Source organism: Medicago sativa, chromosome 4 (assembly GCF_051527215.1).
Source record: "Medicago sativa cultivar Bolivia chromosome 4, Bolivia_mono, whole genome shotgun sequence".
In the NCBI taxonomy this organism is placed as follows: Eukaryota; Viridiplantae; Streptophyta; class Magnoliopsida; order Fabales; family Fabaceae; genus Medicago; species Medicago sativa.
The window spans coordinates 34,064,994-34,137,082 of NC_140752.1; the positions used below are offsets into that span (position 1 = coordinate 34,064,994).

General features: G+C 34.4%; 4 protein-coding genes and 2 long non-coding RNA genes across 8 annotated transcripts; 2 read left to right on the forward strand and 4 right to left on the reverse strand.

Moving 5' to 3' along the window:
- Window positions 1-4,226: 4,226 nt before the first annotated feature.
- Window positions 4,227-7,799, reverse strand: LOC146928939 (uncharacterized). Its single transcript, XR_015005901.1, has 2 exons — window positions 7,697-7,799; window positions 4,227-4,654 (listed from the first exon to the last, which is right to left on the reverse strand). It is a non-coding gene; the product is annotated as an uncharacterized LOC146928939 (long non-coding RNA).
- Window positions 7,800-10,713: 2,914 nt separating this feature from the next.
- Window positions 10,714-13,408, forward strand: LOC146928940 (RNI-like superfamily protein). Its single transcript, XM_085701096.1, has 2 exons — window positions 10,714-11,959; window positions 12,650-13,408. The coding sequence occupies exons 1-2, from the start codon at window positions 10,743-10,745 to the stop codon at window positions 12,915-12,917; spliced, it is 1,485 nt and encodes a 494-aa protein (XP_085557222.1). The 5' UTR covers window positions 10,714-10,742; the 3' UTR covers window positions 12,918-13,408.
- A 1,912-nt stretch (window positions 13,409-15,320) lies between these two features.
- On the forward strand, window positions 15,321-24,215 carry LOC146928941 (P-loop containing nucleoside triphosphate hydrolases superfamily protein). 3 transcript variants are annotated; one of them, XM_085701100.1, is made up of 15 exons: window positions 15,321-15,569; window positions 15,671-15,754; window positions 16,038-16,111; window positions 16,200-16,292; window positions 16,475-16,589; window positions 16,828-16,865; window positions 17,645-17,742; window positions 18,208-18,263; window positions 19,373-19,649; window positions 20,168-20,280; window positions 20,753-20,809; window positions 21,547-21,612; window positions 21,918-21,992; window positions 22,499-22,588; window positions 23,515-23,718. In XM_085701100.1, the coding sequence occupies exons 1-14, from the start codon at window positions 15,438-15,440 to the stop codon at window positions 22,559-22,561; spliced, it is 1,341 nt and encodes a 446-aa protein (XP_085557226.1). In that variant the 5' UTR covers window positions 15,321-15,437; the 3' UTR covers window positions 22,562-22,588; window positions 23,515-23,718. The 3 variants fall into 3 exon arrangements, with proteins under 3 accessions (XP_085557226.1, XP_085557225.1, XP_085557223.1); XM_085701099.1 differs by lacking the exon at window positions 23,515-23,718 and adding an exon at window positions 24,084-24,215 and having other exon boundaries at window positions 15,342-15,569; window positions 20,156-20,280; XM_085701097.1 differs by having other exon boundaries at window positions 15,342-15,569; window positions 20,156-20,280.
- A 545-nt stretch (window positions 24,216-24,760) lies between these two features.
- LOC146928942 (uncharacterized) lies at window positions 24,761-27,538 on the reverse strand. The gene is made up of 4 exons (XM_085707171.1): window positions 26,549-27,538; window positions 26,132-26,465; window positions 25,924-26,063; window positions 24,761-25,597 (listed from the first exon to the last, which is right to left on the reverse strand). Exons 1-4 carry the CDS (start codon window positions 27,536-27,538, stop codon window positions 24,761-24,763), a joined length of 2,301 nt encoding a protein of 766 aa, XP_085563297.1.
- Window positions 27,539-30,094: 2,556 nt separating this feature from the next.
- On the reverse strand, window positions 30,095-33,302 carry LOC146928943 (NAD(P)-linked oxidoreductase superfamily protein). The gene is made up of 5 exons (XM_085701101.1): window positions 32,801-33,302; window positions 32,139-32,314; window positions 31,379-31,622; window positions 30,822-31,001; window positions 30,095-30,502 (listed from the first exon to the last, which is right to left on the reverse strand). Exons 1-5 carry the CDS (start codon window positions 32,918-32,920, stop codon window positions 30,275-30,277), a joined length of 948 nt encoding a protein of 315 aa, XP_085557227.1. The 5' UTR covers window positions 32,921-33,302; the 3' UTR covers window positions 30,095-30,274.
- Window positions 33,303-47,439: 14,137 nt separating this feature from the next.
- Window positions 47,440-47,997, reverse strand: LOC146928944 (uncharacterized). Its single transcript, XR_015008226.1, has 2 exons — window positions 47,869-47,997; window positions 47,440-47,750 (listed from the first exon to the last, which is right to left on the reverse strand). It is a non-coding gene; the product is annotated as an uncharacterized LOC146928944 (long non-coding RNA).
- Window positions 47,998-72,089: the final 24,092 nt, after the last annotated feature.

Below are 72,089 nucleotides of genomic sequence, written 5' to 3' on the forward strand. Positions count from 1 at the left end.
AAAAAATAAAATTAAGCTTATTGTGTTGTTGTAAACATAAAGGTACTGTAAAAACCATGATTATAATTTGCAAGCAATTTACACTCGTATAATCAGCAAGAACACCATATCGACAGTTAAATCAATTAGGGATATCAGTAAAATAACCAAAAAAATTGGTCATCGTTCTTATGAAGTATCCTCCAAGTTTTAATACATATCCGACGATTAAAAACACAATTAGAAGTTGCCTGTTGGTCCTCCGATGTTGACAACAAGCAATGGTGTGCGACTATGTGCAAATTCATCATGCCAAGCAGCATCACTACGTATTGAAGTGACATCTGTTTGATGTAGGGCTCTAGTCGCGAGAACCTGAGTGCATATTGCCGATTCATTAAATTCCACTTTTGACAGCGGTGTTCTAAAACCGGTTCGACCGGTCGAATTGGAAACAAGATGCATCAACTATTCGAGTAAGCTATAGGATTGACCATGTTTTTAACTCGGTTACCACGTCATCAAACGTTGAATGCTAGAAACAGGGATGAAAAGTTGAGCGCTAGAAACTCTGAATGCAAAAATACACATACACACTTGTTATAGAGACATGATTATATGATAAAGTAATCTAGTTCAGTCATGTTGTTCAACCCGTACCTATATAGATCGATCGATGGCCTAGTGACGATTGACCTAGCTGAGTCAATGACAACAAATTTAATACAGTTGAAACATATTCTTAACCTTGCCAAAATGATCTCTTTTACGATTAAACAATTTCTCACAATACTAAAGGACTCCCTCCTTGATTTTAACTTACAATTACATTTTCAACTAAGGAGTTTACAAATATTTTTACTTACAATCACAATATTAAAATACTATGGATTAATCCACACTATGTATAACCTATCAGAAGCACATATGTTTTAATGATGATTGATAAAGATCACTATCAAACAAAAGGGTATAAGACTCCCAGACGTCAAAGATCCCATGATTTCAAATCAAGAAAACTACAATAACCTGAAACTGAGTTTTTGCAAGCGCGTGAACAAAGAAAACATACGGTAAGTAGTCGAAAATCATGAAATATATATATCATACATAATAATTAGAACATTCACATGTATTCACAATACCATAATAATAACAATTATACCATCTATACATATAAACACATTGAGAAATTATCACATTTAAACATTTAGAGACACATTCCATTCATCACCAATTACATAAGGAGTCAAATAGTATAAGTAATTCAAATTAATATTTAATCACAATAGAAATTGCACACCGTGGTGCACGAAGACATACAACACTCTCACACACACACACACACACACTTGACCCTCATATATATTTTAATGTGACACTTTTCCACATACTTGGTACCATCTAGTCGAGAACACTTCATGAATAATCTGATACTATGCTCACTCAGGATATGGTCTTATTCAATCCCTCATGGACTCACTCGACTCATCTAAGATATCCATTTAGGTGACATACCAAAGCACAAAATGGTTGCACGATAGCTCCCAAAAATTGGGGTACTTCTACAAGTCACTTAAGAATTCCCTTCTCCGTATGAAGCTTGCTTTGTTTTGATGATGTTCAAGTATTGATAGTGTGCTAGGCTTTGTTTTGATGATGTTCTAATGTTGTTTTTATTTTGGTAGTTTAGCATTAGACTATGTCAAAGCACCTAGCAAATCTATGCATCATCATACCTTTGCCCTCATCTTTTAATCTGTTTGGCTTGTGTCCCAAGTAATCTCATGTATGCTGTCAAATTTGTGGTTTCTGATGTTTGAGTCGATTCAAATATGTCTGAATCGTATCACCCAAAGTCTCTGACTTGGGGTGAATCATTTCACAATATTCGGAATCGATTCATAGATGACTCAACTCTGTTTTGCTTGAATCGTTTCACAAAAACTCTCGGACTTATGCTGAATCAATTCGATGTTGTCTGAATCGTATCAATCTTCATCCTGGGCTCAGTTGAATCGATTCAAAAATATACTGAAGTATCATTCTTCATAGTTCATCTGGCTTGTCTTTTTGCTGTCTGAATCGATTCACGCATTTAGTGAATCGATTCACTATGTTGTTTTTGGCCGAATTTTTACACTTACCACACCATTCTATATATACTCACTTCCTCATAACACCCAAGCATTGAACCATTTGCAACTATTCTCTCTAGAGTCCACACACCTTAAAGTTAACAAATTCTTCAAGATTAAACACTTTTTCTTAGAATTACTTTGCTCTTTGTGTCAAAGATTGCTAGGTTGCTATAGGGATTGTAAGTTGGTTCTTTCAAGAAAATTGATTGGGCTTAATCAAGGTTCTAAAGTGAAGTGAATAATCTCATTTCACCTCCAAAGATCTTGGGGGTTCTTTCTAATTGTTCTTGTGTTCAAGGGGATCCAATTGTCGGACGTAGCATCGAAGTGCTTGAGTGAAGAGCTTGAAGGGTTGCACGGGTGATTGAGGATTCGAAGACATCAATAAGCACCAAATTCAAAGGGTATTTGATGTTTGGGGGAGTGGTTACATAGGGGTTGAAGAACTAGGGTAGTTTCAAGGAACTCTTGTAATCACATTTGTAAATCAACATTGTTACTATTAGTGGAAGTCCTTGGTGGAGGCGTTTTTCACCAAGAAGAGTAGACGTAGCCCGAAGCGAGGACGAAAGTGTGAACTACTATAAAAATTTCGATGTTGCTATCTCTTCCTTATCCTCTTTAATTTTGATAATTGTATATGCTTAAATTGATTAATTGATAGGATAGAAATTGATTTTGATATAAGTTTTTTTGGTTAAAATTGGCCTAATTCCTTTAATTAGGTTTTCACTATTTCACTTGGATCAAATTAGTTTCAATCCTTAGTCAATTCATCAATTGCATATACATTGTGTTCTTGGTTTTTAGCTTGTTTTATTTGGTTTTGAAATAGTCTTGTTTTGCAAATTGTTCAAGTATTATTAATAATTGATTGAAATAAGATTTAGCTTGTGAATCTATCAATTCTCTTGTAAATCTTATTAGTGCATAGGTTTAACAATTTGTCATAGTTTGTGATTGTTCAAAACATATTTCCAATAAGTCAATATCTTTTCAAAACGCTTTTGCTAAAACTCTGAATCTTTTTAAACGCTATTCATCCCCTTCTAGCGCGCATCCCTATTGGCCATATAGACCAACACTATATACCCTCGTGATCTAATATGTAGGTCTCCACCATGAGACTCAATATAATTGTTAGGGGTGGGAATAGGCAAGGCCACCCGTTAGGGGCCTATGACCCGACCTACTTAAAGTTCAGCTCGGCCTTACTCGTTTTTTAAATATGTTAGACTCAATATTTTAATAAAGCTCATTGATTTAAATAGATCATGCTAAGGCTTATAGAAAAGCCTACTAAGCATATCAGGTCGGCTCACATATGTGTAATTATATACACTACATTATATAATACATGCATATTAGCCTCTACAAAATGGATTTGCTAGCTCTATAAAATTTTATTGGATATACATGCTAATAAAGTGGGGGATAATGGATGTACATGTTTTACAAAATTATATTGACCTATTAGTCATTTAAAAAATATATGTTTATTACTCTTTGTCAAATGTTATATTTAAAATTGTTAGTACAAATTAACCTTTTAGACAGGCTATCGGGCTTTTAAAAAGGTCAAACTAGATTTAAAGAATTTTGCTCTTCACCCTGCACATTTTGCTCGCGCCCTACAGCCGTTCCAAATATACCCTTGCGCAAGTTGACTAACGCAAGTGTAAATGTATGCGTTAGTTAACATACGCTGCGCTACTTAAGTAACACATGTGTAAAACACTGCGTGAGTTAACTCACGCATACTCATGCATAGTGTAAAACACTACGTGACTTAACTCACGCATAGTGTTAACACTTGTGCGAGTTAACTCACGCACTACTGATATATCAGTACAACATTGAATGTTGTACTGATGTGCATTGAATGCAATATGGGTCCAAACCTTAATATGCTCGTAATTGAACCTACTTACGCCAATTAACAATATTATTGGATAATACGACACAATCGATCAAAATTACACTAAAACATAGTTTTTTTTTTCACAATCACATAATCACACATAACGATCCAAACGGTCCATATTACACAAATTCGTCGGTAATGGACCGTAATCATTTAAACACACTTAATGACACGCAAACGATCCAAATTACACAAATTTGTCCATAAATTTATAAAATTACATAATCTCACATAAACGGTCAAACATTACACTATTACACTTAAATAATGATTACACTTTAACGGATCGGACAAAAAGATACAAAGTATTATTCTCAACCATTACCCTAAACATGAAATCAACGTCGCTATCATCTTTGAGAAGTTGTGGATAATACACGGTCTTCTAGAAGTCCTCTTCTTTATCCTCCCCCAAGTCCAGGCCTGGCACATTTACTATCACATCACGTGTTCTATGATTTGAACCAATATGGATAAAGAAGTCGTCAAGTTTTGCCTTCAACTCGTCCAACTTGTCGATGGGGTTTACAGTGAACCAAGCCCTCTTTTTCACATCTACATAACGAACTTCAAGTTTAACCGGATCTTGTGCATCTTCAGACATGTTTCACTTCACAAAAATATAATGAAAAACAAATATGAGATAAATGAGATAAAATAAATAGTTGAATAATTAGAGACAAAGTAATGCAAGCAATAATTGGTGTGACATAACCGGCCACCAAAAAAATAATTCATTTCATTTAATATATATAATATTAGTTACATATTGGCCACAAATATCCAAATTACATAACCGGCCACCAAAAAATACGTCGGGGTGTAATACCACCAAAAAATAGGACAAACACCGACCGACCTATAACTGTCCTAACCTATAATAACCTATATAAGAGGTCTAGTGACATTCCTAAATTGTCGTTTTCTTCCATGTTTTCCGTCCATTCAAATTCTTGTTCCTTTTTTTGCGGGGTGGGAGTATCATCACAAACAATTGGATTGTGCTTATTTGTTGGTTTCTTTGGCGGCTTCGGCTCCTTAGACATGAGTTCATTGAAAGCGTTTTGTCTATCCAAAAACGCAAAATGCCAATTCTCCGCCTCACCAATCTTGTTGTTCATCCACTCCTTACAACTCGGTGGTAACAGACAACCTTCCCTCAAAATCACATGAAGATAGTGGTCGGGAATTAAGCAAAGACACATGAAGTTGGAATGTGGATTAAGTGGAGGAGCACTTCAGATTGGGAAATATGTCTCACATACACCACCCGTTTCGGGCAAAGTCAATAGAACAACGGGTCTTTTGTAGCAAGAAGCAATAATGTGACCCATATCCGGAGTGGTCATCCACTTATCTACCGGCGCAACACCAATTGTACGTTTTGGAGGGTATAAACCATTCAAGATTTTGTTATAACACTCTTCCGTGTCATATATCGGCATGTAGTCACTCTTGTGATTTTTCAACTCATTAATAAGTGCATACCGAATCAAAACATGATCTTCCTCATCCTTCCCCAAGTGCCTAGCTATCACCCGGAATCCACAATGACCATCCCCTTTAACATTCACAATTTGTTCAACAAAAGAGCTCATGATATTTGGAATTTGTGAAATGTATGGGATATTCCAAAACGGTTTTGAAGTAGAGGATGAAGCTTGTGAGCGGGAGTAAGTGCCAAGGCGTGCATCTTTCCTCTTTGGAAGTGACCTCTTTGGTTGTGAAGGTTGACTATCCGGATTTTGAGAATCAATGGTCTCCCACCTAGAGGGGATTCGACCCGATGATGACACTTTGAGTGTAGTCCTCTTCCTTTTAGGTGCTCCCTTGGTTACCGCCCTTTTCAAAGGCGGAGACAAAATTGTGGTTTCCAGAAATGCAATTTGACGCATCATCTCTTTGATGTGGAACTTCATATTGTAAGGGCTTTTCTTGAGAAGTTATTGAATGCCATTCCACTCCTCCATAATCATCATCAATCTTTTCTCCTTGTACACACAACCTTTTCCAATGAGGGTATATATCATCCAAGACGAGCCAATTTTTGCTTGCTCTTCATGGCAATAATACACTCATATTTAATGAATTCCGGAAATGGCATGCATACCTCTTTGAATTTCAATAAATTACTTGCATATGATTCCTCCGTAGGAGATTCGACCAACTCTCTCCAAGCATTCACCACTTTCTCAACAACATCACTATTCTTCACCTTGTTCTTCTTCAATTCTTTCTTGTCAACTTTTGCACTCTTAGGAGGCTTTGGGTGAACTTTACAATCTGTGATGCACTTAGACCTTACATTCTTCCCAATATGAAAATAACAAAGCATGGTGTATGTTTCAGGGAAAACTGTGCCAACGGCCTTCATCAAAGCACCATCCCTATCGGTGACAGTCACCTTAGGCATGTTGTCGTTTGAGGACAAGAGACCTTTCAACATCGTAAGTGCCCAAGAAAAGTTATCCTCTAGCTCAAACAACGGCATTCGGTAGTTGTTGGTTTTGTATGTAGAGTCCATGACCAAAACGGTCGGAAAGGTGTTGAGCAATTTAATTGACTCCGGATGAGCAAAAAAGATGTCTTCAAGAGTGGTTTCCTCACTATTGCATCTTGTGTAATAGACGTATTTATGCTCCACCCACTTCGAAATCAAGAATTGCAACTCCGTCATGTCACCTTTTTCCCCCTTGTGCCATCTTGTTTGCACATTGTACACTTGCTTGATTGTTGTCACACTTTCGTTGTTATTTTCCTTCAAATTGGTGAGAATATTCCGAGGCACCGTCAAACTCTTTGTCATTTCGATAACTTTTCTCTTCTCCTCCGCACTAAGTCTACCCGCAATTTGGTGTCCTTGTAACTTTCCCTCCTCCAAGTCATGGTTGTGCATTCCACAAAGCATTGCAAGCCACCAATCATTTGTATCTTTATCAAAGAAACCTTTCAACATAAACAGACAATTACATTTCCTTGAGCCGTTGCCCTCAAGGTTCGGTTTCTTCCTTGTCTTAGGTGGCTTGTATATCCCACTCCTTTCACATTGCATCGTCAAGTACGGCCTTTTTATAACAGATTTATCTATACAAACACCAAATCCGGCCTTTACCCCTTGTCCGCGAACCCAAGTAAGTAACTCTTCTCGCTCTCTCCATCTTGCATTTGTTGTAAAAAATGAGGCGGTGTCACGAGCTTCACAAATAACACCGATAGGTACCGGTTTAGGTTCTTCAATTTTACCAATTCAAGCTTGAATTGGAATTTGGACTTTAAACGGTTTTAAATTAAAGGTTGGTTTGACATCGCCGGAACCTTCGCCGGAACCTTCTTTTTTGGCCGGTTTCGGTTCAACGTCATCATCTGCGACTTTGTCAACCATCTCCCTATATATCTATTGAATAAAAATAATTACAAAGGAAGAATAAATAAATTACTTGCGTAACAAGCTAACCAAGAACAAAAGTGGCGCAAAAAATTCAAAAATCATGACTGCACAGTGGCGTGACTTAAGTCACGCAACACTTTAACACTTGCAACAATTAAGTCGTGCAGCCAAGTTAACTTGCACAGCTAGCCCTATTGCCTATAAAAACCATACGAACAAAGCACAAAAACCAGCAAAATGAGATGAGTTTTGATGATACAATACCTGATATTTGGTGCTTGATGAGCGTAGAAACTTGCTTTCTGACGATTTGCAATGATTTGGGATGAGGATTTTGACCCAAAAAATCGCACTTTTTGGGTTTTTGAAGGTGGAGGGAAAGAAAATGGTGGTTGGAGTTCGGACTAATGGGTTTTGTACGAAAACAGGAACACTGCGTGAGTTAACTTGCGCCGCGTCACATAACTTGCGCAGCGTGAGTTAACGTACGCTGCGTTACTTAACATGCGCAAGGGCAATTTTGGCATGGCTGCAGGGCGCGAGCAAAATGTGTTGGGTGGAGAGCAAAATTCAGATTTAAAATAAAGTCTTTGACATGTTAATAGGTCAGGCTTAGACTTTAGTTTTTTAACTAGACTTGACCTATTTAAGCAAAGCCCAACTCGACCCCGCCTATTCCCACCGCTAATAATTATGTTCCCCAGGGATCATCGAGATTGTCGCGTCCTCTTATATGATGACGACACATGGATCATAGATCCCCATATGTCCTAAGTGGTGATTTCTACTTCGTCTATCGTCAACTAACAAAAAAAAAAGTTATTTACAACTTGTTTACCGTGATTTTTGGTAAACAACTGCATGTTTAAAATTAATTACTTGCAAGATCAACCAGTAAATCTTAGGACATAATGTGTTTGTTATTTTTCAAAATTTGATGAATGTTCTTGATGTACTTATTATAATTACAATGAAGATAACCGTCAAATTTAACAAGGTTAAATCCGTCGAAGTTATTTTCAGTAAAAAAAAGGGCGAACAATACTTAAAGAAACAAGTAATTTGGGAAGGAATTTAAGAAAACAAACTTAAATTGCATTGATTGAAAATAATTTGGTACGCAAATTCATATATTGTGACTTGTAACTTGTTTCTCTCTAAATGCGGATAGTTTGAGTTTAAGTTTTCTGTATGGTTGAATTGTGACCATTTTCTCCTATGAGAAACGACTATTTATACTAAAAACTATCTACACATAGACATTTGAAATTATAATTGCCACTAACAACCTAAAACACCTCTTCAATTTGAATTTCGAAAAATATGCCTTATTGATAACAATTATTCAATCGTATCTGGAACCAGTCTTCTCGACACCTTCAATATCTGTCAAACAATGACCTTTATAACGCCAAATTTTGCAAAGTCTATCCCTTCGACAAAACGACAAACAATCCTTCATATTCTCTGAAGTCGAACATATCAACTTTTACTCAAAACATAAAGTCAACTCTTTTGACTGCATTTAATTTTAGCCTGTCGAAAATGCAGGCTAACACAAATGTAATTATGATTATGCGATCCTTTATGCGGTAAGAATTCCTTACATGCGAAACTAAATGTACTATGAACTGTGATTGTGCATTTGCGAAATGTGATGAAAAAAATATAAATGTTGAAAACTTAAAATTGGAGAAAAACACACCGGAAGAAATCCATTTCCATATTTAGGGTTTGCATGTATAAGATCGTTAGATTAGTGTGTTAATTACTCTTTTGTAAAAAACAAAACAAAACAAAATTAACAAATTTTAATAAACAAACCTGACGTTTTTAATGTCCCTTCATTAAATCAAAACCTTAATTACTCCCACTTATGGTTAGCAACAAACCATGACTAGGGGTGTTCAAACAATTCAGTTAACTGCACCAAACTATGAACCAAACTGCATCCAACCCTGTTTTGGACTGAACCATTTCAAACAGTTTTGAACTGAACCACTTTTTCAAACCAGTTCCAGTGCAGTTTAAATCCGGTTCAGAACCGGTTTACAGTTTTGAACCGGTTTAAGTTTTTTGAACACAGCAACTGAAGATTCCTATCGTTTCGTTCACAGTCCTCACTCTCTATCTACTCTTTCATACTTTAACAACCCAATCAATCCTACTTCAAATTAACAGAGCAACCACAACATATCTCGCTGGAAACGGAAGAAAATGGAAGAGGTTCCGCCACCGGAGGTCCAAATAAACGGCGGAGCAACGACTGCAGCAACACTACCCCCTTCAGAACCTCACGGATCGAAGCGGCAACACCGACCCAGCGTCCGATTAGGCGACATCGGAGACCAACCCTCTGATTCCCACCCTCGCCGCAGTTCAAAATCATGGCGATTCGGCTTCGGCAACGTCTCAGGTAAACCCTCGAAGACTCGTCCTTTGACTAATTTGACTTCGGTTTCCGATTTCGATGGAAGACGTAGAAACCAACACCGACGGTGTAATTATTGGTAGCTGGAAAGTGAAAAAGGGTTCCAAAAGACCAAGATCGAATTGGGTTTCTTCGCGAATTGAAGAAGGTGAAGATGTTAATAATGATGATGATTTGTATCGAGATTTTGAAGGTGATAATTCGGGTAGTAGAAAACCAGTTCAAAAAAAAATCTGGTTAAAAATAAGTAAACCGGTTTAAAACTATAAACCGGTTCGAAACCGGTTCAAAATAAATAAACCGGTTCAAAACTGTAAACCGGTTCTGAACCGGTTCTAAACCGAACTGGAACTGGTTTAAAAAATTAACCAGTTTTTTTTAAAGTGGTTTTAAAAACTGAATTGTATCCATTAATGTGGTTCAGTTCCAATGCAGTTTAGAACAATGAACACCCCTAACCATGACCAATTCAAACTACATTAAACTACTCTTATATCCGTTACCTAAGCCTAGAACACTGCATCTACACATGTCACCATCAAAGCTTTCCTTTATTATCTCATCAAACCATAAAAGGTCTTCCATTGAAAAATGGGTCCCTCCTCCATTATTTAATATTTTTTTATGATCCCTTTTTGAGTGGAAAAAAATCTATACCGTTAGAATAAGCCACAAGAAAACAAAAAGATTATATTCAAAATCTAAACATAGAGAGAAAAAGATATATTTCCGTTGGTGTTTGTTTTCTACAAATTCAATTTTCCATTTCCACAAATAAATAAAAAAAATAAAAAATAAAAAAGCATAAACATAACAATATAGAAGAACGAAACGAACACTGCAACACACTACCACCACCGCAAAAACAACACAAAAACGATGTCGTTTTCAACGGAGAAGAAGAATCATCATTCTCAGAAAGAAAACCCTAACCCTAACCCTAATTCGCCATTGAAGAAACTAGGAACACGGTGGTCTGATTTATGGCTAAAACACACCAAATCAAAGCCTTTAAACCAAATAGTTGTTGCTGCTGCAATGCAACAGCTTCACTCTCTTTCATCACCTCGAAAATCAAACCCTAATTTCCCCAATTTCTCAATCATTGATCAAACCCTTATGTTATCTGATGAAATTCTTCTCAACATTCTCTCAAAGCTTCCAGATTCACAGAGAAATGTGAATTCATTGGTTTGTAAAAGATGGTTGAATTTACAAGGTCGTTTGGTTCGATCGATTCGGATTCGTGATTGGAACTTTGTTTTATCTGGTAGATTGATTTATAGGTTCCCTAATCTTAATCATGTTGATTTGATTCATGGGTCATTGATTTTGACACAAAGTTCGAATATTTTGATGAGTAGTAATGTTTTGAATATGTATATTGATTCTGCGTCGTCGCCGAATTGGTTTAATTGTGAGGAGAATATGCTTCCTGTTGAGGTTATTGATAATGGGTTAGTTGCTTTAGCTAATGGTTGTCCTAATTTGAGAAGGGTTCAAGTGATTGGTGCTAGTGAAATGGGTTTGTTAAGTTTGGCTGAAGAGTGTTCTACATTGCAGGAACTGGAGTTGCAGAAGTGTAGTGATAATGTTTTAAGGGGAATTGCGGCGTGTGGGAATTTGCAGATTTTGAAATTGGTTGGGAATGTTGAGGGATTTTATGGTTCGGTTGTTTCGGATATTGGTTTGACGATTTTAGCTCAAGGGTGTAAGAGGCTTGTGAAGCTTGAGCTTTGTGGGTGTGAAGGGAGTTTTGATGGGATTAAGGCTATTGGGAAGTGTTGTCAGATGTTGGAGGAGTTGACATTGTGTGATCATAGGATGGATGATGGATGGATGGCTGCGATTTCGTATTGTGAGAATTTGAAGACGTTGAGGTTACAGTCTTGTAAGAAGATTGATTTAAATCCGGGACTCGATGAGTATTTGGGTTCTTGTCCTGCACTTGAGAGGCTGCATTTGCAAAAGTGTCAGTTGCGGGATAAGAAGAGCGTTTCGGCTTTGTTTTCTGTTTGCAGGGTTGCTAGGGAGATTATTATTCAGGATTGCTGGGGATTCGATAATGGCATGTTCGGCTTTGCAACTGTTTGCAGGTAATGGTCTCTTTTGTAATTACTGTTGATTGATAACTTTGTCACTATACTGTCTAGAATTTTTGGTCTTATTTTCCTGTTTGATTGACAATTGGCAAGCCATTGATTCAAATTCTAATGTGTAACCATGATGTGTTGAGCGCTAGTTGTTAATGCGCTCCATTGAAGCGATATATTTGGTTGGTACCTGAGTTCGATCCCTGGTGATGGACTAATTTGTGGTCATATTTTAACTTACCTCTCGGCATAACACAAATTAGTTTAGGGGTCCCTTTCCCTGGGATAATGTGTGTTGAATTCTGAAAAATTATATGGTGTAATTGACCAATGTTGAAATGTCTCTAATCATATATGTATATTGGCAATCTGGTCTTCAGGTCTGGGGGAATTTATAAAGTGCTAGTAATTTTTTCTTTGTTGGAATGGCTTTGTTCTGCAAGATTATTTTGAAATTTTGATTTTACACCTCTTGGTTGTAGACTAGAACAAGGCATTTTCCTTTTCCTTATTCCAATATTGTAACAAGTTGATAGTGAACTCAACTATTCACATCTAGCTTTCAAATTTTCAATTTCTATATGTTTTTTGAGTCTTGTTTGAAGTTGGTTATGCCAATTTTAGTCGACAAAACCATATAGAAGTGACTGTAATCAGCTGAAATTATATGTATTGATTGCTGTTCTTTTTCAGGCGTGTAAAATTGCTTTACTTAGAAGGATGCTCATTGCTAACAACAGAAGGTTTGGAGTCTGTAATACATTCATGGAAGGAGCTTCAAAGCCTTAGAGTAGTCTCATGTAAGCATATAAAAGATAGTGAAATCTCTCCTTCACTTGCAACCTTATTTACTACTCTCAAAGAATTGAAATGGAGGCCAGATACGAAATCACTTCTTCCATCAAGTCTTGTGGGGATTAGTATGGGAAAGAAAGGTGGCAAATTTTTTAAAAGGACATGACATGACTCTTAAATAGTGCTGTCAATAGTTGATCACAAAAATAGCGGTTTGTTCAAATCCTACTACATTACAACGCTATAGTGCAGCTATAGTTGCCATTTGACAACACTTTTTACTATATAGCGTATTACGGAACAATGGTGATTTGGTTAAATTCCGCTATGATATAGCGTTATAGTGCCACTATAGTTGCTATTAGACAACAATGGTAGTAGTTTTCTAATAAACCTAGGCATTGTCTGAAAAACAGATTATTTTCACTGACATGGTGAAATTGTAGCATTACCAATGTAATAATCACTTTTTTACCTTTAGCTTAGATGTTGGCGGTGGAAGATTGTTCTTTCTTGTTCTTCCTTTTGTCAGACTAATAAGGAAGAAGCCTAGCAATGTAATTATGTAAAAGTTACGCCCAGTTCACCATAGTGGAAATTGGGTCCCCTTGTTGCATTTTCTTTATACAACGTGAAAGTTTAGTGAAGTATTAACCATGTTACCGTTGTCTGTGGGCCTGTTGCTCTGGAACTTGCTAAAGTTTATACTTTTGTATAAAATGTATGGCTCATGCTAACCGCCGCCTCTGAGGCGTTGTTAAGGAAACAAAAAATAAATTATGAAATGAGTATTTTTTACACTTTTAAGAGTTTAACTATACAAATAGTAAGATAATTTTACTATTTGGTTCTTTCACAAGTTTCCCATGAACACTTGTTAGCATTTTTTTAGAAAGTATGAATTTTGCATGTAATGTTGGATGCAGCTATTTGTATCCCTCTTTCTGAATTTGGTTTGAATGTGTGAGGCGTTGTCCATCGTCTGTGAATGTATCAAAATAACAAAAACATCTTATTTTGAATTTATTTTTCATTAGTCAATTTGATCCCCACACATTTAAGAACTCAAATGATTGTTTATTGTAAAATTTGGGACACTTGATAATAATGTTGGGTTGTGGGACCTATACATAGTCTTTAAACAAATAATAATAATAATGCTAGGCATTATTAAGGAAACAAAAAACTTGGTGCATATCATTGTTATCCTTGCTCCAGTTGGTAAGGTCCTCAGTGCATTCATCGAGTTTGTGAGACATTCTAGCTTTGCATTCTGAAATATATTATACCAACTATCATTAGCCATTACTCTATCCAATTTTTCTCCCACATCATGATTGATGCCTAAGCTTTTAAACCATGTAAAAGAGCAACTTGTCTACAAGACCATCATCTAGAGCAACTTGTCTGAAACCTTGTGAATTAAACACTACTGCCTTTCAGATCTCTCTTTTTTTTTTTTTTTTTTTTCATCCGTTACTAGGATGTCATTAAAGTCACCCATGATACATCATGGAATTGATGGAAGTGGGGAAAGGTTGAACATCTGTCTTAGTAAATTTTAAGACTCTCTGTCCCTGTGAGCATAGCTCAGTTGACAGAGACATGCATTATTATGTGCAGGGGCCGGGGTTCGAACCCCGGACACCCCACTTATTCACCTTAAAAAGAATGAACTCTAGCCACTAGGCTACCATAGCAACCCTCTATCCTCCAACGTCCACGCACATGATCAACAATCTTAATGTCGATGTCATTTTATGAAAGATTTGCAATGCTACCATGTAAAATCCTTTTTCCACAAATAAGCTAATCCGCTGAAAGATTTTATGACAAATATAAATTAGATATGAATTTTAACTGGAAAAAATTATAAAAATTCATATTTAATTCATGTTTTGTTAAAAAATTCAAAAAAATTTTGGGTGAAATTCTTATAATATTATAAATTTTTCGTCAAAATTTTATTAAAAAAATATGAATTCTACACATGAGTTTACTTCAAAGGAGAGACCAAAAGTTAAGATGAAAAGATGAAATTTTTTGAAGGATTAAAAGTTGAAGAAATTTTTTAGAGGGACTAAAACTAAAAGTTTACATATTTATAGGGACTAAAAACATATTTAACCCATTAATCAACCCACAATATTTATGTTGTAAAATAACCAAAACCAAAATTCATCTTTAATTTATGTTTTGTTAAAAATTCAATTTTTATTTTTTAGTGATTTTTACAATATTCTATACATTTCTGCACAATTTCATTAAAAAATACAAAAAATTACATAAAAATAAGGACAAAAAACAACGATTGAAATTTTTATAAGGAACTAAAAGTTAAAAGGAAATTTTAGAGCAAATAAAACGAAAAAATTAATACGAAAAATTAATATGTTTACAGAGATCAAAACATATTTGTTTCTGTGAGTTTAACTTAGTTATATGAACAATGCATAATATATGTAAGGTTCGGGGTTCAAACCCCGGCCACCAAAAAGAAAAGATCACAACATATTTAACCCTTAATTAATTCAACAATTTATTTGTTACTATTCTATTTTTTTAACACGTGTTTTTACTGAGACAGAAGAAAAACATGTTACAGAACAAAACAAAAACAGAGAGAAATCAATTAGAACAGAAGAGATAAAGGGATAGTAGTATATCTGAAAAACAAGTCGATAGAATGAAGAAGGAAAAAGGAAAATCAATAAGCGTGTCAAGCCCTGTAAGTGGCGAAGAAAGTGATGAGAAACAACAATTCCCCTCCGTCAGATTCTCTTCTCGTAACGCTTCTTCCAAATACGATTTCGTCAAAGTAACTTTCTAAATTCTATCTTTTTGTTCTTATATGCATTTTTTCGAATACGTGTTTCCTTCAATTTCACCACTATTATCTTTCTGTTATTGATTTTGTAGGTGAAGGTGTGGTTGGGTGATAATGCCGATCATTACTATGTTCTTTCCAGATTTTTGCTATGTAGAACGCTAACTGTAACCAAGGTAATGCTCCTCTTCCACGAAGCACGGACACCGGACACGACATGGACACTGACACGTCATCATGGATAAAATATTGAGAAAATAGCATAATTCAATGTAATCACAAGCTTTGATATTATATGTATATTCTATGAAGCACGTACATGACACAGACACTGAATTTGAGAAAATAACATAATTCAATGTAATCACAAGTGTCAGTGTCGGACACCAAGATACGCATTTAATCAGAAGTGTCGGTGCAATAGAGTGCATAACAAATCATAGCTTGTTGTTTTTTCAGATTCCAAATCATGTAGCTATCAAAATTGCTCTCGAATTGAAGAAGCTTCTCATAGACAACAGCCTTCTAGATGTGTAAGCTATATTACTATCGTCTTTTCGCGATGCTGGATTTTAGTAGAGTTAGTTAAATATTATCTTTCATTGTGGTTTTATGTTACAGGTCGCAGTCCGATTTGGAAGTCAACCTATTTAAGCTTATGGAGCGGCGAGGATATGGAGAAGAGTACATAAATCGCTATAAGATGATGACAAGGTTTGCGTACATTTGTAATCTGTTTATTTAATCTATACAATGCATGTATGAATAGACATATCGTCTTTAAAAACATCTAAACGTATTAAATCCGAGTCTGTCTGTACATACGTATACAAATGTTTTGTATGTAAATTTACTGCGTATGTATGATTATGCTTCATTTCCATTTTCCTGCATAGGTTTCACCATCAAAGAGTTCCACTAGTAATCCTTGTCTGTGGTACTGCTTGTGTTGGGAAGTCTACTATTGCCACCCAGCTTGCACAAAGGCTAAATTTGCCAAATGTGTTACAGGTAGGCATTGAATGTTTCGATTATATATCTGCGTCTTCCCCTATCATATAAAGTAAATACTAGTTAAATTCGATAACAAAAAATTCGATGTATCTATCTAGATTGAGTTGTTTTTTTTTCTTTCTTCTTTCGTCCAGTTAAATTAACATGCACCTAATAGGAGTTTTATCTCTATACTTTATTTTGATGTTCTGTATATGTAAATGATTTTAACATTTTTGTTTTTTGATTCTGACAGACAGATATGGTTTACGAATTGTTACGCACATCAACAGAGTATGTCCTGAACTTCTTTATTTCATTCTCAGGTTGACTAATATTTTCGCGTTGATTGAAAGTTTCTGTTAGACAAAACAAGTATTTATTTAAGAAAATCATAATAGACCATGCTTAGGATACTTTTGGCCTGAAATTATATCCATCAGCATCTACCGGATTGTCTGTCTGTTTGTCTATATATGTTATATGTTATTGCATTGGAAATACCATGTCTGTTAATTCAATATTAATATTGGATTCATATAGCACTGCCAATGTCGGTAATGTTGTATGGTTCTGTAGCTTCCAGTATATATATTCAAATTGCGTAGTTCTTTTGATATATATTGTTATATATGTGTTAATTTCGACATTGTCAAATAGAAACTATAGAGGCGCTATAGCACCCATTGCAGAATTTCAACAAATTGCTATTATTCCGCGATACGGTATTTAGTACGAAGTGTTTTCAAATAATGGTTATAGCAGCGCTAAAGCACTATAGCATAGGAAAATTTGAACAAACCGCTGTTTTCTGCGATCTGTGATTGACAACACCGGTTATTTATATAACTAAATATTAGGCATGTTTTAGTTTTTAGACTTTTTACTTTGACTTTGCATATTGCAGTTGTTAGTATGTTTAGTATGTATGAACATACTGCATAACCATACAAGAGAAGACCTTTCACAAATCTAAACCTTTTGTACTTGGTACTCATACATTTACACATGAAATCTGACTGAATATCTTTTTTTTTTACGAATGACCGATTATCTTCTTGTGTCTTTTATAGTGCACCATTGGCTTCAACTCCAGTATGGGCCCGAGACTTCGATTCATCAGAGGAGTTAATAACTGAATTTTGCAGAGAATGCAGGGTTGTTCGTAAAGGTTTTCACAATTCTTTCTAGATTGAGATCTTTATCATTTTATAAATTGTATTTGGCTATCATCACAGCCATCATTAAACAATCAATTTTTTTTGCTAGAGTGCTATGATTATTTTATTTTCTTGGGTTAATGATGCTTTACCCCTTGTAATATAGGTCATTTCCGGTTTCCCCCTGTAATTTTTTTTTTTTTTATTTACCCCCTGTAAAAAAAAATTTGTTTTGGAATTCCCCCCTAATAGGTCATTCAAAAACCAACTTTTTTTTTTGCAAAAATTTTAGTTTTTGAATGACCTATTAGGGGGGTATTCCAAAACAAAAATATTTTACAGGGGGTAAATCAAAAAAAATATTTTACAGGGGGAAAACCGGAAATGACCTATATTACAAGGGGGTAATGCACTATTAACCCTATTTTCTTTATAGTTGCTTTTTGTCATCTGTTAATTTTACATTTGGTTTGTAGGTTTGGGTGGTGATTTGAAAAAGGCAATGAAAGATGGAAAACCAATTATAATCGAGGTACGTGTATGGACATGTATTTCTTTTCAGTTTTTAGTCTTGTAAATCTGTATTTTGATTTGTTTATTTCTTATAATACCAACTATGAGTAGGTTTGATGACCACACCTGCAAATTCTCCATAAACTTATTGATAGAAAAACATTTGCTTACTATTCTGTAATGCTCAATTTTTTTTTTCTTTTACCACTTTATTCATTTATTAAATTTTTAATACCAATTTATTTTAAAACTCGGTATCCGGCCCAAGAACTGACTAATCTGAGGGGTCCAATCCCACTGTCGACTTGCGGGGGGCCCCATTTAAATTTTTTAATACCATTACTTTTAAATAAAACTATAAAAATTGATCCAAAGCATAAGGATAAAACAAATGCTCACCAAGGATTCCAAAAAGACCAATGGGAAGGATCATTGTATACAAGTCAAATTATATTTGGTATGCGGTTAGTTTAGAAATTTGTGATTAGCTATGTTATTAAATCTTCATCCTTTCTCTCCCCGTTTTGTTATCTGCTTTCTGTTTTCTTTCTTTTACTCCATTCAGAAGTAGGATTTAGTGGCTTAGTTTATACCTGCTCAGCTCAAAATCTGAAAAATTCAAATTTTCTGCAACATTTAAATTACAGCATTATACCAATCATCATAATACAGATTAAAACAAAGATACTTGGTATGTGGTGGGGATTTCCATAGCATATATTGAGAAGGATGAAAGTGCTTTATTGTTGTGTCTTTAGATACATAGTTGTCAAACTTTCAAGTTAAATCAAAATCGAGTGAGTTTACACCTGTAGTTATCAAAATTGAATTAACTCACTTGCAAAACATTTCTTTGTAAATTCGGGTAGACTCGGATTGGATAGACTTGATGGAACGAGTCTACAACATAATGTTTATTTTCAGAGGTATGCCTTAAATGGCAGTGGTCAATGGTTTTTTAGAAAATACAAAGGTATGCCTTAATTAAGGATACTATGAGAGAAAATCAACCATAGAAAGGAAAAATGTTGGTTTCATATGTCACTTGCTCTCCGATATATTATTGAGCAGTCAAAGTGTTTCTCGTATTAGGAGCTCACTTTCTTTCTTTTATCTTCATAACGACAGGGAATACATTTAGATCCTAGCATTTATTTAGTGGATGATGACAACAAAACGCCTTCCAGTGCATATGCACGAAATAAAGAAATAGATCCGGTGTCTGCGCAATTGGATGATAATACTGCAATAAACACACAAAATATTAATGTGGATAGTGGTGATGAGACGAATAGTGAATCCAAGATTTTGAGCTCCAATGAGGGAGTAAATGATGAAACGGTGGATGCAGTATCAAGTTCCATGCCATCCTTGAGCCTAAATGGAAACATCACTGAACATAAAGGTTAGTAGTATCTATTATTTTCATATTCTAATGATGTTCAGTTCCATACTAGAAATAAACCATGATATGACACTTGTTTCAATCAATGTTGTCGAGTAGCGGTGGTACCAGTATACCATAATGGAATTTGTTGAATCCTCTTTTCGCTATTCCAGTTTCTGGATGCTGATGTAGCGACAATTGCGGTAAAAAGAAATTCAGGGTTTTTAAAAATAATAAAACTTCAGAACTTGCATATGAGTTATTTTTATAATAGAAAAACTGAAAAATTTGTGAGTATTACTCCAATATTCATTGTAATATGTAAACTTTTCAATATATAAGCTATGTTCTGCATCCGTTCACTTGATTTATGCAGCGTGCCTCTTTACATATATAATTAACTCAAATGCTAATGTGGCTTCCGCTATTTTTTCGCAACTCTATTTGCTATTTCACATTGCGGATTTTTAGCGTTCTGCTATTGATAGCACTGGTTTCAATTTAATGTTTTGATGACAAATTAGTTTGTCATGCAGATGTTTCTTTTGCGGAACCGGCGTTGGACAAAATAATTGTTAGTAAGGAGAAGTCAGGCCCCAAACCAATAATCGTGCCTATTGTTTTGAAGATGGCTGAATTTGATCATAAGGTTGTCTCATTGTCCTTTTTTTCCATGGAAGTAACTATTACACGCATAAATGGTTTTTGTTTTTATTTACAGAATGCCTAACTTTGTGAATTATTTGATTGTCCAAGGGTACAACTAGATCATGTGCCTGTATGTATCTCTAAGATGTTACAAATTACAATTACAATAGTACATGGGGAACTCTACTGCAGTCAATGAAAAAATTATAGTGTTTATGTTTACTGGTTCGTGCGCATGCATAGATTAACAAGTTGGAAAGAGTAAATTGATTGTAAAAAGAAATAATAATAACTAGTCCTCGTGTTGTCTTGATTGTTGCCTCACTCTGTCTTATGTCGGCAGGAGTAGGATAAGGTTGAATTTTTTTTTGAAATGACTTAAGCAAGTACACAGGTCTTGTTATCAGGCACTGTTTACTTGTAGCTTTTAAAAGTCAAATAATCTTGTGTTACTTCTCTTATCTTATTTGCAGGCATTACTTGAAGAGTGGATCTCCTCTCGTACATTTATCGAGAAGTGCCCGGACAAGGTACAATAAATTCTAAACTTCTACACCCTGCTCCCAGGACTTGGTATTTTTGGCTACTTTATCATTCATGCATTTGAATACTAATGAGTATTTCATTTTACTATATTGAGAGGCACGGAAAAGAACTCAATTGGTGATTTGTTCTTTGAAAATCGTTTTAAATGATAGAAACTACAGAATCAGAATGATGCCAAAGAAATAATCTTGTAAAACGTCAATAAGAACAGTGTTTATGAATAAACCACTTCTAGTTATTAATTTTAAAAACATTCAAACAACCTGCTTCAATTTATCATGCAACTAAAAATGTCAAACCAAACTAGCCTCAGTCTTCCTATTTCTGAACACAGATTCTTTTTTTCCTTCATAAATCTGAATAAGGTCTCACCCACTTAACGAGCATATCGGCTTTGGTTTAACGGACATAACAACTATGGCTTAACGGAGGTTGACAGAAATGACCTATCCGAAACAAACTCGAAACTTAAAGGACCTATCTTAAACCTTATAAACTTAAAGGACCTATCTGAAACAAACTTGAAATTTAAAGGACCTATGGAGGTATTTGGCCTATTAGATATTTTCTTATACTCTTATACTCTAACTCAAACAAAAAACATATATACTCTAACACTGAACCAGATCAAGAACTGTAAAAAGGCCACATGAATAACCTAATAAATGTTGGAATTTCGTTCAGTTCATCTGTTTTCTGAATGTTGCTGTTCAATTTGCAGGATCTTGATAAGCTCATAGCCAACTTGAAAACCATACAGGATTATCTGTGCTCGTTCACATCGCAGGTGTGCCACAAAAATATAAGATTACATTGATTGCTAGAATTTTTGCATATCATTTTTTTGATAACTACCAAGACAACTCCCGCATGTTTTCACAATTCAAATTTTTCCATATCTACCTTTTATGTAGACATTTTTATCTATTTGCTGGATTGCTTTTATTTATTTCTTAACAAATGAGAAACATTTGCTATGAATTCTTATTTCTGATTACAGTATTACGTTAAGCCCTTATAAATTTATGATTTTAATTTTATTTATCTGTAATTCTTATCATATACTTCAACTTTTACCATATGATGCTACAGGGGTTGACCGTGGTAAATGTTTCAGCAACAACATTTCCTCAGACATTGGATTGGCTTCATGGTTATCTTCTTCAGGTATTAATTGCGAAAAATTGATTATGTATGCCATCTTTGGATTTGGTATATATTTATCTTCTAGTCAATATTGCAGAGAAATAAAACTTAAAATTATCTTTTTATGTACTCCACAATTTTAAACTACCAATGCACTAATCTATTAATCTTCCCTAATCTAATAAATTAGGTAAAAGTTATTTCAGTCAACCAATTATTTATTGTTTTTCTTGATTCCTGCACACAAACCTTAAACGACAATCATTTAGAAATGGAGGGCAGGTTTTGGAAGAATGAAATCTTAAATATTCTAATCTGATAATGGTAGCCTATAAGGCCCAAAAACCTGGCCTGAATTTAACTAATCTTGTTCTACTGAAAACGCGTAGCATTATTTATTTACTTTCAAAAATTTGTCATTCCCTTAAAAAGTAGTTGCATAAGTTACAGGTTGATACATTTTTTACATGCTTCTTTACTCCAATGTTCCTATTCTTATGAATGACTTTCGATTTAATTTTTTTCAGTGCATCGAGCAAGGAACTTCATTAGGGTCACATGAAAATGTTACACCTGTTGCTCCAAAATAGATTTTATGATGATTCTATTTCTGACAGGTATGAAATTAGCAGCAACTAAGTTTTACTTCTGTTTTTAGTCCTCTCAAGTATTTGGTGCACTTTGCATGTAGTTGACCAAGAGGATAAATGGTTAACATTGGTTTAGGTATTCAAGTAATATCATTATTTCAATCATAAGACTCTTTTCATAAAAAAGAGAGTGGATTATTTTTGTGCAACACTAGTATGCTTTGGAGCTGGTGCTCAAAGCTCGATTTTACTTGTTTTTTTTTTTTCTTCTTCTTTTTCTTCTTTCTACTTCTATTAGTACCTTAATTTTATTGTTTTTGATTTACGTTTTCAGTGAAAATAATTTTTCTTTTTTATGCTTCTATGTACAGAAGAAACAAAACAAAAATAATGTGGTATTGCTTTCTTCTATGTACAAAAGAAACAAAACGAAAATAATGTGGTATTGCTGTGATTAATACTAATTTTTTAATGTTTTTTTAATCAAAATTCTTAATAGCTAGCAAATGTTTTGTTTGAATTTGTGGATTGCTAGCAAATAAAATTAAAAAATGTCGTTTGAACCATATAATTCTTATTAGTTCCTGTCATTTGAATTTGTGGATTGCTAGCAAATACTCTTCTTAACATTCTCTTTTATTAGATTTAAATGAGTCTTTGCAAATCAATTCATATTGATTCTGTATAAATTGTGATTCTCAAGAAGTTCAACCTACAAAAAAAAGAAGTTCAATTTTTTCAAAAAAAAAAAAATCAACCTACAAAAGAGTATTAAAAATAGTTTTTCTAGCATAATTCTTTCAATTTTTGCCACCCCACGCCAAAAAAAAAAAAAATTCCATCCATGAATACTGCATACATTTAATAAATTGTCCATTTTTTAATTTTCCTCCTTTCTAAATTAAAATGTTATGGAGAATTATTATCATCATCATCATCATCATTGCTAATAAATTCAACTTGACGTTGGAAGAGGATGATGCTGGAGAATAAATTACTATCAAATCAAAAGGGAAAGGAAACTAGTTGCTCTCTCATTCATGACTTGGAAAAAAAATCAGCATTCCCTTGTAAAACTTGTAATTATTAAATCCGTCATTTTATGATACCAAAAGGAAAAAACCCATTAATTAATTATGTATTTGTTTAACTTTTTATATCTTTTCCATTGTGATTTTGTAGTTATTCTCTCTTTCGTTTTTAGTACATGTAATCAACTACTCGCTTTGGTCGAATATAACCAAAAATAGTCAAACATCGTAGATGTATATGGTTTAATTTTGGGTCTTGTTAACGAGTGCCCCCGGGACACTCTTTAAGCAATTCTAAGTAAAGTAATTATTCTTTTAAAATTTAAAAGTTTTCAATTTCTAATGCATTGATTACACAAACTTCTATAAAAAATTACTATTTTAGATCCTTAACCAGTGCTCCGGGGGCACTAGTTAATATTTCCATTTAATTTTTTAACCAGATATGTCAACTTTGTTTAACCTTTTTTTTTTCCCCTTGTATTTGACAGCTCGGTAGCTTTATAACCGATGTGGATAAGCAGTAAAGAGGGTACAAAAGGTTTAGAGGATTATAATGGGATGTTAGTTGATCTGTCTCGAACAATTTCTTTAATGAATTGAGATTTACTTTTCTCACCCTATGCCTTTTCTCGCGCGCCCTTTTTTTTTCTTCCAATTTTACCCTCGGAACATTCCGGATTATATATTCTGGAATGCACCAGTGCACAGAACTGAAACAGATTTGTATGTCATTGTGGTTTTTATCATTTTTTTTTCTTCAATAAATCATTATATATGTTTGTATAAAAGACAATTAACTTAAATATCATATCAAAAAATGATTATATATATATATATTATATATATATATATCATTATACCAAAAAAGAGTTGAATTTATATCATTACACATTTCACCTAATGATATACATTTCAACTAAACTAATGATGTATATCTAATCTATGGCGCCGAAAGATCAATGGGACTATCATCCACTTCAACCTTCACACCAGGAGCAGGACCAGCACCAACCCTCTCATCGGGATCAAGATTTTCAACAATGTACAATTCCTCATCATCTTCTATGACCGCTACACCCGCCGCCCGACTTAGCTCATTATAATCTGCCATCCGGCTGACATATCTATCAGGCCAGGTGTCTGCATCATCTCGATGGTATTGTCTCTATAGAGCGGAAATGGGAGGAATCGGACAACCATCCTTCAATTTCAATGTCATAAAATGGTTGTCATTCACATATGCCAGAGACATCAACAGATCGATAGTTGGCGGCGGGGGTGGACCACTTAGAGGGAAAAAGGTTTCTGATTTCCCAATGGACAACACAATAACCGTTTGGCTGAATTTCTGTGCGATGAGGAACCCCATATCCGGCATTGTCATCCATTTATCCGGTGGTGCATTGCCAATACCGGAGTAGGATAGAGCGTCTAAGACCTCGTTATACCGCTTATCATCATTAATCATCCTCCGATAGCGGCCATTTTCTACACCGATAAGCTCTTTGTAAAGGTTGTACCTGACTAATACGTGATCATCAATAGTCAAGTTACGTAGGACCGCAACTGCTCGGAACCCACAATGGCCATCACCGGGTACATCTGTAACCTTTTCAATAAAGCCATGCATCCAAATTGGGATTTGGTCTTTGTGTGGTATGTGGACTTCAACGGGTGTTGGCTTCAATTGCGGATTTTTTGGAATTGGATTAGGAGGAGTATGAGGAGTAGGAAACATGTTGCTTTTCCGTGATCTCTTTCTACTCGTCCCTGTTGACCGTGTCTGTGAACCCTGTGTTTCTTGCTCCTGGGAGTCAACAATCTCCCATAGGGAAGGGGACCGCCTTGTCGATCGAATGCTTTGCTTATCTTTCTTTGGAGCTCCTTTGGTGATGACCTTATTTGGCGGTGGACGCATAGAGGTGGTTTCCAGTAAAACAAATTGTCGGAATTGTTCATTCAAATGCACCTTCATGTTGTAATCGGCGTCCTTGAACCGGGCCTACAATGTGTAAAAAACTGTCATTATTGTTGTTGATGGAAAATAGTGAGAAACATGCATTCTGTTACCACTACTGATATAATCCGGATTCTATTTTCCGAAATACATAAGGACATCCGGATTATAAAATCCGGAACTTCCCGATACACCCTATGCATGAGCCTTAAATGCACTTGCATGAGGCTTAAATGCTACCTCTCTGGATTATATAATTCGAAACCCATCAATTATGTCCGAATTATATAATTCGGATTGCACCAGTACAGAATACAGAAACATAAATCCTGGGCAGAACATAAACTGACAGTTTTGAAAAAAAAAAATACCTGGAGAATATCCCATTCTGGCAATAGAGAGATGTCTTCTTTTTGAAGCTTCGGGTCAACCTCGTACTCGAACCTCAACCTCTTCCAATGGATGCGAATTTCTTCCAAACGGATGGCGGTGCCGTTCTTGATCTTCAAAGCTATCATACACGCACACAGTAATCCGTAAGTGATTAAACTCAAACAACCACATCTTATTTATCCGTACCAATTTCAAGTGCTTTATTGTACTCTACAACGAGATGATGCAAAGCTTCCCTTGAAATGTTCCGGATCAACCTAGACCACAAAACCTTGTCTTTGAACCGATGTTCAAGCATGATAATGCTCGTCTGAAACGAAGCATGTATTGCGGTATGTTGCAACTCTAGCATGACATGAACGGATTTCCAGTTTGTACTCAAATCACCCATAATACTACTCAGATACCTTTTCAACCGAGCGTGTGCAGATTCAGCTCTGTTTGTTGTAGTATTCCCGATATGAAGGTTTTTGTCAACCCAAAACCTCACAAACTTCTCCTTAACCGGATCCAAAATTGTCTTTTCAACATAATCCAAAAACTTGGGAAATTTTGCGCATACAACTTTGAACCGGGTCCAATTATCAATATGAAATTTTCCACAGCCTTGATCAAAGCATTGTCCCGATCAGTGGCAACTACTTTGGGATAGAGATCTTTGGAGTGCAATATCTCACGACACCTCTCAAGAGCCCAATAAACATTGTCTTGCCTCTCAGACATCATATAAGCAAAAGCAATAGAGTATGTTTTCATGGTAAAGGTATTACCGATAAACTCAAGCAATGGAAGACGATACTTGTTTGTCTTGTATGTTGAATCCAACACAAGCACCGTGGAGAACGTGTTAAACAACTTGATAGAATCTGGATGTGCCCAAAAAACATCACTGACTTCATCAGAATCATGATACTTACTACAATGATAAACGTAACCATTATCAACCAAAGACTTCAAGAGATGTTGCATGTCATTCCTCGTACCCCTAATGGACTGCCTATACCTGTAAGTAGCATTATAAACGTGTTTGATGGTAGTTGAAGTGGTACAATTCCTCTTCTTTAAGTTGGTAAGCATTTGCCTCGGAGGAACGTTTGATTCCACCATCTCTTCAAGGTGAACACGTTCATTTGGGTTTAGACGACTGGCGGTTTTATGACCTTTCAACACATTTGTCATGCCATGGTTGTGTTTACTATCACCAATTTTGAGGCTCCAATCACCACCAGTCAACAAGTAACCTCTCAGCCTAAATGGACACTCGCATTTAAACGAACCAGCTATCTCACGCCGACTTTTTCTCTTGTACTCGGTGTATGAACCTCCCCTTTCACATATCAAAGTAACAAATGCATTTCTTCTGTTGCCACCGTTATCGGATTTACCAATAACAGTGGAAAAACCAAGCTTCCTAGCTTTCTCTCGAACCCACTCCAACAAATCATTGCGTGTTGCAAACCTGTGTTTGGTGGTAAAATGTTCTCGCTGGTCAATACAAACAGCAACAACTGGAGGTGGTACAACAGGAGGAATAGGAGGAGGAGCATCCTTTACTTTCGGGGGGTGGTGGTGGGGGATTCTCGAATTTGGCATTTCCGGAATCATGCGCATCTTCAAGTAAAAGAAGCGGCAACACAACATGAGGTTCATTCTGAGGTAGATCATCATTTGGGGGATCAACAGGAACAACCATGGCTGAAAACAGTGTGAAGCAGAGTCAGAAAATGAACACAGTTTCTGCACTGGTACAGTCCGGAATACGAAATCCAGAACGCATGAACGCAGTCCCGATTACAAATTCGGAAAAGTACTGCGAAGATCATACAACGTGATCAAATGTTAATAGCCTAAAATTCGACTAGGGAAAGGTTTATATACACATTACCTTTGCATTTAGTCGAAAATGATGATGTTAACACCCCTTGATAGCCAGATTGCTGCTCCAAACCATTATTTCGCCCAAATGGAGTGTTTTTTTAGAGGTGTAGGGAGTGTTTTTGATAAAGGTGGTCTGCTTCAGCTAGGTTCTGGAGAACTATATATAACCTAGCTGTCCGGATTACGTTTTCCGGAAAAAAAAACAAATACTTTTCCCGCTCGGTTTAAATACAGGGCGTGAGGATTTTCTTCTCTGAAATACAACCATTGTGTCCAGATTATGTTTTCCGGATTGTATTTCACCCTGACCAAAGCCAAGTTTCGCAAGTCCCATGGGGCAGGGTGATTTCCAAATCCTTTCGGATTATATGATCCAAATATTGTCCGGATTATATAGTCCGGATAAAGGGTATTTTGGTCAAAAAAAGGCGCGCGAGAAGACAATAGGGTGGAAAAAGTAAATCTCTAATGAATTGCCTCTTGTGACATTTTCACTAGATTTTCTCTGGGTTAAATCTTGGCCTTTAATTCCACTCAAGGGTTATGTCACTAGAGAGGATCCAAGTCCTTCAGTGTTTAAATAGAGGTGAATATTATGTATATTTTGTAATAGTAATTAATAATAATATGGATACTTAAAAAATACACAAATGATAGGTGTTGTTTACAAGATATTTATGTACTAAAAATGTTAACAATGTCTTTGGATCGGATTTCAAACAAAAATCATATTTATCCCTCGAACCGGTTTTAAAACTGGTTGTTAAGGAAAAACCAAACTCAGTCGTTCCCTTTTGAATTGTGCTGATAAATTACAGAGAACTTAGTTCTCACACCGTTGTTGTTTTATTGCTTCATTTGAGTGAACATGACGCTTCCATCTGAGTTAATCGATGAACAACGATACTTAGCTCTGTCCACCCTTATGTCTTTGTGGTTGAGATTCCTTTAGTCCAAACAGTGTGACATCAATATGGACCGAAAATAGATTAAGTTTTCAATGTTGTAGTAAACTACAACTAGCTTGATGTTTACCTCTACTAGATAAGTATTCATGGTTTGGTGGTATGGTTTGCAAATGAACTAAACATGCCAATTTATAGAAGATTTTATGCGTACAAAAATTGTCGATGCAATGTGGACCACAAAAAATTATGTATTTGACTGTTCGAATTATATAATTTAAAATCTATCGAACTCTCTAAACCAAAAGTTTTTACACATTTTGAACTATTTCAGATTATACAATCCAAACCAATACTGGACAGTTTTTTGATTATATAATATGAAACAGTCCAAAATTTTGATTGTGCCTTAATCACCAAGATTTGATGGTTCCATGAATTTTTCATGTGTTTTTTTTTACTTTATTCCATGGTTGACCACATGTTCAAACTTTCATTGACCATTGTTACAGTTTATGTTTGTATTTTTTCTATAAATGCCTACTCATTCTTCTTAATTTCTCATTCAACCTCAATTTATCTCGTCAACTGTAGGCTTTTTTACACACAAGTTCAAACATAGACCTCCTTCATAGTTGTAGTTTTGGGGATGGCGTGGATGGTCAAAGTTGGACGCCCAAAATCAACTTGTATGTGGAATTGGGATTTTTCAATTCAATTCTCACCTTTTTCTGTTTCATCATCTTGTGCTCCTAAATTCTTATGAGGGCGCATGAGAGGGATGACATGCCTTCTCCCTTCTTCCATCTCCATCTTCATATGCCAGAGGTTTAGTTTTAGATGCCAATATTTTAATGTATTATGAAATCATGTTCAATTAATAAAATGTGATAAATTTTGTTATCAATTTTAAATTATGTAATTTTAATAACAGTTAAATATTTTTTTGATCCCTATAAATATTTTAACTTTTTGTTTTTGTGTCCATACAAATCATTTTAATTTGGATTCGATAATCTAAAAACCATCAAATACACTTCAAATTATAAAATCTGAATACGAGTAAAATGATCAATTTGGAGGGCGCGTGAGGTGTGAGTAGGGTGGAATAATAATTTCTCTTCTAGTAATTATTATTGGACTTTTTTACTTTATTTTTTCAAAGTACTCATCACTACGACTTGTAGGTTTCATCTAACAAAAATGAAGATGTGAATTTCTTTTCTCATCCTCCAAACCTACTTTGGAATATGAAATCCGAAAAAATGAAATATGTTTTTAACGTGTTTTGTATTATATAATCTGAAATTTGTAGAACATGCGAGAAATTAGTAGGGTTGGAAAACAAACCATAAAGGATGATAGATTGGATGACTTGTAAAAATAACCAATCATGCAACTATATATATTGATGATTAAAATACAAAGGTTTTGTTTAGTGGGACTTTTTATCACTATAAACAATCAGCTTTCGGATTCTCAGAGTTGTGTATAAAAGAATCCTGGTCATAGAAAAGACTTATGATTTATAACAGTGATTATGGCTTCAAATTTCATCATCCCAAAGTTCTTCAATTGTTTTGTAAGGACTTGTGGTTTCATTAACATGAAATTCCCCTCTCATAATCTTCATTTCTTCCAATTTCTCAATTTCAAAGATATCTTCATCATCCAAGTTTAGATCAAATGATCCAATATTTTCCTCCATTCTTTCTTCATTGAAACTTTTCACAATCACACTTGAGCCCTTTGATAATCCCCATTTCAATGCAACCTTCAAATCAAAGATCATAGTCAAAATTAGCTTATTAAATTATTTATACATTACCATTCACTTTACTAATGATACAAATGCAACTAATTTGGATATCAATTTTATATCATTGTACATTTAAATAATGTGCCAAATTTATTTGAACATTGGAGTAATTATTTTTATTTATTATGTTATGTACTATCAAGAATAGACGAGTTTGAATTTTGATTAAAACAATTTTCACAATTTTTGAATATATTTTATTTACTTGTTTGATGGAACTCTAGATTACAAAAATCTTTTCTAAAAAAAAGTCTTAAACTTGAAATTTAATTACCTGTGCTGGGGTTGCTTTGTGTTTGAAGGCAATTGATTGTATAATCGGATGATTAACAACAGCTGTAGATCCCCATGCATTCCCTGGTCCACCAAGTGGTGAGTAGGCACTTACATGGATCTTGTGCTCTCCACATGTCTTTCTCAGCTTTCTCTGCCTCCACATAGGATGCATTTCCACCTAAGTATATATCAAAATATTATTGTTGAATTATTCTATTCGTATTGTCAATGATAAAACTACTTTATTTATTCATTTTCTTAAGAACTCAAACTAATTTACTGATGTTGGTATAAAGGATAATCGAATTTGAGATCTTGAGATGAACACACTCTAAAGTCGTAAACAAACACTATCAGATTAACCTAAATAAGTTATTTCATTCAGTCATTATTATAAACGAAAAATCACTTTTTAAGTTTATTCAATAATTGATGTGTGTGAATTATATTATAGATCAAATAGATTAATTATTAAATCAACCTAAAAATGGTTTTTTCTTATAATAGTGATGTGATACAAGTGCTACTCAAGATAAATTCCAATTAGTTAATTACCTGATTAACAACTGGAGGTGTACTAGCAAAATCTAGGAGCCACTCAATCTTGTTGCTGGAGAAATTACTAACTCCAATTGACCTACACAACCCCATTTCAAGACATTTTTCCATCCCTACCCATGTTGTCTCAAGATCCAAATTTTCAAAGTCATCTTCATTAGGAACAGGATAGTTAACCCATGGTTTTAACTTTACAGGCCAATGCACTAGGTACATATCCAAATAGTCCATGTCCAGATTCCTGATTTTGCATTCAAGTAAAAACCAAAAATCAGTACTAAATCTCAAATAAAACTGATTTTTTAAGTAATTCAAAAGATTTTGTCACACAATAGGCATCAGATTTTATTTTGGTGGTGACAAACCATTGGTTGTTGCAATTTGGTGTTAGACACATTCCGTGCATTACTTATTGTGTCACATGTTCTATACTTTAAATTATTCTTAAATTTCGTGGTCAGACCTAACTCAATCTCTCAAAACTGGCTTCTGAGGTGAGGATTGTCCCCACTTATAAATACATGTTCATGCTATCTGATGCGAGACTCTTTAACATCCCCTCACAACCAGCACTATTGGACTTGGTTCATGGACATAAAAGGTGGGTGACCCGATAGTGAAAACCTGATAGCATGTGATCCAATGAATCTTAGTGGAGACTCTCATACCATCTTAGAATTTTTTTTACATGAAATGAAAAGGATTAAGATATAGGCATGCAATCAATACGCATTTTGTTTATTTTCTATTTGCTTACTTTAGAGTTTGTTTCAATGCAGCAACAGGATCATGGTGATCACTCCCCCACAATTTGGATGTCAAGAAAATATCTTCCCTCTCTACTTCTCCCATGTAGATTGCCTTATTTATGGCATTGCCTAATGCTGGCTCAGAACCATAAATTTTTGCTGTATCAAAATGTCTATAACCCACCTGCATACACACATACATATATTTGTGTTGAATAATAGGGAAAGATAAGAACAATAGCAAGAAAATTTTCAATATAGTTAGACTAAACACATGCACCTACTCTACTATATTAATTTAAGATACAAGGGAGTACTTTAATTTCATATCAGTTTTAAAATATATTTCAATATACGAGTTATTTGATGAGTAAGCCATCAAATTGATCCATGTCTTTGTAACTAATTCTCAAATTAGTCACTGACTTTATTAATATTTCAAATTAATCTCTGTTTTTGTCAAAAGTTTCTCAATTAGGCCGCTGTCTTTTTGTTTTTGTCAAAGACGGAGACTAGTTTGAAATATTAATAAAATCATAGACTAGTTTAAGAACGACTTACAAAGACAATACCAATTTGATGGGTTGCTCGTTATTTGATGTTTCATATAACAATTATAACAACAATATGATCTTCATACAACAAATGTGTATGTGATTAAGGTTTGTACCTCAAGGGCATTGTGGACTGCAATTTCTGTTGTCTTCTTATCGTTTGGGTAGGAATAAGTGCCAAATCCAATGAGAGGCATTGTAATGCCACAATTCAAACGCACATGATTGCACCTCATTTTTAGTTTCCTTTTATGTTCAACACAAGTGTGTTTCTAGCCTCTCTTTTTCTTGTTGTGTATGAGTTTACTTTCTAGCTTTGGATGCAGTGCTAATACGTCTCTACTAACCTATTTATAGATCTTATAAAGTCAATGTATATATACCAATTGTTTTACAATTTTTTAACGAATAATGTCTTGTTTATATATTGTATTTGATTGTGGAAGAGATAACAGACGTGGAAGAATTAAAATCAATTATTGAGGTATGCAAATCAAAGCATGGGATTTTCCATGTCTTTAGGGATTTTATTAGAAATGTCCCACATCATCCAAAAGCATAGTATCAATAGGCATTATTATGTTTTAATATTGAGTGTAACTCATTTGTAAAAAACTTATTTGTAACGTATCGAATGTCACTCTTTGTAAATTTATTTTAGATTTTATCTTATCTCATTTAATATTAGTAGGGGGTCCGATTTTATATTGAGAATGGTATTCGAATCCTCTTCTTTATTTACATATCCTTTATTTCTTATCCTCGTGAACTTAGCTCAGTTAGTAAGGACAATGTATAAAATATGTAAGGTCTGGGGTTCAAACCCCGACCACCACCAAAAAAAAAAATCCCTTATTTCTTACCGTTTGTTAGGTCAAATACTCATATACTTTTCTCATTGATTCTCCTATAATTCATTTTGCTGTTAAAAAAATGATACTTAATTAAACTTTTTTAATTACAATATTAATAGACTTCATTTTCTATTCCCAAAAAAAAAAAACTTCATTTACTATATAAACATTTGGTGGTTGGATATATACATACTATGCTACTTTATTACATTTTTCTATTGTGTCTAACTAAACTTTGCAAAGTCAACTCGTAAAAAATGTCCTTTTTTTACAAAAACTTATTTCGGATCTATGTTGTGAGAACTAAGCTTTTCCCTATAGGCATTAGGCTCTTTCATGAAGTCAACACAATAGTATATAATAATAACAAAATACACTTCAACCATTTGATTATATCCTACGAATGGCCAAAAGTCCTACTTATATTAATACAACCATTTATAAATGCTATTTTTCAAGATTGTTGGTGCATGAAATGAAATTAACTCAAACTTTTCTATAGTGGTGTGGGCAACCAATACACATATGCTGAGAATAAACTATTTATTGACATGAAAAATTGTCAAGGCATGTGATGTGATATACTTTTATTCTATAATAAATAAAGTCAAAAGAGAATTTCTTTTCATAAAAAAATACGTATTTTCGTATACGTGTTGTACCTAGAACTTTTTGTTATTGTATATATTATCTCTTGTTGACTTTGTTCATTATAGAAGTATATTTATAAGATTTATATATGTTTCTGTTGCTTAGCACGTATCTCAACTATGCTTAGATGCTGCATACTAAAAATGCTTAAATGCATATTTTCAATAAAAAAAGAGCTCAAATGAGAGGTACTTCTAGTTAGTCTTGAATCTCTTGATAAACAACAATGCAGGAATCCTATTTAAATTATGAAAGTACTTCTAGTTAACCCTTTTTTTAATGATATGGATGAGTTAATCCTTAAATATACGAATATATGAATAAATCATCAAAAGTTAAAATGAAAGAAAATTTTAGGTTGACCTATAATTAATTAAGTTAAAACTCCTTAAAAAAAATTAATTAAGTTGATACATCGTTTTCATTTGAAAGCTACATGAATAAATTTGTAAGTGGTACCTATAATTTTTTTTTGACAAAAGTGGTACCTATAAATTAATTTTCATTCCACTTAAAAACTTAATCATGCAACTAATGTTCGTTAGTTTTTTCTACTAAACTAATTTATATTAGTAGTTGAATAAATTACTCACAATTCTTCATGCAATTAATGCATTTTTTTTTTATGGATCCTTGGCTCGGTGGTATTCCTTCTAGAGAGAGAGATACATGTGGTTGTATGAGTTGTCAGAAAATCGTTTGTTATATGTGGTAAATATGATTTCTTTAGGGTGGGATGGCGTGGAAATGGCGGAAGATGTTGTTAGCGTGGGAAGAAGAAATGATAGGGGAGTGTTGTGTTTTGTTTCACAATGTTGCTTTGTAGGTTGATAATGTGGACCAGTGGCATTGGAAGTTAGACCCTCTTGTTGGTTATATAGTTAGTGGTGCTCAGCGCCGGCCCAACACATTTTGAGGCCTAAAACGAACTATAATATGAGCTTTTTTAATGAGTAATTAATATAAACTCATAGGTTTTATAAAAAAAATTACAATTAAAAAGAAAAATAAATTATTGCATTACATAAATGGTAGTGCTGTAAGTGCAGTCCTGACTGAAAAATAGTGCGCATTGTAAAGCTGTGTGGGGAAGTGTTAAACCCATATTGTAAGCATCAAAAGTACGATATACATAAAGCATCACATCTACCATCTTTGCTTCATGACAAAGTTGTATAATTCATTTGTTGTGTGACCTTTATTCATTTTTTTTTTTTGACGTTATATTCATTTGTAAATATATATATATATATATATATATATATATATATATATATACATAATTTTAGTCTATTATGAAGCATTTATTCTAAGTCCAAAATTTGGAGGCCTAAAGCGAGGGCTTGGGTCGCCTTACCCTTAGGCCAGCCCTGGTGGTGCTTATCAAATTTTAACTAATATTGAACCATATGCTCATTCATATTTATCGAATTTTATTGGGCATAAGGAAGCTCCTTAGAAGGTATCTTTATTTGTTTGGTATGTACTCTAAAATCAGATGATGCATCATTTAACAAGATTCACATCTCTGTGTGAAGGGAAGTGGTGCTATTGAATCGGAAAATTATTTGTTCTTGGGTTGTCATTATTTCAGGGTTTATCTGGTACCTTGTTCGAAATTGGATTGACATCTCATCGGTCGATCCGTTTTGTTTATTGGAACACTCTTATCAATTTGGTCAATCAGGTGGAGATTCAAAATCTCGGCAATCTTTTATGCATTTAATTTGGTTCTCTAGGGCTAGTTTGATTTGAAAAGAAAGGAATACTAGAATCTTCAACCATAAGGAAGACTCGATGCATCATCTTTTGGATAAAATTAAGCTCTTCTCTTACCGGTGGCTGACGGCAAAAAATATTAATTTTGCTTTTGGTTATCATAGTTGGTGGCTTAATCCTTTAATTTATATGAGCATTGGCTAACAATTTTCCTTTCTGTTTTGCTTTGCTTGTTTTGGATTTGTAATTGTCCGTAAAACTTTTAGTGTTCTACCTTGGCACACCTTGTGATAGATAGAATGCTTTGTTCTTGATATTATATTCCATTTTGTATTGTTCCAAATTTTTTTTTTGCCCCGAATTAATTTTTTTGAACGATTAAAAGTTGCTTTTATTTTTCTTAAAAGCTAAGTTGAATTTCACAGTTGTTTTCAAAGATTAAAATAAGTTTTCACTCTAAATTAAAAGATTTATTCCTTCTTACTTTCATGCATTTCCTTGTCAAATATACATGTATAGTTCAAGTTTGCAAGGTGTACGTTGACATGGAAGACATTCAACAAATATTAATCACACCGCCACAATAAGTATTTATAGTTATAAAATCATATCATGTGAGACCAAAGATTTTGTTGTTCCATGAATCTTTTAGTCATATAGACCTCTTAAATAAGTGTTTAATAAAAGCTTTCTATCAAGTTTTAATTTATCAATAGTCAACCTTTTTAATAATGATTTATATCAGTCAACCTGTGTTGTGGACTTTTATCTCAAAAATAATATAATTCCTAGTCCCACGACATATTTGCAAAAGAATATTTAAAAATGTCACTAAATAACTGATAACTGATTTTCATTTATACTATCTAATTAAATTATCACTTTCAATTCAAAATCTTTTACTTTACAATATATTTATAATGTAGTAAAAAGATTGGTTTCTTTTTCGTTTATATTTGTTTGGGGTCAAATAACTTTGTGACTGGAGCTCATCCATTTTAAATGTGAAAAAGTGGGGTGTTTGAGTTCGAACACTGACATCTGCATATATTATACAATGTTTATACCAATTGAGCTAATTTCACCGAAACTCTATTTCATTTATATAATTTGAGTTAACGGTTAACATAATTAAAGCATAGGGTTCCTTAAAAAAAAAAATTAAAGCATAGGGTTCAAACTCTTGTGAAAGAAAAAATAATCACAATAAAATAAATCTACTAACATTTGTTAATCCAACCTTATCATTTGAATGAAGTTTATTCTACTAAAACAACATTTGTTATATATAAAAAAACAAGTTTATAGATATTTGTTTGAAGGCAAATTAAATGTAACATAAATAGATCACCTTCCTTTGGTGGCAAATTAAATCTCTTTGGACGGCTATGACTGGCTGGTATGAGCTGTGGTGTGTGGTGGCGACTTATAACTCTACGTCAAGTGACACCGTCCTAAGAACAACACATTGATGTGGTGCTTGCATATCTTGATTAATTTATGTTTAGTACTCCCTTCTTCTCTTATTATAAGATAATGACCATTTACAATAAAAAAAACTATTTGTTTTTAAGTATAAGATTCCCTACAAAATATATTAGATACATTTATTTATTTTTTCTTTCAAATATACCTATTATTATTAATACTATAAATTTATATTAAAATATTAAAATCGACATTAAATGCATAAACAAAAGGTAATTTAGTAAGAGTTAATTATTGAAACTGACACTGTAAAATATGTGAAAACTGATCTTATAAAATAAAAAACACATAATTTAACCTTATAATTTGAGATTCTTATTATTTTTGACCTTGTAATATACACGAAATCCAAAAAAAGGATCCAGAGGTTGAATGTTTTCATGATTTTTTAGGGATATTTAAGACGTTAAAATATGACTTTACACAAAAAATTAGAATTTTTCAACTAAGGATGAATTAATTTTGAATTTTTAAAACACCAAAATCTTAAAAAACAAAACAACAGAAATTTTGACCAAGAAATCAAATTTTGAGCTTATTGTTTGCAGAGACATCTATAAAAACACACATAAAGGATCTAGAAAGTAAATGATATATCTACAATGTTTTAAAGCATTTCGAAGATGTTTCAATAACTTTATTTTTCAACCAAAACGTGCAAAATTGCAATTTTGTAAGCGTATACTCATGGGTCAAGTTGCGCTCCCTAATTTTGTAGACATGATTAGAACACAATAAGAAGTTTCACCATGAAATTTTGTAGTTTTTAAACGAGAGAAAAAATAATTATGAATTGTTTAACAATTTTTTTTAATCATGTCGAATAAAAATTAATAATTAATTTATCCCTAGTCGAAAAAAATCTATTTTTGTGTGTAAAACCATATTTTAAAGTCCTAAACATGTCTGAAAAAAATTATGAAAAATTCAACATCTAGATCACTTTTTTGGACTACGTGTATATTATATAGTCAAAAATAAGATGAATCTCAAATTATAGGGTTGAAATATGTGTTTTTTATTATACGTAGTCATTTTTCAGACATCGTGTATGTTACAGAGTCAATTTGAACTAACCATTTAGTAATAGTCATATATATTTCAAACAAATTTATTATTCTAACAACTTTTCCCAAAACTTGTAATATTTGTAAAGTGTTCTTGTTGCATGACCTAAAGTGTTTCGGTTTTAATGTTTGTTTTTACAACTGGATTCTCACTATACTTCACTATACTGTAGTCTTCCAAATTGTCTATCTACATTAATGGCAAAGAAACGCAATACTTCAATTGTTGTAGAGGAGTGAGGCAGTGAGATTCTCTGTCTCTTCTTTTGTTCTGTTTGGCGGAAGAAGTCCTTAGTAGTGGTTTGCAAGCTCTTGTGCTTGCATGCAATCTATCCTTGATGAATATGGGGTTGTTCCTCTAGATATTGTTAAAGAGTCCTACATCGGATAAGAGATGACCTGACAATGTGTTTATAAGTGGGAGCAATCCTCATTTCATAAGCCGGTTTTTGTGGGGTTGTGTTAGGCCCAACCACGATTTCTAAGATGGTATCAGAGCCTCCTCTAAGATCCGTTGGGCCATCTGCTATCAGGTTTCTGTTATCGGGTCACCCACCATTTATGTCCATGCTTCAGATGTCCAGTCCTGAGCGTCAGGGGGTGTGTTAAAGAGTCCCACATCGGATAAGAGATGACCTGGCAATGTGTTTATAAGTGGGGACAATCCTCACCTCACAAGCCGGTTTTGTTGGGTTGTGTTAGGCCCAACAACGATTTATAAGAGATATTCTGAAGTCCTTAGTCATTGTTTATATGATGATGATTTTTAATCTTTTTTTGCAAAGGGACTCTTTCTAATGTTAGGCACATTATGCAACTCTTTACAAATTATGAAGTGTATTCTGGTCAAATGATTAATGTTGCTAAAAGTAAGTTTTATACAGGCTTTATATCGTTTGCTAAACAACATGCAATAGCCTTTATGACTGGTTTCTCATGGAGCCCCCCCCCCCCCCCCTTCATATCTGGGAATCCCCTTATTCAAAGAGAAATCTAAAGCTTTATACTTCAGAGGTATAATGGGCAGAGTTAAGGTCAAGCTAGCCTCTTGGAAAGGCTCTTTGCTCACTATAATGAGAAAAGTTCATTTAGTAAACTCAGTGATTAGTAGTATGTTTGTATACTCTTTTCATGTTCTCTTGTGGCCTTAGACAAATTAATGTGATGATTAAGAACTTTATTTGGAGTGGTGATGTGCCTCAACACAAAATTTGCACTGTGGCCTGGAGTAAGGTATGTAAACCTAAAGATCAAGGAGATTTGGCTGTGAAGAATCCTTTTCTTGTGAATCAAGATTCCTTTCTTCATCTCTGTTAGAAACTCATGACTTTAGATAAACAATGGTCTATGATATGCAGAGCAAGATTTTTCAAAAAAAGGAAAACCTATGAATTATCCTATATCCTCTTCTATTTGGCATGGTTTGAAATCTCATGTTAACACTTTCTTCAACAAGAGCTCCAATCAAATAAGTTACTGGAAGATACTAAGTATTATATTGGTTTTGACTTAAATCTAATGATAAAATGGTTCGACTATGATTTAAATTATTGGTGGCTACATGAATATTTGAGTCTTTCGGGGTTTTATTGATTTATTGTCCTTTGATTTTGACTATTTCGCCCATTGTTTTGGTTATAGAAAACAAAAGTTATAATCTTGTCGGATTTGAGATCTCTGGACGGCGGCCTTGAATGACCTTTGAGCATCTGATCTTCGTCAATAGCATTCTTTTTCAACAAAGCGATGTAATTTAGAGTAAAATGTATGTGTACTTGGACCAATGCTATAAGTCAGTATTTAGAGTGTTGGTTTAGGGTTTTATCTCTTGAACCTTTATCTAGACAACCATCCTCAAAGGAAAGCTGTGGACAAATTATGAGAAGAAATCATTAAATTCAAGCTGACTGACCCATATTGTCTCAAGAGGCCATTACTTCGGTATAGATTAGAGGATTTCTATAGGGGAAAATTGTCCTTCTTCCTTTCAAAATTACACATTCCCTTAACTTAGCAGGAGTTAACTTATGCTCGGCATTTTTTAGCATGAGTTAACTCACGCTGATATTTTTAAATCGGTTCAATTATTTTTTAAGCCAATTCAACCGATCTTAAAAGTGGCAGCGTGACGTTGAAAAATGCCGAACATGAATTAACTTATTCTGAGTTAAAGAAATGAGTAATTTTGAAAGAAAGAATAGCAATTTCCTTCTATAGGGTGGTCTATCTGGATCAGCTAAAAATGGAACCCAAATCCAATCAAAGTTTGGGCCCTGAATAGACTGATACAAGTTATTCACTACTTAACCCCAATAATTTGGTGGTTTGACCTCATTTGCAAAGTATAAAAGTTAGAAAAACTATTATCAAAAAGCAAACAAAGAATTAAAAAAATAAGTCAAAGATACACTATATAGTAGTATAATAATATTTTAAAGGATTGTTATATTCAATTGTACCTGTACGTGTACGTTACAAATGTAGGCACCGTCACAATATACCATGGTATTTTCATGATTCATGCCATGTGACTTTTAGATATTTCCTCGTCATTTGTAGTGTGTTAGGGTATACATATGACAAGAAAATGTCTAATTTACTTGTCATATCCATTTGTAAATTCCTCATTCTTATTTGCTTGATACTGTAAATCATTTCTCGATATTCAGGATCATCTCCACCAGCTTAGACGATTGAGCATAATCGATTTTTGTATTTCAATTTTGTTCAATTAACAATGACGACTATCGCTATAGTATATAGCTGCATGAAATGACAAGCTGAAAGAAAATCAAAAGTTTTTTCTTTGTGAAATGTAATAAATTTAGAGTGAGGGATTAAGGGGTGAGCTTCTCAAGAATTCTTGTACGTCATGGTCCACTCTAAATATGGCTCACAGAGTTTTCGTTTTAGGGATCCATGATAGGTGGTTTGAGTATTCCTTAACTAGTGTCATAGCGAAGAAAAAAACTAGTTAGCACTTTCCAAACGTTATTTAGTGGTATATAGTTTAATTAATTGATGATCAAATAACTAGAACTTAAATTTTTTATATACGATATGATTTGCATCTGTAAATTATACTATAATACATCAACTACATTCTAACTACAACTTAAATTTTTTATATACGATATGATTTGCATCTGCAAATTATATACGATAAAAAATTTAAGTTGTAGTTAGAACGTAGTGAATGTATTATAGCATTTTTAGTGTTTTGTCTGAACTTTTTAATTAAGTTTCACAACTGGCTCCCGTCTAAGAACGATAAAACCTTACAACTCTTGCTAAAAAAAAAGAAGAAGAAAACTTATGACTTGATAAACATTCTCAAAGAAATTTACATTTATATTCCTCCAACAACATAAAGAGTTTTTGTTGGAACATGCGTGGAAATTGAGTTAAAAGACTAAATACAAATTCCCATGTTGGGTAAAACTAGTGTTATGTCAATTGAAAAAGTGGAAGTTCCACGTCAGATGATCACACACATTAGTAGTGTTTATATAGTGGGGGTGCAACTCTAATAGAGATACATAATTATGTGAACGAAGTAAGCACTAGAGAAAAAATATATATTGATACATATTTTATTATTTGGAAATGATAAATTAAATGATTAATTTAATCATTATTAGAAAGTGTTTTCTTAGTCCCCAAGTTTTACTAAAATATTTTAGAACCCAATCTAGAATATTTTGGGACACAATCTACAATATTTTCGTAGGCAATCTAATATATTTTAGTGCATGATCTGAAATATATTTTGATACTCAATAATATATTTATGTATTAAATAATATATTTTTGTACTCAATATAATATATTTTGGTACTCAATTGAGATATTTTTGTACTAGATCTAATATGTGTATTACTTATTCCCAAAGTTTCTCGTTGTGAATTTTCTCTATAAATAGAGAACTCACATAGTGCATTCCATACACCAAAGAGTTCAATTGAGTTGTCAAGAACTCTTTCTCTCTTCTCCCTCCAGTTTGTGTTAACGAGTTATTCTTCTCCTCATCCCCTTTTTCTGTCCCTTCGGAAAGATCATAGTCCCTTTTCGGTTTATTGTCTTAAGAATGGTCTTAAGAGCCTAGTCCCTTCAATTATTTATGTCTCTTTAGAATAAACAATATTTTAAGAACATAGACCCTTTTTCGTTATAATAAGAATGATCTTAAAAATATATTCTTCTTCAATTCTTGGATAAGTTAGACGTTAAGTAAGACGTTAGAATGGTAGTAACGTTAGAATGGTAGTAACACCATATTTGAGTGGTTGAATTACTATATAAACAATATTTTAAGAACATAGACCCTTTTTCGGTATAATAAGAATGATCTTAAAAATATATTCTTCTTCAATTCTTGGATAAGTTAGACGTTAAGTTAGACGTTAGAATGGTAGTAACACCATATTTGAGTGGTCTCAACACCATAGTAGAGTGGTTACAGTACCATATTGGTTTTAGTATTAAAAGAGTGGTCTTAGTACCACATTGAAGGTGTAATTCTCGTACTGTTTTCTAGAGTGGTTGATAGTATACCTTGCATAATTTTGGGTAGTGCTACGAAACGTCTTAAAGAGAGCGACCTGATCGTGACTCAACCTAGTAACTTTCAAAATAGAATTCGGAAAACAAAATACAACTGTTTAAAAATCCAAAATCAACAGTTTTTTTATGAAGAAAAAAATTGAAATTGAGAGTCGTCTGATTATTTATTTCTAGCAAAACTCATTGTAGAAAATTTTACCACGTACCGCAATAATTATACATCATCCCTACATTTTGTGTGAACCTCCCCTTTTCCCCTCATGTATAAATTAAAATCCTTATGTTTTTACCTTATAATCGGATTGTTTTTAAATATACTTTTTTCTTCTGGAAACTTATGACAACATTTAAAAACGTTGCCATAAGATAATAGGCAACATTTTAATCATTGCAAGAATATTGAATAACATATATACAAACAAGAACCCTTCATATAGGCGATCTTGTGTGATTTCCAAAATAGTTAAATTAAGTTTCTCAGTTTGGTTTCTCGTCCTTGAAACCTTAAATTTTCGGTTTGTTAAGGAATTGACGATTTTTTTTTGTAGAGCAACTCACAAAATGATGTCATTCCCTTTATGACTATGGTTTTTAACTGTTGGCTAAAATATATGATTTAAAAATAGAAATACAAACCGGAGAGCTTAATATAAGTTTGTATGATTTCCGAAAAAAAAAGTATATTAAGTTTTTCGGAAAATGATATGTAGGGGGTGAACTCATGCAAAACATGGAATAGTTAAAAAGAATAAAATTGACATTTTTAATAGTTTTTAGGGGTGAAAGTATAAGTGTAGGGGAGTCTCAAAAACAAAATGTGCTTGAGTAATCCCTTAAAAAAACCAATGGTATGTATATGAATCAATCCTTTCATGAAAATTGCTGTTTACACTTAAATGTTTGCTAAGAAATACCAATATTTTACGAAAATAATCCTATCATCAGTTAACTACCGATAAACTAAATCGGCGGTAGTTAACTATTGATGAGGTTGCCGTGGAGCATAACACTTGAAATTTTCATTCTTTGAGCACAAAAAAACAAGTTCTTTGATTGAGTTGCAGATTATTTTGACTCATGAATATGATGATGCAGTCCTTCGATTGGATGATACACGTGTGTGCATAATCATATTATTAAAAATCATGTTGCATAATTTATGCTCCACGAAGTGCCGTTGGATTTTTCCCTGTCAACGTTCAAAAGAGAAAAATGCTCCACATAATGTTGCTTTGTGTCTCTATGGACAAGTGGTTTGTCTAGCTTCTTTGTCCACCCACAATCAAAATAGTCAAAATGAAAGCCTCCGAGCAATAATAAATGAAATATTATCTCCTTCAAAAAAAAAATGAAATATTATCATTTGAAGCTCCATGGCAGTTAACTGCTGATGGAAAATAACTTTATCGGTAGTTAACTACTGTCGATGGGGTTATTTTCGTAAAATACTGGTGTTTATTAGCAAACATTGAAGTGTGAACATCAATTTTCTCCTTTTATTTTCACTAATTAATGGGCTTGAGCCCAAAAAATTAAAAACAATAAGGCTATTACTTTTTCCACCCTATTCATTTCTCGCGTGCCCTATTTTTTTTTACGAAAATGTCCATGTAAATTTTAGATTTTATTTTATAATCCGAATTGAGTTTTTCCTTTGTTATGGGGTGAAAAAAACGAGTTTTTTAGTAATTCAGATTTTATAATTCGAAAACCTCAAAAAATAGGGAGTGTTCCTTGTTTTTGTTTTGTTTTTTTTTTTTTGAGATTATAGAATTTGAACACCCCCTAAACACTATTTTTCAAGGGAAAAGAACTTGGATTATGTAATCCGAACTGTATCAGCACAAATTATGAGTCTGTTTATAATATGGATAACCATTTTATGAGCTTGGTCATTGTTAGATGTTTTTAGTCAAAAATCCGGTTTTCGAATTACTTGATCAAATTGTTCCGAAACTTCCCCAGAAAATTAGAAAAAAAATCAAGGATCTAGACATTTGTAGGAGGGACTTCTTATGAGACACCGCCCCTCAAAATCCAAAATTTTCCATCGTTTAAACCCATTTTTTATTTTTTATTTTTCATATTTTCAGAAAAATACGAAAAAATTTACATTGGTTTTATTTGATTTCTAGAATTTTTTTGGTGGTATTTTTATGATTTTATTTGACAGTTCTTATCATTTTTTTACTTTTTTTTGGTTGTTTTTAAAAGTAAAATTAAAAAAATGCTGAAATGAGAGAGATTCTGATTGCTGATTATATATAAACATATTTCAGATTATATCCGAACACATCCAAACCGTGTTCGGATTTTATAATCTGAAATCCTATCGGCATTTTTGTAAAAATTATAGTGCGCATGAGAAGTAGATAGGATGGGAAAAGTAATAGTCAAACATTAAACTATGTTCATTCCATTATCTTTCTTCTTACCTTATGAAAAATACTCGTTTTATTTATTGACTACTGACTATTACTTTTCCCACCCTACAAGGTTCTCGCCGCCCTATTTTTTTCTTCCAAAAATTCCCTTCGGATTTTAGAATCCGAAACAAGTTTGGATTCTAAAATCTGAAACCTTTCTATATATAAAACAAAGTCAGTAAACTCCACAATTTCTACTACCCAAAAAGTGCATTTTCTTACACAAAAATTTGTTATTTCTAGGATTTTTGACACTTTTCGGATTATATATTCCGAATTGTCTCAGCACAAAGACAAATCTTTTATTTTTGGCTGAGACATAGATATGATAAGAATTTGATATAAACATGCATTCGTGATCGTATAAAACAAATACTTTAACAACACAATTTTATTTCAAACATTAAATATAAAACATAAATTATCCAAAGGTTACAAACCAAATGTTCAAACATAAAACTGTAGAAATGAGGAAGTTATTGTCTTCGTTTTATCTATATAAAGGTTTCAGATTTTAGAATCCAAACTCGTTTCGGATTCTAAAATCCGTCGGAAATTTAAAAAAAAAAAAATTGGGCGCGTGAGAACCTCATAGGTTGGAAAAAGTAATAGTCTTATTTATTTTATGCAAGGGTTGGGTTTCATTGCAGGTTTCCACACGTCTCTCTCTCTCGCAGTATGTGTGTGTCTATTACTAGACCACTCATATATAATTTTTTATTTTTATCTAGAGAAATAGTATCCATAATAGAATAACTTTCATATCTATTCAACTATCTATCTATCTATCTATAAACTTTGATTCAACTTTGATTCGATCTAATGTTAGGATTGTGCATCCCCTCTTATTTTATGTCTTTAATGAATTAATTAATTCTCAATTTTGTAACTATAGATTTTCTGCTAATTGATTAGCCACTAGTTATTATTCATTGGAGTATGATGATGGATAAAGGGGGTTTGTCGTTTAGAGTGTTATCAACGCGTTATGGTATGGAGAGGGAGTGTGTGAACGAGGGGGGAATTGATGGGTCTGTTTGTTGGTAGAAGTTGGTGCATATACATAATGGTGTTGATTTAGAGGTGGTGAACTGGTTTGAAGAGTATTTATTGAGAAAGGTTGGCAATTGCACATATATTTTTTTTCTGGTCGTATCCGTGGTTAGGGGAGAATACTATATGTGAGCGGTTTAGGAGGCTGTATGATTTGTCTGTTCATAGGTGGAGAACGGTGGTAGAGATTTTTACTTCTTAATGTGACTTTGCAAGTTAATATTGATGATCAACGTCGTTAACAGTTAGACCAAGTTGATTGATACACAGTTCGTGGTGTGTACCATTTTCTCACAACTAAGGAATCACACTGTTTTACTGCAGCTTCGGAATTCATCTGGCATAAATATGTCCGCTTGAAGGTTTTATTATTTGCTTGGCGTGAGTGGGTGTTTTAATGTTGAAACAACAAATCCTTTGTTTCTAATTTGTAATATTTTCAGTTCTCTTTGACACCTTGTGCGTAATTGGTTAGATTTTTCCTCGATTGATCCCTGTGAAATTTTAGACCATTTTCTTCAGTTTTCTCACTCAGCAGGTGTTTCTAAAGCTTGATGATCCTAAATGCATTTAGTTTGGTTCTCTCGTGCTTGAGTTCTATGGAATGAAAGGAACAACATAATTTTTAATAATACGGAAAAAACAATCCCTAAGCTTCTGGATAAAATCAAGCTGCTTTTTTTTTGTGGTTGAAGGCAAAATATGCTTATTTTGGGTTATGTTATCGAAGTTGGTGGCTTTGTCCTCTTGTTTGTTTTGACGTTTGTCAATTTCTTTCTTTTCCGTCGTTCTTTTGGATTGTTATTGTTGTAAACTTTGATGTTTTTCTCGGACACGTCTTGTGCTAGGGAGAATGCTTTTGGGGTGTTAATATATTCTATTTTGTCTTGTTAAAAAAAAATGCTCATTGAATATTAAAACTAAAACATATATATAAAAGCAAAATGGTAGAATTAAATTATAACAAATTTATATAATTAAAATACAAACACACACCACACACTAGAATATAACATAAATAGTATCGCTTAAATTTGTCAAAAACAATAAATAAATAGTATCACTTAATATACATTGTTTTATTGAGAATTCCATATTTTTCAACGACAGATCATAAATAGTGGTGGCAACGTGGATCGTCTTGGCTCAATCGACTCACAGCATAAGTCACTCTTCCCCTCTTACATGGAGGTCGTTTATTTTCTTGACCAAGGAATCTTTTATTCAGGCCCATTTCATCTGTACCTATAAAATAATTAAATTATAAAATACAAGGAAGCTTAATTATATAATTCATTCTCCATAATTGTCTAAATGAAAATAATTAAAAAATTGATATTTATATTCGATGAAGTTCACTTACCTGAGTAGAATTCAGAAACATTAGGAATGTTCCTTGCTAATGGTTTGGTAGAGAAACTCAACACACAAAGAAAGAGAACCCCCCAAATCAGGAAGAACCTCTTTGAAGACATTATTCTTGCTACAACATATGTTCAACACATGTTGTAATTTATAATCGAAAATTAGTGGTGGTGGTTGCTTAATTACTTTTAAAATATTTTTTTTAGTTTGATTTTGGTGCTACTTTTGACTTTGTTAGGTTGTGTCCTACTTGGATGTTTCCTCGTAAACCAAGTCAATTCAATGAATGACAAAGACAATGTTGTCAAAATCTCATATTTTAGTCATTAGTCAAATGATCTGACATGTTTTTAGGCAATGTATCATTAATCACTTGTTTTAGGATTGTAATTACTTCAGCAACATTTGACAACATGTTTGTTATTGGATTTGTTTTTCTTTGGTTTATTATTCAAGTATTTTCGACCATTTTATTCAGTTTTGACTATTTCACTGACGATTCAAAAGTTCAACCATCTATTATTTTTGTAATTTGGTTTTCATGTTTTGGGTAATATGGAAAGAGCGGAATACTAGAATATATGGTAAAAAGGAAGACTCTATTCATCATTTATTGGATAAAGTCAAGTTACTATCCTACCGGTGGCTGAAGACAGTTAATTTAGCTTTTGATTATCATGGTTGGTGGCTTAACCCCGTTCTCTTGTTTGGACATTGTCAAACAACTCTTAACTCTTTCCTTTTTTTCGTTTTTTGATTCCCTTAGAGGGTGTTTGGATGGGGGAATGTTTTGAGGTAAAATACTGTTTTGAGGGAATTCAAATACTTTTAGGTGAATTACATTGTCTGGATAATAATATGAAGAATTTTCAAAATGATAGAAATTTATGAAGTATTTTGTTTAAATTAAATTTAGAGAATTTCAAATGATACTTAAAAGCTAAGAATTTTAAATTTAGTCATTGTTATAATTTTTTTCATTTTGCATTTTGGTCCTTAAATTTTTCAAAATTTTCAAATTGACCCCTATAAATTTCAAAAAATTGCAAATTGATCCCTCAAATTTTCTGAAAATTATAAATTGACCCCTCAATTTTTTTGAAATTTACCAATTGGCGCTTAATTTCAATTTTCAAATTTGACAAAAAAAAATTTTAATTTATAAAAGATGCCCAAAAATGATGACAATTAAATTTTTTTATTACTCCATCCAAACAAAAGAATTGAGAAATGAAAGTAATTTAATTGAATCATTTAAATTCCCTAAAATTCTAAATTCTCTAAAATTTCCAAATTACCTCATTCAAACACACTCTTAGTTAGCATTTGTAAGACTTTGACGTTTCTCTCTATTACATCTTGTTCTATGAGGAGTGCTTATTATTTTTTTGATAGAATGACAAAAAAAGAAAGAGGAGTGCTTATTATTGTTAATATATTCCACTTTGTCTTGTTAAAAAAAAAAAAAAAATCTGACATGTTGCCTTGCAGTGAAGAGCTTACTTGCATGCATTATACATTATATAACTCCAACGATCATCCAATCGATTCCCGATCGTGCTAGTCCACAATGCCCTCAATTTTCAATACAAATAACACACGTAACAAATAGATAAGAATAAAGTTAAATATTAAAAAAATGTAACAAACATGATACACACACATACATACATATGTCTGGTGTTTCCTTTATCATTTAAAAAGTGTAACAAATTAGATGAGTATATTTATAATTACATTTTCATTATCCCAATTGTAACCTTAAATAACTTTTTCTATAATAAAGATTGTCGTTGGTGTCATTAAAAATTATATTAGATTTTTTTTTGTTACATTGTTGATGTAATTGAAATAGATAATCATGGTTAGTTTGGTTTGTTATAACTTGAAAGCAATAAACATTTATATTTAGTTTTAATCAAAATCAAAATTTGATATAAAAAAAAAGTTGATAATTTTCAAACTTTAGCGCAATAAAGAGAGCGGAAAGACGGACACATTAGTGCCCGTCTTTTCGTTAGTCTATATAAAAAATTATATAAAATATCGTTTGTAATTTACACGCAAAATTTCTATAAAATATTGTTGATATTCTACGTGCGTTAGCACAATATTGAAATTTTGGCACGCAGTAAAAATGTTATACACGATGTCACGACACATGTGTTGTCAAGAACGATGTCAAGACTTCGTGATAACACAATTAATCAAACAGTTGAAATGGACAAGAAATAAAATGACATAGGTTGTTTGTTGACCCAGTTTGGTGCAACTTCACCTATGTCTGGGGGCTACCAAGCCAGGAAGGAATTTTACTAAGTAGTATCAATTAGGTAAATGACACTTTTGTAAGTGATGGCTTCAGTGAGTCAATTAGGTCTTGAGTCTTCCTTTATATAGCCTGATTGCAGAATGGGCTTGATGCACAAAACCAGATAAACATCAGCTGAATCACGAGATTTCAGCACAATTATTCTGAAGCAGATTAGATGTTTCCTTGAATGTTGAAACAACATTCTTAAGGACTAAGCTAAGTATAAACCGCTTATCTCTGCTTCTAGAAACACGCTTATTGGTCAACTCTTTACGTGAATTAAATCTTCAGAGAGTATTCAGGAAATCTTTACGTTTAAAATAAATCTCCAAGTAAGCAGAACAAGGCACGCTATGATATCGTACCAACATGTTAAGACATCTTGTCTGACATCTTGCTAGAACGATTGTTTTAACAAAATGTAGCCAACACATGTCTATAAACCCAACAAATAAAAAGAGCGGAAAGACGGGCACTCACGTGTCCATCTTTACGCTAGTATTATATAAAGAAAATAACATCTTTCAGATCTTTTGAGCTGAATTTTCCTCTTTCCAAAAATGCCTTCAATTTTCAATACAAATAACACATGTAACAAATAGATAAGAATAAATTTAAATATTAAAAAAATGTAACAAACACGATATGATTATATATATATATATATATATATATATATATATATATATATATGTATGTCAGGTTTTTTTCGTTGATCATTTAAAAAGTGTAACAAACTGGAATAGTTTATTTATAATTACTTTTTTGTTAGCCCATTTATACCCTTAAATAACTTTTTCTATAATAAAGATTGTTGTTGGTGTCATTAAAAAAAATTAGATTATATTTTTTTTTTTACATTGTTGATGTCATTGATATAGATAATCATGGTTAGTTTGGTTTGTTATAACTTAAAAGCAACAGACATTTATATTTAGTTTAATCAAAATAAAAATTTCATAAAAAAAAATTCATAATTTTTACTTACTTTTTCATTATCCCAATTATACCCTTAAATAATTTTTTCTATAATAAAGATTGTTGTTGGTGTCATTAAAAAAAGAATTTAGATTATATTTTTTTGTTATATTGTTGGTGTCATTGAAATTTGAAATAGATAATCATGGTTAGTTTGATTTGTTATAACTTGAAAGCAACCAGCATTTATATTTTTAGTTTTAATCAAAATCAAAATTTCTTAAAAAAAAAAAATACCGTTCATAATTTTCAAACGTTAGCACAATAAAAGAGAGGAAAGACGGACACGTATTTTGGCTGTCACTACTCATAATTTACTTTATTTTCACAACTTTAACTTTGACTTCATTTTATAATTTTCAATAGGGTGAGCATCGGTTTGGTTCGGGTTCAGATCCAAACCCCTAAACTGAACCAACCCACGGGTGAAGAGTAATAACACTATTGAACTCAAATTTTTGAATCGGGTTGCTCGGGTTCGGGTACATCGGGTAGAAATAGTTCGGGTCAACGGGTTGATGAAGAGAAAAATCCAGTAATAACCATTAACTCAAAAAAAAAAACCCATTAACTAAAAAAAGATGATAGAAGCTAAGGAGGAGAAACATTTCCACTGTTAGCTGCAACAACATGCAATTTTTTTCTTCAAACATTCAATACAGCCAACATAAACAAACAAGAGAAGAAAAACATATCTAAAGATTGATACAAGTAATGGAGAGAAGATAGGTCAAACAAAGGAAGAAGGAAGAATGAAAGAAGCTAAAGAAAAGATAAGTCAAACAAAGGAAGAAGGAAGAATGAAAGAAGCTAAAGAAGAAAGAAGAAGAAATTAGGAACATAGAAGAAGATTGTTAGAGAGAGAAACTAATAGAGAAAGGAAGAAAGATCTAGATCTAGTTTTTGTTCTTCTGATTTGTGATTATATTTTATGTTATCTAGTTTGTTATATAGGAAGAAAGAAGAAGAATTAGGAACAGAGAAGAAGAAGACTGTTATATAGAACTATTGTCGTATAACTGAATGAAGAGTTGTCTGTTAAATAAGAGATTAGAGGGGATTTGAAGAATCCTAACCGCTACTAACATTCTTCAATCAAAAGAGTGTACTAACTCACTACTGCTTTGCGCAATCAAATAGAACTTGCAAAATCCCCTAATTTACTCGTTTTCTTTTTAATTTAATCGTTTTTCTTTTCTGCATCTAATAAGTGATAGGGCCAAACCGCAAGTGCACGGCCTATCGAAATAATAGTAGTAAGTAGAGTATCGTTCCGCTAGGGAGTTGTTCAACTTAATTAACTTTTTAAAGAATGATTAGAGGAGGAGAAAGTTTGTAAATGGAGGTTTGATTGCTGAAAGTAATTAACAATAATAGTAAAGAGCCTTGGGATCATTGGTTCGTCATAACAACAAACCCTTCACTAGACAAGACTTAAACATCTAATTTCATGGTTTACACACTAATTTCTAAAGACCGGTCTCCCTTAGCCCCTCACCTTTCCGATGAAAGTCCGGTGATAGTTTACTTCTAGTAACCAAGCCTATTTCGCTGACTTGATTACTAGAAGATGCATATAGGATTGAAACTACTTGTGTCTCAATAATTGCAAAGACTATTTCACTGTTTTGCAATTATTGTCTAGATTCACTTGTTCCAACATCAAAACTCCGCTCTCGCTTTATGAATTGATGTTTGGGATGATGGATTAACGATTATCAAACCCTCCGCTTTCGCTTCCACAGTTTGATAATTGTTAATCCACGTTAAGACGGTGAATCTAGATTAGAAATTAGGGTTACATAAAATTAGGGTTTAAGCTTGGTTTGTTTAGGATTATGTCATTAGACTTCCCAACAATCCCAAGACAAAGAAGTCTACTCACTCATGTTCATCGTAGACATGGGGGAAGAAGAGAGAGAATAACAGTAAAGTAAAATTGAAAGAAAGAAAGTAAAGAAATAAAGACTTTTATTGATAATTAAAATATTCTAAGCAAAAGTAAGGTGAATGTTTATGGTGGAGAGCTACTCTATTTATAGCTTTACAATCGACTTAGAAACTAAGCAACTAAGAGGATAAAACAGTAAAGCTGCAACAGGGTAGCTTGGGCCCGAAGAAAAAGTAGCAAAAGAGGTTTCTAGGACGGGCACGGCCGTGCCACATGTTGGCACGGGCCGTGCCAAGCTTCTGACTTGGTGGGATTATATTTTTGTCCCGTATCTTCGTATTTTCGCACTGTATTTGCTCCAGTCCTCTTTCTTTTGCTCCAAGACACCTTCCACCATATATTCGTTCCTAAAATAAAATAAAAAGCAATTTAAAGTAAAATATTCTAAAAGGAAATAAAATGCAATAAAATTAAATCAAATCTTAAATAAAACTAAACTAAATAATGCAGTAAAATAGACTATTCTATGACTCATCAATAAGTAACGCTAGTGGCCGAGTTGAAACAACAATCCTTGTGGAGACGATCTTACTTACACTTTATTACTTGTAAACGATTTGGTACACTTTCCGAATTTGTCAATCAAATTTTTGGCGTCGTTGCCCGGGATTGTTGATATTATCTACAAACCAATTTTTTTTACTTATTTTTTGTTTTAGGTTTAGTTTATTTTCGCATTTTTATATATCAAAAATAAAAAAAATTAAAAAAATAGTTCACAGTGATTCTGTCCTACTGAAGATCATGTTTAGTTTGTTTCATGCGTGGTACCGATTTAGGTATTCTGCCACTGGATCCAGACATAAACGAAACTGAAAGATCGCTTTGGAAGGTTTGCCCAAGTTGCTAAAGAAAGGACAAATCAAACGGAAATTTTCCCAACATTCTTCAATCAAACGAGTGTTCTAACTCACTACTGCTTTGCACAATCAAATAGAACTTGCAAAACCCCCTAATTTACTCGCTTTCTTTAATTTAATTGTTTTTCTTATCTGCATCTAATAAGTAATGCTAGTGGCCGAGTTGAAACAATCCTTGTGGAGACGATCTTACTTACACTTTATTACCTGTAAACGATTTGGTACACTTTCCTAATTTATCCATCAAATTTTTGGCGTCGTTGCGGGGGATTGTTGATATTATCAACAAACCAGTTTTCTTACTTACTTTTTGTTTTAGGTTTAATTTATTTTCGCATTTTTATATATAAAAAATAAAATAAAATAAATAGTTTCACAGTGATTCTATCCTACTAAAGATCATGTTTAGTTTATTTCATGCGTGGTACGGATTCAGGTATTCTGCCATTGGATCCAGACATAAACAAAACTGAAAGATCACTTCGGAAGGTTGCCCAAATTGCTAAAGAAAGGACAAATCAAACGGAAATTTTCCCAATCCAAGTCTCTTCATCAGACTTGTTAGAAATGGGAGACGAGAATCCTCACATTACTTAAAGATATTATGGAAGGCTAGAATAGTGTGAGAGCTTGGGCTCTAACTAGCGAATCATATGGTGTTTGATATCAAGAATAGTGTGCTGAATAATTTAAAACAAACTAATTTTCAGGTAAGGAATCTAAAATTTTAAACACTCATCGGATACATTTCTTGGACGCCTACAACACCATTAATCCACCAGGGATATCTGAATTCGACAAATGACTTCGTTTGTTTCGTTACTCATTAAGATGAAGGGGAAAAGACTGGCTCTACACATTACAAGGAAGTGTTATCCCAACATAGGATCAACTTAAAAGAAAGTTCTTGGATCGATATTTTCCCACAACAAAATACTTGGAAAGGTAGAAGAAAATTTCAAGCTTCAAGCAACATGAAGGAGAAGTAATGGATGATATGTAAGAGAGGTTCAAACTAATGTTAAAAAAATATCCAGGGCATAGGTTCGCTAAAATGGAAATCATACAATTCTTCACAACTGTATGTTGAAGCCAACAACTCGCATGCTGCTTGACACATCCACATGAGGGACTATGAAGACCAAAACAACGGAGAAAATCAAAGTACTCATTGAAAACATGGCCCAAAATGATTATCGACCACAACTGCATGGTATTACAAACCAAAGAAGTAAGAAACAAGTTGAGCAAACATTTCCAGAAGATCTACTCGCAAGTAACAAGCTTTTAGGGAATGCATTATGCGACCTAGCTTCAAGCATAAAACCATGGCCTTGTCAACTTTCAAGAAACTACAAGGGTTCGAACTAAAACCAGCCAAGGTCAAAGTAGGACTAGCCAACGAAAAAATTTCCCATCCTCGTGGGATAGCATAAAATGTACCGCTAGAGGTAAACAAATTCTCTTTCCTGATGGATTTTGTGGTAATGGATATGAAAGAATATTATTTTGCACCTACATTTGGGAATACCATTTTTGGCTATATCTAGGGCCCTAATGGATGTAGATCAAGGAGAGGTTGTAATACACAGTGGACGAGAATATGCGATATTTATACTACACAATGAGTTCGTAAGAGGGAGATTATCAAAGATTGTACACCGAAAGAAAGTACTGAAATGGAGAACTTGACAATTGAGGACTATGATCAGGTTAAGTGCGATGAAGAAAAAGAGCCCGAAAGTTTAGAGATCCTAGGAGCAATGTAGACATATCCATCATGATTGATACGTAAAACACGCGTTGAATGGGAGGGAACCCACTAATTTACTTTCTCTGCAATTTCCCTTTTCAACAACTATAAGATTTCTTGTCAAAAACAATTACTTGCTTTAATTGTTTCTACTCCTCATTATTATTTTAAATTTAAAAATTTTCCTAATCTAAATGAAATTATCATTTCAAGATTTAATTTTTTTTGTCTCAAAAAGTTATTTCAGAACATTTACAGCAGAAGGTTAGATTACCCTCGTAGTTCAAGGGCAAGATAATTATTGGGGCTTGTTGCAAAAAATACTCATCATAATGACCACCTCTTTTCTGTATAGCATAACTTGTGATACTTTGAGCCAAATATACATTCCACTCTTATATGAATTTTCAATCGTTCTTTATGGACTATCGGTTATGTTATATTACACACGAGACAATTTTCCTTGGTACCTTGAGCATTTTCAAAACACACTTATTATTGTTGTTGTTGTTGTTGTCGTCGTTGTTGTTGTTGTTGTTGTTGTCTGCTAACCCTTTTGAGCCTCCATGCAATAATTTTCTTTGTTGTTACTAACTGACGTGTCATGCCACAGGTTATGAACCTTAATGTCATCTATTTGACTTCTCTTGAAGTTAGACAAAATGTTTTTAATAACTTGGTATGATTTGAATCTAAGTTTGAGGTTGCTATTTGAAATTAGCAAAATTTTAAGTGTGGGAAAGGGTACATGTATCAAAATGAAAAAGAAAATGTAGACAAACTGATAGAGCCAAACCGCAAGTGCACGGTATATCGAAGTAATAGTAGTAAGAGAGTATCGTTCCGCTAGGGAGTTGTTCAATCTAATTAACTTTAAAAGAATGATTAGAGGGGAAGAAAGTTTATAAAGAGGAGGTTTTGTTGCTGAAGGTAAATAACAATAATATAAAAGAGCCTTGGGATTATTGGTTCGTCATAATAACAAATCTTTCACTAGACAAGACTTTAACTTCTAATTTCATGGTTTACACCTTAATTTCTAAAGACCGGTTTCCCTTTAGCCCCTCACCTTTCCGATGAAAGTCCGGTGAGAGTTTACTTCTAGTAACCAAGCCTATTTTGTTGACTTGATTACTAGAAGATGCTTATAAGGATTGAAACTACTTGTGTCTCAATAATTGCAGAAACTATTTCGCTGCCTTTGCAATTATTGTCTAGATTCACTTGTTCCAACATCAAAGCTCCGCTTTCGCATTATGAATTGATGTTTGGGATAATGGATTAACAATTATCAAACCCTCCACTTTCGCTTCTACAGTTTGATAATGGTTAATCCATGTTAAAACGGTGAATCTAAATTAGAAATTACGGTTACATAAAATTAGGGTTAAAGCTTGGTTCGTTAGGATTATGTCATTAGACTTTCCCAACAATCCCAAGACAAAAAAGTCTATTCACTCATGTTCATTGTAGACATGGGGGAAGAATATTGAAGACAGTAAAATAATTTGCGAGAAAGTAAAGAAAGGAAAAGAATCTTTATTAAAATAATTGTACTCAAATATTCTAAAAAGATGTGAATGTTTATGATGGAATGATACTCTATTTATAGCTTTACAATTGACTTAAAATCTAAGCAACTATAAGGGCAAATCAGTAAAGCTGCAACAGGGTAACTTGGGCTTGAAGAAAAGCAGCAAAAGAGTATCCAGGAGGGTGGCACGGCCGTGCCACATGTTGGCACGGGCCGTGCTAAGCTTCTGACTTGGTAGAGACATATTTTTGTCTCGTATCTTCGTATTTTCGCACTGTATTTGCTCCAGTTCTCTTTCTTTTGCTCCAAGACACCTTCCACCATATATTCGTTCCTAAAATAAAATAAAAAGCAATTTGTAGTAAAAGATTTAAAAAGGAAATAAATATGCAATAAAATAAAATCAAATCTTAATAAAACTAAACTAAATAATGCATTAAAATAGACTAATTAATGACTCATCAAACTCCCCCACACTTGAATCTTTGCTTGTCCTCAAGCAAAAGGCAATAGACATTAGCGGCAACAAAAGATTAATCATGGCAATACTATTAAGAACACGTGTCTCTTTGAAGGTTTTGTTTCAAGTACACTAATCACAATTTCAAACATTCCTCGTGAACCTATTCAACCCAACATCAAGTCTTAAGTGAGTGTGTGTGTGCAGTCCAACCCTTTTCTTGCTCCTGTATAGGACAGATATTATGAGGAACAAGTTCTATCCTTAATGCTAAAGTAACCGAGAAAAGTCCTTTCTTCATTTCATATAAGAGTGATGGGAATTTAGTTAAAATTAAGTAAGATTAACAATTTAAGCACAAGGGGCTGCAGATGCTTAGGGGCTATCTATCCTTATAGGAAGTCTTTTTGGATGTAATTGTCCTTTCCCCCTAGATTCAAAATCACCCTAAGCTTGCGTAGGAAGTCTTTTTGGATGTAATTGTCCTTTCCCCCTAGCATTGATGAATTTATTTTACTTTTAAGTTCAAATTAGGGATGTTATACCCTAATTTTGGACCTAAAAATAATTGCTCAAAATATTTTTCCATCTCTGATATGTGTCTATTACTATTGAGATTGCCAATTTGATATTGTTTACCCTGATATTTTACTATGTGTTAACTGCATGTTTTATTGCCTTTGTTTTAAAAAAAATTCAATTGTAACTTTGTCTATGTTTTCTTGCATTTTAAACCATCCAAAGGGTCTTTCTTGCATTTCAAGTTATTTGAAATTGTCTCTGATCAATTGCATCTTTCTCTGCATTTTATTTCAATGTTATTTGCAAAATTCATAAAAAGGGTATTTTAGTCATTTCCTGCATTCCAACTCATTTTCTCCTAAAATTTGTCTCTGAGTCTTTTCAATTGGTTTGTATAAGTCCTTGTTTCAATTCCATGTTAAAATCCATTTCAAAAATTACATTTGAGTCATTTTGAGTCAGTTTAGCCCCTAGGGGCATTTTAGTCATTTCCTGTGTTAAAACTCTTTTAATCCCTAAAAATTGGCTCTGAGTTTTTTTTTTAATTTGCTTGTATAAACTCTTGCTTTAATTCCCTGTTAAAAACCATTTTAAAATTGCATTTGAGTCATTTCGAGTCATTTTAGTCCCTAGGGGCATTTTGGTCATTTCACACAAAATTTTGACAAAGAGAGGTTACTTTGAAATACCTCATTTATGTAGTTGGTTCATTTTAGTCCTTTTTGTGTTTTTTATTGGTTTCACTTTACGTTATTTCCAATTTACATTTTTTTACCAAATTTTATTATTATTTGCATTTAGTCCCTATTTTCTTTTATATTCATTTCAGTCCTTTGTGTTATTTTTCTTTTAGTCCTTCAATTTCTGTAAATTGCATTTTAGTCCTTTAGCTCATTTTGCAGTCCAGTCCTTTAGTTTCAATAATTGCAGATTAGTCCCCAAAATTATTAAAAGTGCAATTTTTAGTCTTTTCAAATATTGCAGAACAGTCCTTCAATTTCCAAAAATTGCAAAAAAGGTCCTTAAGTCCCAAACTCAGCAAGGCCGAGTTAGTTACAAGTCCCAGTACAGGTGTCACAAGCTCATTGGTTCAGATATTACACTTGGCCTATAAATACAAGCCAACTCATCAATGCACAGAAAAAAAATCACCATTCATTACAAGCCACATCACACAAACAGAATTCACATTCTCTCTCCAGGATTAGAAATCAAACCCAGAAAATCCTCAAGAACATGATGAAGTTCATGAAGAACTTCATCCCCAAATCATGAACCCTAACTTTCCAGAACACAATTCCACATCAATTCCTCGCAAATCCACAACAATTTCATCACAAACAGACTCAATCCAACAACTACTTAATCAAATTAGTTCGAATTAAAGCAATTTCTTCGCAGTTCTCAGAGATTCGAAGGTGAATCTTCATCATTGAACTGCGTTCTCTGCAATTCCAACACCAATCCATCTCAAAGACGAACCAGTGTGATCACAGAGACGAAGAGTGAGAAGAAGAAGGACCGAAGCAAGATTGAACTGGAGAAGAAGAAAGAGTTGATTGAATCAAACCGGTGCGTCAAAAACGAAGAAATCACCGATTTATTTTCGGTTTCAACACTTACCAGAGCATCTGAGAAGAAGACTTGAAGTTTTCCGTCGTTCACCGTTCGAATCTCCGAGTCAAAACACAGGTAAACACGTAAAACTTCTCAGTTTTTCTTTAAACACATCAACGAAGTTAGATCGAAGTAGATCGGTGTTTTCTGGAAAACATATGTGAAAAAAGATTCAGATCTAAAAAGTTCTTGAAAAACCGTAAGTTTAAACTCCGATCTACTCCGTTTTAGCCACAATTTCACAAAACTAGTTCCAGAACCATAAAGAGGAGACTCAGACGAACACAACGATGTGAAAATCTTTTAGAAAACGTTCAGGTACGGCGGCGCCACCGGCGAACCACCGTACCTCCGCCGTCATGTTCGTCGGAGAAGATGATCAGAGAAGAAGAGAGAAGTTGCAGAGCTTCTCTCTCTCTAAAACGTTGTAGAGAGAGAAGAGAGAAGGAGGAATGAATTGGACCGGTAGGCTTGTGTTTATATGAACACCTGAACCGGTTCGGTTCATTTTGGTGCACTCTTCTCTTGATCTGCACCGTTTGATCTGCCATATGGTGATGTGTATGGCTGTGATTGTTTCCTCCTGTGTGTCTGATTGTGTTTACCATGCGCTGCATGTTTTGAACCCTTGGATCTAGGTCAAACTTGGACCTGGATCAATCCAATGGCTGTATGGCTGATGGATAGTCCAGATCCATGAGTGATCTTGGGCCTGTGCCTGTCTCTTGCAGATTTTCGTTCTTCACTTGTTTTCTTGCTATTTTGTATACTGCTTTTGCTAATTGCACCTCTATTGAGTTTAAAATCTTTTATAAAAATTCCATAAAAATTCATAGAGTTTTCTTGATAGTTTTGTGATGTTTTTTGATAGTTTTATACTGGAAAACTTGATAGGAAATATTGATGCTGTTTCTTGTTTCATTTCTTGAATTTCATGTTAAAAACTTGTGAAAATTGGCTTAATTTTGATTCCAATTCTTGATCTACATTTGTGATTCATAATATGTGATTTTGTGAGGAATTTACTACAGTTTGAATGTGTTTTTTTACTGAATATGTGCATGTGATGTTTGGTTGCTTGCTTCCCAAGTTTTGTTTGTGAATAAATAATGTGGAATTTGACTAACTTTGGTCTTAGATGCTTGGTAGAGTGTATTCCTTTAATCCTCTTTGTGAAAACTGAATTGAAACTCTTTGGGAACTCTTTGAAATATGGGGATTATAGGTCATATTCAAACCTTGCATTGGTGATGAATTTTTAGGTCTATTTCACATTATTTTTGCTTGTTTTCATGTCAATTCTCTTACTTTTGTTATAATAGCTTTTACTTGCTCTATATCTTATGCTACTAACATTTTCATCTCATGTTTCATAAGCATATTTCATCCTTTAACTTTAGTTTCATTTCTTGCACTTTAATTCTCATACCAAGACTTAGAATGTAAAACCTAGGGTGGTGTATTTTACTTCATGCAATTTTAATTTCTTGCAAGACCATAGAATGTAAACTAGGCCAATGTAAAGGACAATGGACTCTAATGATGTACACCGACACAAGCACCGACACATGCACACACATCACATGGATACCTTAGATGTATGCTTAGGAAATGTATGCTTAGATGTATGTCTAGGAGCTTTGAAACTTAGAAAATTCTCTTTTCCAAAAAAAAAAACATGAACAACTTCACTCAAATAATTTTCCAAAGAAACCTTGGGATCAAAATCCCATTGAACTTTCCCTTTATTTTCTTAAACAAAAAACCTTAATGAATTTTTAATCATACTTAGACCTTATTTTGCAAAATAACTAATTTCACCTCACATTTTCCAAATCTTATGCCCTTGAGGCCTCTCTCTCTTATTCTTCAAAATTCCATTTTCAAAATTAAAATCAACCAACAAAAACAAAAACATTTTTTGGGAGAGAACTACATGGAGTTTGATCCCTTAAAAGGGTATGTAGGCAAGAAGTCAAAACTTCTCCAAGTCCAATAAAAAAGTTCAAACACCTTCTTCTCCCTCCAATTCTTAACCTAGCAAATCCTTAGGTGTAAATAACACTTTCAAATAGCATTTAAAAATAAAGCTCACGCGTAGAAAGTAGAGACGGTTCCTATAGGATACTTTAGTCGTTATGGGTGCCTAACACCTTCCCGTAGCAAAAACAACTCCCGGACCTCGATTCTCAAGGGTTTTTCTTATTTTTTTCCCTTCCCAAGAAAAAATAGATATCAAAGGTTAAAAAGGTTCAAACTTAATCAATGTTTGACACCCGAAAAACCAAGATAAAACAAGGGAGTCACCACCACAATTAGGAAGTTAGGGATTGTCCTTTCCCCCACATGTTGGTGCCATTCTCCCGCCCCATTTAACTTTAACAATTAAGAGGATATAACATTAAAGCACAATTGATTATTTTCCTACACAAACTTATACTACTTTTACTCTAAAGACTTTTAAGGGTCTAAGTTAACACTAAAGATAGAACGTGCTCCTTAAAATACCTACTCATACATTTATTCAAAGATTGCAACCGGGTGCTTTTCTCATTGGAGATTTTTCACAATAAAACAAGATGTGGGTATATCAAGAACACAAGAAACACAAGAAATCATTTTTATGTACAAGAAACAACCTTTAAAGAAGAGACAAAACAAAAAAAGTTATGCCATATTTTACATTAAAAACAAGCTACTTAATCATGCCTTTCGCTATAAAAACAAAACAAAAGAATAAAGTTCAAGGGAGTTTGGAAATACTACGACTCTAGACACTTTATTAGGCCCCCCCACACTTAGGGGAAGCATTGTCCTCAATGATTCGAAATTAAAAGAGAAGAAGAAGAAGAAGAAGAAGAAGAAGAAGAAGGAGTAGAAGAAGAAGGAGTAGAAGGAGAAGGAGTAGAAGGAGAGTAGGAGAAAGAGAGAAGAGAGAAGGGAAGAGAGGAAGAGGAAAGCTCACAATGTCTATTGAGGTCCATAAGGAGGACCTTGGAGTTGTAGGTGTTGCATCATCCGGCGGAGCATCTCATTGTTTTCTTGTGTTAAGCGGTTGCCCCTTTGAACATCGTTCCTTAGTTCGGTGATTTCAACACCCTGCCTTTATTGCTCGGTGCTCATTGTTTCAACTTCATTGTGAATCCATGCCCATCTTTGATCTTCATTAAGCTCACCGGCTTCATGGCCATGGTGCTCCTCCTCATGGTACAAGTTAGCACCTTCTCCTTCATCATGGTCTTGCTCTTCATGTACCTGGTCATTATCAACATACAACAAATTTTCTTCCATCTCGATGCTTGTCCGAGATGGGTTAGGAAGTAGAAGCAAGATAGGCACATTTAGTTTGAGTTGGTATTTCATGGGTGGACGATGTTTAATGAAATTCATTGCGATGAGGGTTTATATGTTCAACCTATTGTTTCCCTCAATTTTGTTTATCCCCTCATCTTCACCCACTCCAAATTGCCTAGCTATGTATGTGATAATTCCACCCATCACTATCTCTCCCTTTCCGGCAGGCCTAGTACGTACATGGTCAAGGTAATCAAGCAAATAAAAACAAGTATTCACGAGGTGGTTATAAAGCATTGCCCATAACATGAAGAGTTCATCCGTCCTTGTGTTCCCTAACTCGGTTCTACCCCAAATAGTGCAAGCCATAACCCTCTGAAGGTACCTAAGCACGGGATTATGAATGTCACTAGCTTTGTTGGATCTAGAGACAAATTGCCTAAGGCCGGTGACACGCTCCCAAAAGACAGCGGGTTGATAGTCAACCGGCTTCAAACTTTGGTCCCAAGAATCATGTATATACCCCTCGTTTGCAAAGCCTAAAGCTTCACAAAAAAGTGCTGAAGAGACATATCATAATCAACATTCATTAGCCGGAAAGCAACTATATGGTTAGGGTGTAACGCCTAAATTTGAAAGTGTCTAGAATATTCAAATAAGCGTTAAACTGGCATTGGATACATTAATTATAAAAATACAAAACACGACATCAAGTCGGAAATTCAGTTACAACACCATCCAAAGCTACTATGTTACATTATTTCACCAAAAGGTTTAACATACATAGGGTAGCTACAAGACCCATAAAAACACATCTTATAATATAACATATACATCTCTATTTCACAACAAAGCGATTCCATGAAGTCACGATCAATCCAAGACTCTTTCTTTACCTTTTCCTTGCGCAACCTGTGAACCTGAACAAATAAGGAGTTGGGTGAGACATAATGTCTCAGTGAGTTCTTTCTAGCCCTAGGCTAGTGATAACCTCGGGGATAACCTATGGTTATCACGTGTCTACTTTACAACCTGGCGGTTGATTATACGTGTGTGGACTTGTACCTTTGACGGTCGTGCATGCTATATCCGTCTTAGGTCTTCCCTATTTGTTATAGGCTTGCTAACAACATATGTGCCATGGCGGTTAAGGGTTCCTAGAACCGCTTTGATATGATACGCTAAATGTATCTAAGCCTAAACATGAATCAAATCATGGCACAACCTATACCGGATGAATAGGGTATCCTAAGATCGTCCTTGGCAATCTTTTATAACTTGCTCAAATCTATCATCATATCATAATCATGCATGAACACATTCATTATATCATTATGTTAGGGTTGAACAATCAAACATAATCTTGGTTCGTTTTACGGAGAGTCCCGGGTGGAGTAACCCCGAGTACACTCCCATACATGACCGATGTACGTACATCGGACTCCCTCAGTGTCGTGCGGGTCCCTTGCGGCTTGAACCGTTCCCCTTAGGTCGAGAACCTCTCGTATCCCCCTAACGTGGATAGCGAGAGACACGAACACCTACATCTTGTATTAGTCATAATCTTATGCATACATGAATGATTAATCTATAACCACTTGAGTTAAATTCCTTTAACTCGGATCCTTGATCGATCCTTAGGGCAATACATATAAGTTCATAATCATAAAAGACATTCATTACCCTTAACATAATTAATTTTGATCTACATCCTAGTTCTCAACATCTACGTCGAGGCTCTAGTTCCATTTCTCTCCTACACTATTACATAATGCCCATTCAACTTATCTAATAAACTCCCTCGTATGCCATGCTCATTTATGCATAATGAATACTTGCTTAACATTCAAGAAACATTCTTTTGGAAACTATGCCTTGGTGTCTTGAATTGAGGGGTTACCGTTCAAGATTTGTTCTAAGAAAACCGCCCGCGAAACGCCCATACCAGCCATGACGAGCAAAACAAGGAGTCTCCCCCACTGTCTGCTCGCCATGGCGAGTGAAATGGTGTGGGAGGCGAGTAGTTACTCGCCTAGGCGAGTTGGGGGCGAGTGGAACCCCCCATTCGCACTTCCAGCTCACCGTGGCGAGTAATAGCTCGCCGTGGCGAGTTATGGCAGTCCAGAACATGTAAAAATGACATTTTGAACCCAAAAACCTCAAAGAAAGGCATCCCAAGACATACCATAGTACTAGAAGTCATATAGAACCTGTAAAACAGCTATTATGCAAGTATTCACAAGTATAAAGATGCATGGCATATAAGGGGTAACTTTCCTATACATTAACCCTAGAAAAGATATATAGTTTTCATGCAAGCTTTAACACTCATCCCATGGAATGGAACTACCCTAGAACTCACCTTGAAATAACCTGAGAATATGTACACAACTCCAAGTTCTTGACAACAAACCCTAAGCTCAAAACCCTAGTTGAAAGATGAAAGTTTGGTGAAGCTTGCTTCCAACTTGTCACCAACAAACACCAAACTCTACCCTTGCTTCAATTCTAACTTCTTGAAGGATTAAGTGAAGATTAAGGGAGGATCATGAGTAGAAAGAGGTGTAGAGAAGAAAAGAGAAGATTGCTTCAATACTTCCCTATCCAAAACCATAAACCCTAATCATCTTATAATTGATTCCAAAGAGAAGAAAAAGGAAGCAAAAATTGTGGGTGAAGGATGATGATGATGACCGATTTCTAGAGAGAAGGGAGAGCAAAACTTTCTTTCAAACCCTAGTGAGAGAAAGTGAAGAGGATTGTGTGAAAAATTTGGACTAAAGTCCTTAAATAGTCCCTCAGGCGCAAATTACCATTATACCCCTAGTCTTAAACGCGCTTAAATTATCGTTAACAGGTAATTCTTCGTATCTTAAAAGTGGGATATTACATCCTACCCCCCTTAAAAAAAATTTCGTCCTCGAAATTTGAAATTTACCTGAAAACAAATGCGGATACTGACTCAACATCTCTGATTCAAGTTCCCATGTTGCTTCACCATCTGGAGATCCTTTCCATACAACCTTTACTATGGGAATCTCTTTGTTCCGGAGAGATTTGATGTCACGATCTACTATACCCTCTGGTTCCGGCTGAAACGTCAAATCTGATCTTAACTCTATAGAGTCTAATTCAACTGGCTGGAAGAGATCTGGAACATACTTCTTCAGCTGCGACACATGGAATACATCATGCAATCCCGACATAGCTGGAGGTAAAGCCAACTGATAAGCTACTGGTCTGATACGCTTGAGTATCAAAAACGGTCCCACATATCTAGGACTTAATTTCTTGATTCTAAAAACACCTCTCAAACCCAGCTTAGGCGTGACTCTTAGAAATACATGATCACCTTCATTAAACTCCAAAGGTCTCCGCCTCTGATCCGCATAGCTTTTCTGACGACTTTGAGCTATCTTCATTTTCTCTTGAATTGACTTAATCTTCAAAGTCGTTTCTTGAATGATCTCCGATCCAAGGATGCTCTTGTCTCCAACCTCAGCCCAACACAATGGGGTCCTACACTTCCTACCATACAAAGCTTCATATGGTGCCATTCCGATACTTGCATGATAGCTATTGTTGTAGGAAAATTCTATCAAAGGTAGATGATGGTTCCAACTTCCTCCATCTTCCAAAATACAAGCACGTAACATATCTTCTAAGGTCTGGATAGTCCTTTCTGATTGACCATCGGTTTGCGGATGATGTGACGTGCTTAGTTTCAATTTAGTCCCTAAGGCTTTATTAAAAGCCCTCCAAAAATGCGAAGTGAAGATTGGATCTCTATATGATACAATACTCACAGGAACACCGTGTAGCTTGAAAATCTCGGAAATAAACAAATCTGCATATTGTGATGTCTTGTAGGTAGACCTTACCGGTAAGAAATGAGCCGACTTGGTTAGCCTATCCACAATTACCCAAATCGAATCATGACCTCTATGAGTACGGGGTAATCCTCCTACAAAATCCATGGTAATGTGCTCCCATTTCCACTGAGGAATCTCTAGTGATTGTAACATACCAGCCGGTCTTTGATGTTCTATCTTGACTTGTTGACATATAATACACCGAGCTACAAATTCAGCAATATCCTTTTTCATGCCGGGCCACCAATACTCCTTCTTTAAATCTTGATACATCTTAGTTGTACCAGGGTGAATTGAAAAACTGCTTTTATGAGCTTCTTCCAAACTCAATCTTCTAAGCTCTTGATCATTTGGAACACATAATCTTCCTTCATACAAAATTGCTCCATCTGCAGCCATAGAGAATTCTGGGTAACCACTTCGTTTCCGAAGTTCCAAATCATCACTTTGTGCTTGTACGATTCTTGATCGCAAGTCACACGAGACTTCCAAATTATACAAACAAATACCATCACCGACATCAATAACCCCAAGGTTAAGATCACGAACCTTTTCATACATCTTACAAGTGTGCATCATAACTTCGGCTTGAACTAAGGCCTTACGACTCAAAGCATCCGCTACAACATTGACCTTTCCTGGGTGATATTTCAAATCAAAGTCGAAGTCCTTAAGGTATTCCATCCAACGCCTCTGCCTCATATTCAAATCCCTCTGATCAAATAAATATTTCAGACTCTTGTGATCACTAAACAATTCAAAATGTGTTCCATACAGGTGATGCCTCCATATCTTCAAAACGAAGATTATAGCAGCCAACTCTAAATCATGGGCGGGATAATTTGCTTCATGCGTCTTGAGTTGTCTAGATGCATAAGCTACTACATTGTTTTCTTGCATAAGTACTCCTCCTAGTCCCTTAGACGATGCATCACAAAATACCAAATATTTCTTTTCTGGATCCGGAATGGTCAATACAGGAGCTTGAGTCAACTTCTTCTTTAGGGTCCTAAAACTCTTTTCACATTCCTCATCCCACACAAAAGGTACCTCTTTCCTCGTGAGTCGAGTTAAAGGCAAAGCGATTTGAGAAAACTTCATGATGAACCGTCGGTAATATCCTGCTAGTCCCAAAAAGCTCCGAACTTCAGAAACATTCTTCGGCCTTGCCCAACTTTGAACAACCTCAACCTTGGATTGATCAACTGCTACACCACCTTGAGAAATAACGTGGCCCAGAAATTTGACTTCCGATAACCAAAACTCGCACTTACTGAACTTTGCAAACAATTGCTTCTCCCGAAGGATATCCAACACTATTCTTAGATGCTGAGCATGCTCTTGCGGATTCTTAGAATAAATCAGAATGTCATCAATGAAAATAATAACAAACTGATCTAGATAAGGTTGGAAAATCCGGTTCATATAATCCATGAAGACTGCTGGTGCATTGGATACCCCAAAAGGCATAACCAGGAATTCATAGTGTCCGTAACGAGTTCTGAAAGCCGTCTTGGACACGTCAGAGGATTTGATGCGTATCTGATGATAACCCGACCTAAGATCAATTTTCAAGAACACACACGCTCCCTTAAGTTGATCAAGGAGATCATCAATCCTTGGCAAAGGATACTTGTTCTTGATAGTTACCTTATTAAGCCGACGGTAATCAATACACAGCCTCATGCTGCCATCTTTCTTCTTGACCAGCAATACCGGTGCACCCCATGGAGACACACTAGGTCTAATGAAATGCTTCTGAATAAGATCTTCTAATTGCGATTTCAATTCCTTAAGTTCCAAAGGAGACATTCTATAAGGTGCTACCGACACAGGTTCGGCTCCCGGAATCAAATCAATTGAAAACTCAATCTCCCTTTCCGGTGGCAAGCTAGTAATATCGGGTGGAAAAACATCCAAATACTCACTAACTATTGGAATATCACTGGGGCTTAAGTCTGATTCTGGAGTCACCGTGAGCATTACATAAAAACCTTTATCATGTGCACAAATAAACTGAGCCATCTGATACGTGTGCTTAATCAGTTCTGACAACGCTACACCTTCCACTGTATTACTAGTTGGCATGTAAATAGTCTTTTCCGCACACCCAATATACACATGATTGGCTGACAACCAGTCCATACCTAATATAACATCAAGTTGCTTCATCGGAAGACATACTAAATCTATATAGTACGTCTTACTAGATACGGTGATGGGGCAATTTTCACAAACATAATTCGCGACAATACTTCCGTCAGTGGCCGTGGTTACTTTCATAGGGGGATTTAATAATGAAGTAGACAATTGAAGAGCTTCTACACATTGAAATGAAATGAAAGAACATGATGCACCACAATCAAATAAAACATTTACAGGATTCTGACCAAGAAAACACGTACCACCAATCAAGTCTTCATTTGCCTGCACCTTCTTACCATCAAGGGAATACACTCTACCTTTACTCATTGTAGTACTCACACCCTTGCCCTTATTTCCTCTGTTTGGACAATCAACCACATAGTGCCCCGACTGACCGCATGCAAAACAATTATTAGAACCTGATCTACATTCTCCTTGATGAGCCTTGCCACACTTCCTGCAAGTTGGATAAGTTTTAGGCGGACCTGTGTACTTTCCTCTAGTTGGAGAACCCTTGGGTTTCAGCTTCTCATGATACTTGTCGACAAAATTACCTCGGTTTCTTCCACCTGCCCCAGAACCTTCTCTAGCTGCTTTGTCAAAACCTCTTTCAGCCTCCAAGCTGTTATGCACCAACTCATCATAATCTGTTACCCTTTGCTGACTCACTACAGCATAGAGTTCTCCCCTCAAAGCATGCTTATATTGATTGACCTTCCACATCTCATTACCCGCATACTCATTGTGAGTAGAGTAATAAGATAATTCCTCAAACTTTTTTGTAAAATCTGTCACCGACATATGACCTTGCCTCAGATGGAGAAATTCTTGCTCCTTCCTGACCTTGTATGACAAAGGAAGGTACTTCTCCTTCATCACTTGCTTGAAATTCTCCCAGTTCAACTCCAACCCATTATTCTCCATTCTACGCCGAGCAGTTTCCCACCAATCAAGCGCTGCACCTCGGAATTGATTCGTTGCAAAAACCACTTTAACTTCCTCGGTGCAATGAACCATCAGAAAAATCTTTTCCATCTGTTTGATCCACCTCTTAGCTTCAGGTGGCTCACCACTACCATCGAACTCCGTGGGATGGTTCCTGTTAAATTCTCGAAAGGTCGGATTTCCCACAACTGGAGGTGGTGGAGGGGGCTGATAACAAACACCCGGACCTTGCTGCATATTTGCTGCCCACTGCTGCTGAGTCTGAGCGTTCTGCTGTATCTGCTGCTGCATCATATGCATCATCTGTTGATTTTGTTGCATCAACTGTGCCCACATCTGAGCATCAGGATTAACATTCTCCTCCACATACGGATTACCTCTTGGCCGGCCTCGTCCCCTTCGGGCTCCAGACATTTTCGCTCTAACTGTCATATTTAAGTCAAAGTGATCAATTTTAACCAATATAACAATGAGGGCAAATATCTTACACACCAAAAAGAACGACTACTTGAATTGTATTATTAATGACCCAAGGCACGATCTAGAAAGACCTGCTCTGATACCAAATTGTAACGCCTAAACTTGAAAGTGTCTAGAATATTCAAATAAGCGTTAAACTGGCATTGGATACATTAATTATACAAATACAAAACACGACATCAAGTCGGAAATTCAGTTACAACACCATCCAAAGCTACTATGTTACATTATTTCACCAAAAGGTTTAACATACATAGGGTAGCTACAAGACCCATAAAAACACATCTTATAATATAACATATACATCTCTATTTCACAACAAAGCGATTCCATGAAGTCACGATCAATCCAAGACTCTTTCTTTACCTTTTCCTTGCGCAACCTGTGAACCTGAACAAATAAGGAGTTGGGTGAGACATAATGTCTCAGTGAGTTCTTTCTAGCCCTAGGCTAGTGATAACCTCGGGGATAACCTATGGTTATCACGTGTCTACTTTACAACCTGGCGGTTGATTATACGTGTGTGGACTTGTACCTTTGACGGTCGTGCATGCTATATCCATCTTAGGTCTTCCCTATTTGTTATAGGCTTGCTAACAACATACGTGCCATGGCGGTTAAGGGTTCCTAGAACCGCTTTGCTATGATACGCTAAATGTATCTAAGCCTAAACATGAATCAAATCATGGCACAACCTATACCGGACGAATAGGGTATCCTAAGATCGTCCTTGGTAATCTTTTATAACTTGCTCAAATCTATCATCATATCATAATCATGCATGAACACATTCATTATATCATTATGTTAGGGTTGAACAATCAAACATAATCTTGGTTCGTTTTACGGAGAGTCCCGGGTGGAGTAACCCCGAGTACACTCCCATACATGACCGATGTACGTACATCGGACTCCCTCAGTGTCGTGCGGGTCCCTTGCGGCTTGAACCGTTCCCCTTAGGTCGAGAACCTCTCGTATCCCCCTAACGTGGATAGCGAGAGACACGAACACCTACATCTTGTATTAGTCATAATCTTATGCATACATGAATGATTAATCTATAACCACTTGAGTTAAATTCCTTTAACTCGGATCCTTGATCGATCCTTAGGGCAATACATATAAGTTCATAATCATAAAAGACATTCATTACCCTTAACATAATTAATTTTGATCTACATCCTAGTTCTCAACATCTACGTCGAGGCTCTAGTTCCATTTCTCTCCTACACTATTACATAATGCCCATTCAACTTATCTAATAAACTCCCTCGTATGCCATGCTCATTTATGCATAATGAATACTTGCTTAACATTCAAGAAACATTCTTTTGGAAACTATGCCTTGGTGTCTTGAATTGAGGGGTTACCGTTCAAGATTTGTTCTAAGAAAACCGCCCGCGAAACGCCCATACCAGCCATGACGAGCAAAACAAGGAGTCTCCCCCACTGTCTGCTCGCCATGGCGAGTGAAATGGTGTGGGAGGCGAGTAG

Coding starts and splice junctions, on each gene's coding strand:
- LOC146928940 (XM_085701096.1), top strand. CDS start 10,743: ATGTCGTTTTCAACGGAGAAGAAGAATCATCATTCTCAGAAAGAAAAC. Junction 11,960..12,649: donor GGCTTTGCAACTGTTTGCAG/GTAATGGTCTCT, acceptor GTTCTTTTTCAG/GCGTGTAAAATTGCTTTACT.
- LOC146928941 (XM_085701099.1), top strand. CDS start 15,438: ATGAAGAAGGAAAAAGGAAAATCAATAAGCGTGTCAAGCCCTGTAAGT. Junction 16,112..16,199: donor GACAACAGCCTTCTAGATGT/GTAAGCTATATT, acceptor TTTATGTTACAG/GTCGCAGTCCGATTTGGAAG. Junction 16,866..17,644: donor TTGTTACGCACATCAACAGA/GTATGTCCTGAA, acceptor TGTCTTTTATAG/TGCACCATTGGCTTCAACTC.
- LOC146928942 (XM_085707171.1), bottom strand. CDS start 27,538: ATGCCAAATTCGAGAATCCCCCACCACCACCCCCCGAAAGTAAAGGAT. Junction 26,466..26,548: donor ACAATGCTTTGATCAAGGCT/GTGGAAAATTTC, acceptor TATGTTGAAAAG/ACAATTTTGGATCCGGTTAA. Junction 25,598..25,923: donor CAGAATGGGATATTCTCCAG/GTATTTTTTTTT, acceptor TACACATTGTAG/GCCCGGTTCAAGGACGCCGA.
- LOC146928943 (XM_085701101.1), bottom strand. CDS start 32,920: ATGAGGTGCAATCATGTGCGTTTGAATTGTGGCATTACAATGCCTCTC. Junction 32,315..32,800: donor CAGTCCACAATGCCCTTGAG/GTACAAACCTTA, acceptor GTGTGTATGCAG/GTGGGTTATAGACATTTTGA. Junction 31,623..32,138: donor GCATTGAAACAAACTCTAAA/GTAAGCAAATAG, acceptor ATGCAAAATCAG/GAATCTGGACATGGACTATT.